This window comes from Carassius carassius, chromosome 50, assembly GCF_963082965.1.
Source record: "Carassius carassius chromosome 50, fCarCar2.1, whole genome shotgun sequence".
Classification (NCBI taxonomy): domain Eukaryota; kingdom Metazoa; phylum Chordata; class Actinopteri; order Cypriniformes; family Cyprinidae; genus Carassius; species Carassius carassius.
In genome coordinates, this window is record NC_081804.1 from 12,534,481 (window position 1) to 12,604,253 (window position 69,773).

Here is a 69,773-nt window from a genome sequence, read left to right on the forward strand (position 1 = left end):
CCTTGGCACAATTTACCTCATGTAAAATGAAAATATGCATGGAATGAACATGGAATTTGAATTATTTTTGTATATTTTCTTTTTGTGAAAACAATAAGACCCCCATGTTCTCAGGAAATACTTTGTGATTCTCACGAGAGTTTGTGGAGCACATCTTCAAAAGGGACTCAAAACTTCAAGGAATGGGAGAAAGACATATACAGTCCAGATAAGCACAAGTGGGCTATGTTACAGCGGATGCCTTCAGTACCAGGATCCAATCCTCCAAACATCAAGTACCAACAATCAGACATGAACGCGATTGCTCGTCTGGTGAAGTGGAGTTACCTTGAAGGAGATCTAAAGAGTGCAGCTCCCTACCCAGCATGCACTGGGATGCACAGACGGGCAGTTTGTGTCTATGGAGCTGGAGACTTTAAATGGATCTTTTGGCAAACAAGTTTGATCTACAAGTAGACTGTGTAGCTAATTAAATGCATGGAGGCTTTTTAAGGTACAAAACTATTTATGGTTGATCATTACGAATAGTTAAAACATCTAACATTATTTTATGTTGTCAGAAATGATGTGTTCAATAACTGTCTATGCATTTCTCTAAATACTGTTTGTGTGAATATTTTACTTATTTGGGTACAAATTCTGCAATGTATTAAGTTTCCACACTGCTGGTTTTCTTACTGTAGGAACACACACATACATACATATTTTATAAAAGTTTTGACAAATTGAAGAAATTTGAAGAACTATCCTAAAACACATACGTTTCAGTTTTGTTCTTAAGGAGCTCAGTGTTGATACCACCAAAAAAAAAAAAAAAACTTTTTCATGTCCTAATCTGTTAGGGAAATGACACATCATTGAACTGTTACAGTGTTGTTGAACATTCACGATGACAATGGGATTTTTGTGTGGAAATTTACTTGCAAGAAAATGACATACAAGAACCCCACCCTCCTAAACCGTCAATGAAAGTGAACTGGAGAAATGTTACTTTTGCAATACATTTGTACTTATCTCCTTTCTGTCTCCTTTGTACATTTCTCCAGGTTCTTTAATCATGCAAGACATTCAGCAGTAAACAATATGTGGTATAACTGTGAGATGTTCAGTGAGCAGATGACAAACAATGCCAGACTGTGGACTTAAAAATAACATTTCAGTCATAAAAATATATTAATCTTTCTCCTTTGTCGCATTTTGATACAAATATAGATATTTAAATGTAATGTAGAACATGCATTTTCTAATTTAAAAACGGAGTGCCTTAACAAAGAGGAACTAGAACACGTTGACAGAATCTACTTACTGAAATTATACATAAACAAGGTTATTAAAATGTTTAACACAGAAATCAGATGACATCTGACAAATGCTTGGCACACAAATGCAACAGGGAGGAAGAAAAAAAAAGTCACATAGCATAACAGGCAATCGAAGCCTTAAAGTGACAGCTAACCCACAAATAAAAATTGTTGTTATTTACTTACCCACACATCGTTCTAAGTCTGTATGACTCTTGTATGGAGCACAAAAGAAAATATTTAGCAGAATGTACAAGCTGCTCTGTTCATTTCAATGAAAGTGAATGGGAATCAAAAAGAGCAGCTTGGACAATCTGCTAAATATCTACTTTTGTGTTCCACAGAAAGTACGTCATATGGGTTTTAAATATCATGAGAGCAAGTAAATGATGGCCGAATTTTCATTTTATGGTGAACTATTCCTTTAAAAGGCACTTTTCTGACATCAAGATCTTGTATTCTCCAGCTAAAAGAAGCCCCATACATTCTCTTCAGCCCCTCTGACTCATTCTGGCACTGCAGTGGTGGCGATCTCTACCTTCCCACGCATGTTCTGGTCAATCCTAAGTGGAAAAACAAAACAAAAATTAAGTGTAAGGCATCAGAATCCAAACCATACCGACACTTCAATTTGATTCAGAAATAATAATTTATACATAAATCAATACACAGACAACATCACAAAAGTGTCTCGACTTTACACTCAAAGGTTTAGTCTGATCACAAAGACAATTTTTTTTTTATTTTTTTTTTTATGAGGTTAAAAACATCATTATACAAACACAACAAGCAAAAATATGATTTAAATCAATTAATGTGGAACTTAAGTCAGTTGATTCTGCATTGTACAAACTAGCTGAAAAACATGAAAAAACTGAAGTGAAGCTTGTGCACAACACAGTTGCAATACGGTTGTTAAGACATTCAAGTGTTTTGTTATCTGATGTAGACTACACTGTACTGCTCCGTCATGACCCACTGAGGTTTACACAATGCGTTTTGTCATATGTAGGTGTTAAGAATGTACATTGGACAGACATGCATTTGAAATACTGTAAATCACCCGTGACTTTACTTTTCAAATCCTTCGCCATTAAAGTCTGATTTACTAGCATGGTAATACATAACGTACTAACAACGGCAGAATTGAGGACAGAACGTCAGAATCTAAATCTGTGAGATGTTCATTTCAAACACAAGCAAGGTAGCGCATTTAGCCAAAAACCTGAATGAAATTAATTCATAACAGTTATTGTGTTACTCGGATGTGGAGTTTCACTAGTCTCCATTTTTCCCTCTATACAACACACTTTTATGCAGACCCAGATCCTAGACTCAAAAATGTGTGGAAAAAGCAAAATATTGATCAAATTAGAGCTAAATAAATGTTCCAACAGGATTTAATAAATAAATAGATTTTAAATATATATTTCTATTTAAAATGTATACATTATGTAATTTTATATTCAATATAACTTTATAAAATATAGCTGCAAGCAGCAATTAGGGGGCCAAGCACTCCTAAGGCAAAATGAGGAGCTAAGCATGGCATGGAGCATCAGCCCAAATGCAACAATGAGTACCGTAATAAAAGCAGTTTTAGGATGATTTTAATTGAAATGGCTGAAAAATCATAAATGCAACCTCTAGCAATATGATTGAATGACTTATCACTTTTGTCCAACAGGTGGCGCTGTAATCAAATTATTTTGATGTGAACTGTGTGAGGTGACAAGGGCACATACAAAGTTTGTTGACATTATGTCAAAGCTTTGCAGATACTGCCTCAGTAATAACAAAAAACAGGTTTGTCTATCAACACAAAATCCATAAATTTTTGCCAGCAAAGTCTGAAGATGATCTGACTTGATTTTGGTGAAAATCGGATCAATGGTTGAGGAGGAGTTTGAAAAAGTAGGTTTTCAACATAAATCAAAATGGCGGACAGGAAGTTCAGGTTACTATTGCATAATTGTTATGCATGTTGTCAGCATGACCCAATTCATATTTTGAGACCAGTTCCATTACAATAGGCTAATGCAATCAAAAGTTGACAATTTTTGGAAATTATATAATGAATGGATAGTGAATTGTTTATTACTCTTGACCAATAGGTGGCGCTGTTACCAAATTGATGTGGCATGGTCAGTGTGAGGTGACAATGCCACATTGCTTGTTAAATTTGGTGAAAATTGGACTAACGGTCTAGGAGGAGTTAGAAAAAGTAGGTTTTTTAACATGACTCAAAATGGCGGACAGGAAGTTCAGACAATTATGACAAAATTGTCATTGTGATGTTCTCGGCATAATCCAAGGAATCTGTTTCATTACAATTAGCTGGTCTAAATAAAAGTTATTGGCAACTTTTTGTGTACCATCAGGACATGGTGCCAAAGAAGCATACCAAGTTTCATAACGATACGTCATTGCAATCGTAACATTTTACTACAAAATTCAAATTAAAAAAATAATTGGATATCATTCGATTTGGCACCTAATCTAATGAGACCAGTTTGTGATTTTTGGAAAAAACATTCAGAAGTTATAAGCAAAAACATTTTTTTTTTCATATCTCCTGACCACTAGGTGGCACGGCACCATAACACTGCAGGTAGGCTCAGGTCCTGCTTGTTACAACACACACCAATTATGGTCTCAATACGCCAAACCATTTCGGAGATGAAGCCTCTGCTTTTTCTCAAATTTGTTCAAGTGTTATTCGAGAACGGTTTGATGAATCAACGTGAATTCCATAACTTTTTGCCAGCATGGTCTGAAGATGATATGAGATAATTTTGGTGAGAATCAGACAAACCATCTGAGTTCTAAAAAGTAGGTTTTTCAAAAAACTAAAAATAGCGAAAAAACGAAACTTTGCTATTTTTTTATTTTTTGCATGAGCCAGGGATTCAAAGGGGAAAAAATTGTCCTTCTGTGGACATGTGATGGCACTACAGAGTTTGAGTTAGATACTCCAAATATGCTATGTTTAATGTCGAGACTGTTCTCTATCAGTGTGCCAAATTTCACAACTTTCCCGCAAGCGGGACTATGGGCAGCCATATACTCAGGCAGAAGAAACGGAAACGGTAGAAGAAGAAGAATAAAAATGCCAACGGATACAATAGGTGCCTAATAAAGTGGATCACTAATTACAAATTGTGACGAGTGGGGAAAGGTTCAGAGCCGTGGGAACGGAGCGAGGCCGATGGAGTGATTGGAAATCAGCGACACCTGCTCGACCCACCGGTCTCGAGTCCCACGGAGGAGATTGGAAGGATATAAAATGGGAGCGACGAGAGAGGACCGGACCTGGATTTATTTGTGTTTTGGTTTTGTTTGTGCATGGCAGTCGTCCGTGAGGGGCTGCCGCGCTGTTTTGTCTTTATTTTATTATTAAAGTATTTTGATTGTCCGCCGGTTCCCGCCTCCTTTTTCCCACGAAAGAACATTGTTACATTGGTGCCGAAGCCCGGGAGGAAGGAGGGACACGCTGCCGAAGATCCCTCGCCGCTGGGGTGAACCCGTGGTGCCATCGAGCCAGGGGGCCGGAGCCTGCTGCCATCCTTGATGGAATCGGGTGGGGCAGGGAACGGGGGACTCCTGCCGGCTGCCCAAAACCTGAGGAGCTGTCGCCATCCACCGGGTGGCGGAGGAGTGTCGTGACGTCCACCGAGGGCCGTCCAGTGCCACCTCCAGGCACCGCGGAGGAGTTCACCCAGCTGGTGGGGGGCCGAGCGGCAGTGCGTCTTTCCATCTCCTTTTCTCTCACCTCGTCTGTCCTACCCCCAGGTTCCCGCATGTCGCCGTGGGCGGTCCTACCCCCGGAGGGGGGGGGGGGGGGTGGGTAGAGCGCAGTCTCGTGGGTACCCCCCGGCCTGAGAGGAGCGATGGGGGTATGTGCGAGTCCAACGGAGGAGACTGGAAGGATATAAAATGGGAGCGACGACAGTGAAGGACGAGATGTCCATGAGGGGCTGTCGCGCTGTTTTGTGTTTATTTTATTATTAAAGTTTCTTTTTGATTGTTCGCCGGTTCCTGCCTCCTTCTTCCCACGAAAGAACATTGTTACACAAATTATATTATCTTCATTGGCATATATATTATCTGCATAATTTAAATCGAGTGTTTATTAAAAAATCCTGCAAAATCAAAAAACTAAAAATTTCATTTGTTTTACATCATACCTTGACTAGTAACTTTTTAACTGAGAAAAAATGTTGACTAGTTCTTTGAAACCCACTGTACTTTATTTCAATGTTTTTAGTTATTTTTATAAAATAAAGCGATGAGGTCTACCAAAATTAGTTGAAAATAAATTAAGAATATTTATTTTTATTTTACTTATTTGAATAAATAAATAAATAAATGAATAACCTTACAAAAGATTTTAACTGCTTTGGATGGTTTTAAAACAAAGTTTAGGGTGGAGACAGCAAAAAATTGAAACTGCAATAGCGATAAGACAAAAACTACAGGAAATACTGATTGCCTCGGTAGATTTTACAATAAAAGGACAATGCTGTTGCTCTGGAAATATGTGACATATTGTACTCAACAAAAGATTATAGTTAGATGGCACACAGAAGGAATTTAGCATTTTGATGAAAATTAAAGCAGCAGCTCAAAAAACAACTTTTGGTCGAGTGACCAAGAAAAGGTGTACACTTATTAAAGCCAAACGATTAATTGTTAGTCTTGTGCAATTCAGGCAAAGGCAACAGAAATACCGCAGTGATCTCCGGAATGAAAATACAGATACCTTTTATGTTTTTTCCTATTTTTTTCTTCGTCAAACCTTAGAGGAAATGCAGGGAGAAGGGTTAGGGCATAGAGAGTTTCTGAAGATACCACAGCCAACAGCACTTGGGAGCGGATCAGACTTAAAATAATTACAAAGCTAGAATACTGATGAGAGAAGAGAACAATATGGAAACTTCAGTACGTAAAGTATTCATTTAGCATAGCTTGTCAAAACTGTTTCAAAATAATGAACGTACAGTAGAAACTGATAATTTCCTGTAAAACAAGAAAACGCAGGAGGCAGAAGCAGCATATTAGGGGATACTTACTGTTTAATGCAGTCTGGTATGGAAACATACTCCATCGGGACAAGCTCAGCCAAGTCTGTCAAGCTGTACACATACTTGATTTTCTGGCTAAATTTTGAGCTATAAAATGAAAGATTTACATTGAATAACGCATTAGCAGGAAATCAGTTCATATTAAAACATATCTGAAGGGAACTAGAAAAGGACTGACCTTATAAAAGGTTTTGTGAGAGTTAGGAGGGTGCGAATAAACCAGGACGGGTGCACAATTATCAATGATTTCAAATTCTTCCTTAACCTGTATCAGAACAATGTTGTGTGAATATAAAATTAGACTTTTTTTATATTAAAATTGACTGCAACTAAATATTATAATATATATATATATATATATATATATATATATATATATATATATATATATTATAAATATAAATATAAAAATACTAAAATACTCTAATAAAAACGCCAACTGATACTGAAAATACTAAATATATATATGTAACTCTGTATATCTATCTATATATATATAAAAACGCATTTATTTATTTAAATATATCATTATTATTATTCAAATGTTTTTATACAGCTATTTAACAAATGTTGACATGAAATAGGCTTTCTGGGGTTAAAACAAAATAAAGACAGAATGAGTAATTTAATGGCATAGTTCACCCAAAAATAAAATAAATAAACTAAACTAAACTAAAATAAATAAAACTTTGTTAGCCAATCCTATCAATGAGGTTCTCACCTTCGATCTATTTGCTGATAGCACTTTCTGAGCCAGCCCACACTGGGCATCTTTCGGCGTGAAGTGGCTCCATTCAGGTATACAATCATGTAGTTCTCAGCTACAAGCAGCTCTAGAGTTCCTATGACATACCTGAATGATACACAATATGTTAGTTCCAAAACCACCTGAGGTTTGACTACAATAGTACAGTCACTTTCAAACCAAACAGCTTTCTGTTGGCACTGAATCCACATAACCCATTGCTAAAGATTATTATTGAAATTACTATATTTCATCCATGAAAAAAAGTCAATTACCAAATAATCGTAAATGTGTACACTAGACATGCAAGTTAAATGGATATTTCACCCAAAAATAAAAATGACCCTATGATTTACTCACCCTCAAGTCATCCTAGGTGTATATGACTTTCTTCTTTCAGACGAATACAAAAAGTTATATTGAAAAATGTCCGGAATTTACGCAACGCCTACTGTACGTCCTCCGCTTGAACGCCACTCTCTCATGAACACACGTAGGACAGTTAGCAGAAGCTACAGATTACTGTTTATTAAGTTTTAAATATGGATATTTTTCTTACAGTAATGCAACACTTCACTTCAGAAGTCCGTTATTAACCACCCCAAACCATGTGGAGCACTTTTTATGATGAATGGATGTACTTTTTTGGGCTTCAAAATATTGACCCCCATTCACTGCCATTAATAGAAAGGACATTTTTAAATATAACTCAGATTGCATTTGTCTAAAAGAAGAAAGTCATATACACCTAGGAATGCTTGAAGGTGAGTAAGTCATGGGATAATTTTCATTTTTGGGTGAACAATCCCTTTAAATCAACAGAAACGCTTGAATCATTGGTCTCCCAAAAATGGACTATAATGGACTATGGGGTCAAAATGATAATGCATATTGTTAGGGAAAAGTACAATATACAATAAAAAAAACTGTATTTAATTGAAAAAATTATGTACGCTGTGATAGTTAACCAAGAATTGTGATAATTTCTATTTCTGTTTTTTTGATTATGAAATATATTCACAAATTGTGTTGGAAGCAATTAGTAGCAACACATATTTGCCATGCTGTCTGAACAATACTTTGCAGAGACTATTCTGCAATGAACGGCAATGTAAAAAATTATTTTAAAAGCTGTACATAAAGATTATTATTTAAAAGATTATTGGAGTAGATTTTTACTAGTCGTTCTACTTCAAAATGTCACGTTTAATTCAATGTGTCACTTGCCATTTCATTGTAATTAGCTGAGAGATTTACTAGCAATTTCTGAGATAAAATTGTTTCTACATCAAATTTTTTTTCGCAGCGTGGTCGCTTCACAGATGTCTCCAAAAGGGTCTGGCTGCAGACTTGCACTTGCACTCTCAGCGACTTGCATTCTCAGACTTGCACTCTCAGACACTTGCACTTCCGTTAGTGACATCACTTGCAGTCTTTATTTTTTATTTTGTTGAATTTTTTTATCACTTTTTGTTTGAATTTCCCAACATTTTATAACAGTAGCCAGGTGGCGAAGACAAGAAAAAAGAAACTAAATTACAATGTCACTTGCAATCGCCACTTGCACTCTCCGCTACCTGTGACGTCACTTGCAATCAACACAAATCGTGCGAGTTGCCAATGGAGACAAGAAGCTGTGGTGGTGATTAAACGATTAAAACTAATTTAGTACTATAACGTACAGGGTCCTGCAAGAAAAAGACAAGACCTGTTCCGTGGCCAGAACACCAGAATATGAACGTTTGCGCAAAGTCTCTCGCCTCTCCTTTTAAAATCACTTAATGCATTTCATAATGCACGTTCATATTTGCTGGTCTGTATATACGTTGAGTCAACAACAAGACATATAGGCTATTGTTTTTATCATCTTAGTCTGTTATAGACGGTTTCAACGGCAACAACATAAACAAACATTACTGCTCATGCCCGCTTTTGTGGACCTAACTTAACTTCCGGTAGACTTCCAAATAGAATCAATAACAACAGCCAAGTCCCTCTAGAGTAGATATTTTTTGATAACATACAAAATATGTTTGCCGCGTGGATCAGGCGGACTTAATGAAAATGCAATTTCATTCTTTGCCGGCAGGAGATGTTGACATAAAAGCATTGCCATAAAAAGCGCGAGAAATAGAGGTTTCCCCAGTAACAGCTGTAAACAAAGCAGAGCTGGTACGCTCACACGCTGCTTTATCAGGCATATAACACGCAAGTCTTCCTTCAGAAATACAGTGAAATAAAAACACCTGTGCCTCGTTTTGATATTTAAACATATAAATTTAAGGAATTATTATTATTAAAGGTGCAGTACGTAACGTTACTCATGTTTATTCAACGAAGCCTTTTTGAAAATCGATCAGTTTTAAAATTGTGGCGAGTCTCCAAAAATAAATAAATGTATGGGAAACACATCCCGCAGCACAACCACCTGAGCCCAACTTCAGTCTACTCATCACCTTGACTTTAACTGCGTTTGTAGAAGGCACTGCAGCCAGACCGGAAGTTAACTTAGGTTCAGGCGCGTGCGCCCGATGAAACCATCTATAAGGCCACATTAAGTGTTTTGTTGTATGGGAGGACAAAGTTTGTGCATTGTGTTCACAGCCATCTGCTTACCTTGTAGTATTTTAAATAATAACTATATATCGAATTTGGTCTTTTAATTGAACTTAATGTATCTTAATACATTATGCCATATTAAGTGTTTGTTTTTTTCTACAGGAGGAAAACGCTTAACGAAAGACTTTGTGCATTGCGTTCATATTCTGCTGTTCTGTGGCCACGGTCCGGGCTTGTCTTTTTCTTGCAGGACCCTGTATGTTATAGTACTAAATTAGGTTTAATCGTTTAATCACCACCACAGCGTCTTGTCTTCATTGGCAACACTCACGATTTGTGTTAATTGCAAGTGACGTCACAGGTAGCAGAGAGTGCAAGTGGCGATTGCAAGTGACATTGTAATTTAGTTTCTTTGTTCTTGTCTTCGCCACCTGGCTACTGTTGTAAAATGTTGAGAGATTCAAACAAAAAGTAATAATAAAAATTCAACAAAATAAAAAATAAAGACTGCAAGTGATGTCACTAGCGGAAGTGCAAGTGTCTGAGAGTGCAAGTCTGAGAATGCAAGTCTGAGAGTGCAAGTGCAAGTTTGCAGCCAGACCCTTCTCGATGTCTCAGTTTTAAAGGGATCTCGAAACAGAATAAGCCATGTGGAACATCACTAGAAACAGCCATCTAGAACTTACTTGAAAAGATTGTCCATGATGTATCTGTAATTTGGTTGATTGCTCTCAGGCATAAAGCAAACAGCAAAGACGATGATGGCATTCAATCCATCGCCATAGTAACCTGCAAAAAGGGGAACCATGTTTGAAAGCGGCTACTGGCAAACGTTTGAACGTTAGTTTGCTCTTTTACAGCAATTACACAAGTTGACTGATCCAATCCATCTGAATTTAACTGCTCACTCTGTGTAAATGTTCATTATATAACAGCATGCAAAATAGGCATTTCGAATGAAAGCGACAGCTGTTAGATGGCAAAAGGGAGGGGGAGGAAGTGCAAAAAGGAGGAAAGACAGATGGTAAAAGGCTCTTCTGACTGAGAGATGATCTGGTAAAGGTCTGTGGCATTATAAAAGACAGTAAATGCCACAGTACTGCTCTAAAAAACCAAAGCAGCTATATGGGTGAGAATAAAATGCCAAAAAACTCACCCACTGACAATTTCACTTCCTGAATGGTGCAAACAGAAAATGTCCTTGTATAGATAACAGACAGGACACACTGTTATGGAAAGGTGCGCTCACTGACCTCCATGGCTGATAACCCTCTTGTAGGGCTCAATGGCCTTCATGTCTACCCGGTGCTCCTGCTCTCCGATGCGGAAGACTCTCCAGCGACGGCCCTCCTCCCGTTCCTCCGTGCTGGTGAACTCCTGCACTGACTCCACTCCTTTACGCAACAGGTCTGCATTTTTGGGTTTTGGGAGGTCATCTAACAAGGGAAATACAGGGTTTATTTGACTTAATATTTGTTATTTATGAGTGTATGTGTGCTGTCTTCTGTGTGCCAGTATTAAATAACAAAATCAATAAAATACTACGGTGCCCCTAAGATGACATGGTCGGTTCCCTTAGTTTTTCGAGGCCACGACATAACTCCTAGGAACGTGATAATACGTCGTTGTTAATATGATGTTCCCTTAAATTAATATCTTGTGGCCATGCAATATCATGTTCCCATGAGTTATGATGTCGTGGCCATGACAAAACTAAGTGAACCGACCATGTCATCCTAGGGGCACAGAAAAAAAAACGGTTTTAGTTTTGGCTAAAAATCTCAGATAGCATCATATGTGCCTATCTTCAGTACAATCCTTTATAGGATGCTCTTTGAAAACGTCCATTTAATATGGCAGATTCAAGTGAATATAAATGCTTTTATAAAAGTATGACTGATGCAATGTCTTAGAAGGTAGCTTCCTATCTAGACAGTAGGTAGGCATCAGGGCAGCTAGCTAGGTTTTGGAACAGGGCTAATGTAAATACAACATACCTACATAAGTGCTAGTTTCTACCAGTTCATTATGGATACATCTGTCATAAGAACCTTTGTGAAAAAGTGCACTTATTTGTACTGAATGTGCATTTGTATTGTACTGTAAATCTTAAAAGTGGATTAAAAATACACACAGTACTGGTTATAATACACTGGTTATTACAAACATGGTTATTTTCCTGGTTATTACACACTGCTCCGGGTGTGTGTTTACAGTGTGTGTGTGTGTGTGTGTGTGTGTGTGTGCACTGCTGTGTGTGTGTGCACTTTGGATGGGTTAAATGCAGAGCACTAATTCCAAGTTTGGGTCACCATTCTTGGCTGTATGTCACGTCACTTTCAACCGTCACTACAATAAAATCAAAGATAATTTGCATAAGGTACTTAAGTGTACTTAGAGTACACTTTCATCACTATGATTATTAACACAATTAAGTACACTTTTCAATGTGCACTTTGTAATAATCCCTGACAGCACACATACATCACGGAGATGTCTATTTGACGTCTGCATTTACATCGGCAAGACGTATTTTAAAGAAGGTTGCTCATCAGCAATACTTCTATAGTACAATATTTAGAAAATGTCTTAAAGATGTTTATGATTTATAATATATATAAAACTGACATCTTAGAGACATCTATCAGATGTTTGTACACAGCAGATGCTATCCAGATGAAGTCATCTTTAACAGACATCTTGCAGACATACGTGTGCTATCTGGTATGTCATATTAAACGTTTTACTTCAAAGTACAATTTAAATTATGTTTAAATAATCTTTTGTCGTAAAGAAATAAACTTATTTTGATGTGTTGACAAATATACTAGAGCACATATAAATTACTTTATTACAATTTTAACTAGTGTTATTCAATATTACATTTAAAGTTGATACATTTTAAATGTATTCAGTTACAAATGGTAATTTTACAAATGCGCTAAAATACACAACAAACACATTTCTTTTAAAAAATGACATTAAAGTATACTTTAGTTTACCATAAATGCTTATCAGAACTTTCAGCAAAGCAACCAAGTATTAATTCAATTACATACTGTATAAAGACGTATTAAAGTCCTACATAAGCAGGTCGAAAACTTTTTTTTAACCCACTTTAGTATTATTTCTAGAAGTTTGCCTTTAAAAACATGCATATTTTATTTTTCGCAATGGAATGCTGCAGTGTTTTCGCCTTTAAATTCAAAAGTGATTTATTTTGAGCTTTAGCAAAAATGATCAGGACACCAAAATGAGGCTGATTAACAGAATCAGATCTGATGAGATTGGTGGAAAAACCATGCACAAATCAAAATCCAACCATCAACATTCTCCAACACGAAAACAATAGATAGCCTTTGATTTATAGTGCCATATCACACCAAAGGTTGGAATCGCAAAAAGAAAATGAAATCAATGCCGTAGGACTTGATCAGGGAGTAAAACATCCAGTCAGGTAACCTTACCACAAACCGCAGGCCAGCGGCCTGACGCAAACCAATGAGAAGAAACATTCCTTCCAGGAAAGAGAGAAGAGAGCAGCGGGACAGAAAAACAAAACAAACACACAATACTGTTTAACTAGGAGTTATTACACAAAGTCGGTCCATGAAAAGATCTCTGTAATGTTAGTGAGTAAGTGAGTCTGAATGGCTGCAAAATGACTAATTAATCAGATTAGTTGCTGTTTGGGATAATGTAATAAACCATTAACATTTAAGCACAATCATACCTTCCCACTCGAACTCGTTGCTGTTGTCTGAAGAGGTGTCTATATCATCCAGGTCCAGTTCTGTACTCTCATCCAGCTCATCTGACAGGACCGAACCCTCGCTGTGGTCTAGGTCGAGGCTGATGTCTGGAGCCAAAAGCTTCTTTTTGTTTTTTCTTGCACTGTTTAGTCTGTAAGACTGTGAAGCTGCAGTTAAAACATGATTGATTACAATGTTTTCTGAGCATAGTTACAAATGTATAATTGTCTCTAAATATTCAGTACTGCTTACCAGGTGCTCCTTCACCAGAAGAGCTGGTGAAAAGCTCCTCATCGAGATGCATATCTCCCTCTTCTGGGAGTGGCCTGGCAACCCAAATAAAACACATTCTACTTACTGTAATATATCTGCTATTATTTAAGCCAGATCATTACAAAAAATAAATAAATCAGCCTACTCCATTAAAATGTGGTCATAACACCACAAATGCAAGTTCACTATTTTACAACTATTTTGAATGTGGCTCATCCTATTAAAATTAAAAATGCTGAATGTAGATTTTCACTAATATTAAGCAGCTGTTTTTGCTCTGATGCCAGATTTATTTGTTTGTTGTGAATAACCTTACAATTTTTTTTTTTTTAATTTTCTTTTTTTTTTCCTGTCATGAAATAAATAAACATTTAAAAGGATTTGAAGAAAAAAGTGGGGAAAAATTGATAAAAGGATGAAATAAAATTTAGAATGTAGACACTCTTTAATTTCTAAAATAAAAAATGATTGCATACCTTTTGGTTTTCATTATAAAATTATCCACTTTTTATTTTAATATCTTTATTCATAATATATTCATATATTATATCATGTTCATTCTAGTAAGGTAATTTTCTGCTCAAGATATTTTTTAATAATATCAATGTTGCCAACCGTTGTGAAGAAAATTCCTGTTTTTTCGGGAATTTAACGTGTCCATGTTAAATAAAACTATTCATTTCTTTCAGGAAAATCTTACTGACCTCAAACTTGAATTAAAAAAAAAGTTTTGGTCATATCACACGACAGCCTACCTGGGGAAGTCCTCATCTTGCCACTCCTCCTTTAGCTCAACCCCCTCCAATCTCAGCTGCGCTTCTGTGGTAGCAACCGACTCCTGGCGCTCAAAACTGAAAGCATTTAAAAAAAAAATAATTCACTCATTAGACAACTGTTCTGGTTTTAAAACAACCACAGTTCATAGCATTTTATTTACTCACTAAAAAAAACAATTCGTCCGAGTTGAAAAAGACAAGAAGTCCAAATCCAATACTGGCTGATAGTCATTCATCACAGAGCTACAAACTCTTAGTTACTGAGAAATGACTGCAAAGAGCTTCGAACTGCCTTATAGGACCACCGCATGTTAAGGCGCGGTGTATCACATCTTATTACGACATAAATCCACTTGAGCTTCTTTGGTGTGTTAATCTCCAATACAAAGGCATGTAAACTCCTGAGGACTTCATATACAATGAATTCTGTTACATACGAGATAAGCTCTTTTACAATTCAAAGTCGACAAGTTTCACCTTCTTTGAGGAAAGATCTGGGTGGTGACTCTGGAAAGGCCTGAAATTCTTGGAGTGTTTTCAAATTTCAATGTTTTCACCGTAAAGAACAAGCATGCTCTTATTTCTTGGAAACGAAGCAGATTAGGATGCCCTTCTTGCTAGAACTAAAGTCATTTCACAGCAAGATCGCTCCTTAAGACCAAAAAATATATATAACTAAACACTAGATTCAATGTTTGAATATATAAAAGTTAGACTGTGTTCAGGCTGGAATACTAGCATACTGCTGAGTGTGCTAAAATTGTGAAACAGTATAAAGTACACAATTTCATAAAGTAGTAAGCCAGTTATCTCCTCACAAGGAAAAATAGTAACATTTTCATTTTCTATGCAATGTTCACAATTTGAACAGAATTTGGTACATGTCTCTAAATAGTTTAAAGTCAGATTTGGGTGATTTTGCAAAAAACATTAAACGAACATCAAAATTAAACAAATGTACAAACATTTTAAATAAAATCTATGGCAAAAGTGGTAACAAGGTTGTAAATTAATAGCTAATTTAGGTGCAAATGTCTGTAGAAGTGTTATCTTGGTGTATTTTGGTATGATAGCATTTGTTAATATTTTGGATTATTTTTATATTTTCAGTCTTCATTTTTATTTTAGTTTCAATTGATGTGCTTTTGACATTAACATTTGCATAACATATAGTTATGATGCTTTAATATTTTTTTTTAGTTTTAGTAATTTTAATAAACTATATTCCAGTTATCTTACAAAACAACATTTCTAATTTTCTAAATTTGGAAAAGTTTAAAGCTTTTCATCTAATATTTATAGTTTTTTTTATTTTTATATACAAAAAGTAGTATTTTACTTGCATTAAGTATCATGAATTAACAATACATTTTTATTATTAATCTGTGTTAATTTTAATAAAAAAATTCATGTTCATGTTAATGTTAACATAAAAAATGAAAAAAATACTAAAAGTAGATTTAACCTAGTTCAATAAATGTTGTTTATTAGTTAATAGCTAATGTGAAATAACGTATAACTTATGTAACAACTTATAGAACCTTACTGTATAACAATACAAATGTTATTATTTTCATTAATTTTAATATTTTCTTTAAAAATTAATAAAATATGCAGATTAAACAATCAAGAATCATAGTGGAGAAATAAAAAATATCTTTAACAATATCCTTACTTCTAGTTCATCAGTCACATAGAAAAAGGAGATAAGAGTGCATTGCATATTGGGACACAGCATTCTTCTACGCAGTGCACTGCATACTGCATATTTTGATAAATGCATAGACCTATATATCTCATGCATTCAAAAAATATGCATACTACACAAAATAGTTACACTGCATTCTAACAAACAAATATATATATATATATACATATATATATATATACATATATATATACATATATATACATATACATATATATATATATTTTATATACATATATATATATATTTTATATACATATATATTATATATACATTTTAATATATATATATATATATATGTATATATATATATATATATATATATATGTATATATATATATATATATATATTAAAATGTATATATGTAAATGATCGTGAACAAAGTCAAACGCCCTGCATCGCATTCAATAACGTTTCTATGAAAAACTGGATTTCACAGCCTAGAAACATCTCTTATTCTAATCAACCTATTATTTGTGCATGTGTTTTGTGCATTTACAAGTGGTTATGTCTTCCAATTTTAATGAATGAGGAGTCATTTATCCACCAGCTGTTTAGTAATTGTAAAGAGAGGTTGGTGCTCAGATGTGAGACACTGGTTAACTGTGGACAGGAGCTAATTGCCATGCGGTATCTGTCATACTCCTCCAAGGGCAAGGGGAAAGTCTGCCACTCTTTATGCCACACTGCCTACAAGGGATCTGCAGCAGTTCACGCTGTTTGCTGAAACTAAAGTATAAATGAACACAAAAGAAGATCTTTTGAAGGATGTTCCAACTGTTTTTGTCCATACAATGTAAGTCAATGCGGTCCAAAACAACTTTGGACTCCACTAACTTAAACTGTATGACCAAAAACAACTATGAATATCGTCTTTTGCATTCATGACATGAGGGTAAGTAAATGATGACAATTTTATTTTTAGGTGAACTATTTCTAAGAGATTTCAACACTCAAATCAAACCTGTCATAATAAAACAGAATCACAGACTTATAGACTCTGATTAATAAAAGTGGCATACAGACAATTATTTATAGGAACAATGTACACACCTGAGACTAATTAGAGGATTGAATAAACTGCACACACCTAGAGAATGTTATGAATGTATCACCTGTAGGTGTATGTTTTGCATGCCACCACACATGGCACACAAACAAAGGCACTGCACGAATAGGGTGTCAAATAAAGTCAGAAACTATATATATATATATATATATATATATATATATATATATATATATATATATATATATATATATATATATATATACAAATGTTCCTAACCTTCAGAAATGTCAGATTAATTATTTTATTTGGGGTTTTCAGCATTAGCACATTCTTGAATTTATATAATAATAATAATCTTTTTTTTTTATAGCAATAATCATTAAATGAATAGTACAGTTAAACAGATTGTTTTTTATTTCATTATAATTTATACACTATTGTAACATTTATTAATATTTTAATTTAGCTTTTATTTTTATATTTTAATTGTAAAGTTATTGTGTGTTATGTGTTTTTGACACTTTCATTAGTTTCTTTAAAACATTTCTAATTGGCTTTTGTTGGGGTTTGCCCCACTGAAACTGGTGGATTATATTATTGACCGCTGCAGAACTCTGGTCAGGGAGTCGGAGTCATCAGATAGAGTTTAACTGTTTATTGCACAAGAGTGACCATATACACATAATAGTGTACTTGAGGTAGTCTCTGAAACAAATAATATAACAGAAATAAATATTCACAGTCTAAAATTATTCAACAACTTAAGAGATTGCAAACCCAAATATAAACATATCTGTAAAGTGCACTGATGCATGAAATATAAATCGAGAAATATATTAGTATGAGTCTGTAATAAACTGCATAATAAATTGACAAACACCAAAATGTGGATTATAGAAATTGGACTGTCTCAGTAATACAGGCAGTAATAAATGACAACCAGTGAAAGATATTATCCACGGAGAAATTCACTTCAAAGTAATAACTAGTAGGCTAAACATGAACAATACGAGCCGCGATGCTAGCGGGATAATCCGCTCGTTAAGCAGTATCAAATTACACTCAGACAGATCGCTAAACATCAACCACACCACAAACATGGTCTAAATTAGCGCAGTTGGGATACAGTATGACAATCTGTTATTCACAACATACAGAAAGGAGAACTTACTTTGTCATAAACTTTCTCTTGCACATAAACACTGCACATGAATGCGTGCACGCGATATGATCGCTCAACTGGAGTAGCTTAGTGAATAGCCAATTACGCTGAGTCCGTATGTGCTGAGAACGCTGCACTACGTTATTTGCTTACAAGGCAACTTAAAATATCACACACGCAACCAACTTAATATTTAAAGCGACAGAATTCACAACAGCCGCCCCCACATTTGAGTAGCAAATGGGTAATCAAGGGAATTCTCTAAATGTCTTTGGGGTTACCTTCTAGAGCAGGCAACTGTATCAAGCGAGCAACTGGTCTAATGTAAGCTTTACCGTCAATGACAACTTCAACAGTTCGCACACATCCATCACTGCTAGGCAATGTCTTCCGAACTCTACCTATGGGCCACTGAGCTCTTGGGAGTTGCGGATCCACAATCAGTACAACAGAGTCGACCTCCAGGTTTTCTGACGCTTTATGCCACTTCTGCCTGGTCTGAAGCGTAGGCAAGTAGTTTCTGGTGAACTGTATCCAGAATTGGTCCGCCATGTTTTGACAGTGACGCCACCTCCGCCGCCCCATGTCTCCTGGAGCATACGCCACCTGAGGGAGAGATGCATCCCGCCGCCCCATAAGGAGAAGGTTAGGAGTAATTGGATCGATGTCGGCGACATCTGTTGAGGCGTATCCCAGAGGTTTTGAATTGAGAATCCCCTCCACTTCCACTAGGATTGTGGACAGAACATCCTCTGTGACTGCTTGGTTACCAACGGCTACCTGAAGAGCATTTTTTATAGAGCGGACCTCGCGCTCCCATATTCCGCCAAAATGTGGAGCGCTGGGCGGGTTAAGCTTGAACTCAATTTGGTGGTCTGCAAGACGGATTTGGAGTTCTGACTCCATGCTTAAGAAGGCTTCCCGTAGCTCTCTTTCTGCCCCGCGGAAGTTGGTGCCACAATCTGAGCGAATCTCGCGGGGTTGACCTCTTCTGGCTATGAGCCGGCGGAGTGCAAGGAGGAAGGCATCAACATCCATCGAATTAAGAAGCTCGATGTGAGCTGCCCTTGTTGTGAGACATTTGAAGATCAGGCCCCAGCGTTTCTCATTCCGCCTTCCTATTTTGACCAGGTATGGGCCAAAGCAGTCAACACCCGTTGAATAAAAGGGTGGACAGAGCAGACGGAGGCGTTCTGGTGGCAAATCTGCCATTTGAGGTACCTTTGGCTGCGCTCTCCAGCGCTGACAGGACTGACAATGGAGTTGATGGTGCTTGATAGCCTGACGTCCTCTGAGAATCCAGTACTGCCTCCGTACCTCAGCGTAGACTCTCTCAGCTCCCGGATGTAACAGACGCTCATCAAATTCTTGAATAAGGAGCTTTGTTACTGCGTGTCTTGGGTCCAATACAATGGGATGGATTTGTTCTGGGTCTGAGTTTGCCAGCCTTCTTAGACGCCCCCCAACTCGTATCATGTTGGTCAGGGGGTCCCACTCTGGAGCGAGGTTAACTAATCGACTGTGCACAGGAATCAATTTCTGTGCTCTAAGGGCAGCTACCTCTTCCGGGAAGCTCTGAGCTTGACATTCCCTCAGCAGGACAGCTTCCGCCTCCCTGTTAGTCATTATTACACTATTCGATGCGGCTGCCCCTTGACAGGCTCGCAGAGTTGCCCCCACTAACTCTCGCCAGGTCTTGAATTGCGTAACATCGGGGAGGTTGGACTCTGTTACAACTGCCATTACGGAGTAGCAGGTTAGGCCTTTCAATTCGGAAACTACTTCTGACTGTGCAACTTCAGGTCTTTTAGGCCAGTGCTCTGGGTTCTGTTTCAAGAATGGAGGCCCTTGACTCCATCGACTGGGCTCGGCCAAACTTTGGAGGGTTTTACCTCTCGTAATGTCATCAGCTGGGTTATCCTGCGTATTAACATATCTCCATGAGCTGTGGTCTGTTAATTCTTGGATCTCGGTGACTCGTGTCCCAACGAACACCTTGTACCGGCAGGAGTCTGACTGAATCCACTCTAGCACAGTCATGGAGTCCGTCCACAGAATTGTCTCACTAATGGAGAGTGTCAGCTCATCCCTCACCAGTTTGGCCAGCTGAGCTCCAGCCAAGGCAGCGCAAAGCTCCAGGCGAGGTATAGACTGCTGCCTCTTAGGAGCAACCCGTGATCTGGCCATTATGAAGGAAACATGAATGTCACCACTGGTTTGAACAGCCAAATATGCCACTGACCCGTATGCTCTTTCAGAGGCGTCGCAGAACACATGAAGGGATCTGTGCTGTTCTGCTGCAGTTGTAGAGGCTGGTGTGTAACAGCGAGGAATGGAAACTGCACTGAGTTGTTTTAGCTCGCTTTCCCAGTCGGTCCAGGCGGCCTGAAGGTTTGGTGGTAGATCTGGGTCATCCCAGTCTCTCTTTTTAGCCCATAACTGTTGGATGATCACCTTTGCTCTGGTGGTAAAGGGTAGTATGAACCCCAGTGGATCATATTGGGAAGCCAACACCTGGTAAGCAGCTCTCATAGTCAGTTCTGCATGCTCAATGAGCCGATAATGGTAGCCGAGGGTATCAGCTGCGCAATTCCACCTGAGGCCTAATGTGGGCTCCATAAGGTCAACACGGTTTTGCACTAACCACTGCTCTGTGGCTGATGACTGGGCTTCCGTCGGAAGATGAGCTACCACCGTTGGATGACTGCTAGCCCACTGTCTTAGGTCGAACCCTCCTTCTGCTAACATGCTGCGTAACTGATCCACAGTTTGCTTGGCTGCTGAGACAGTAGGGAAGCTTGTCAGGCAGTTATCCACATAGAAGCTTTGGTGGACTAGCTGTTGTAGCCCTGGATATTTGGCTTCAGAATTGCAAGTATGGTGTTGCAGAGCAAAGATTGCACAGCATGGACTGCTTGTCGTGCCGAATGGCAGAACCTGCCACTCGTATACATCTGGAAGGTTTTCACTCTGCAAATCTCTCCAAATGAAACGGAGAAAGGGCCTGTCCTTCGACAACAGACCGACCTGATGGAACATGCCCTTGATATCTGAGCTTACTGCCACAGGATGCTGTCTGAATCTCAGGAGTACTCCTAACAGCGATGGTCCAAGTGTGGGACCTGGGAGGAGCTGATCATTCAAGGACCGACCATGGTATCTGAAAGAACAGTCGAACACCAGTCGTTGCTTATTGTTATGACTCACGAGATGATGGGGCAGGTACCATGCCTCTGTTTGTGTCGCTTCCGTTTGGTTGAGCTTGACTACGTAACCTGCCTCGATGAGTTTGGCAATCTCTCCTGAATAGATTGAGGCCTTGTCAGGGTCCTTCTGGAGTCTCCTTTCAGTGTTCCTCAGATTTGCAAGGACGGATTGCATGGAGCCCTTAAGTTCTGGAGCACCTGAGTTCCACAGAAGAGGGGTGGCGTAACGCTGTACTCCCTTGACATTGACTCGCTGAGTTTGAGACTCAAGCAACTGCATGGCCTCTTTGTCTTGCCTAGACCGGACAACCAGTTTCTCGTTGCGAAAGGGCAGCACATCCAGTTGCCATAACCGCTCCACATTTCTGTAAAGAAGATCATCTGGGTGGTCGGTGGAAACGAAGAAACACTGCTGCACTGGTCCTCGGCCGGTAGTACTCATTTCCGCCCCTTGAAGTGCCCAGCCGAGAGCTGTACAAACTGCCACGGGTCCCCCTTTGGTGCCTTGACGAATAGGCTCTTTAGCAGTGATAAGATGAACTTGGTCTGAACCTATGAGCACCAGCGGACGTACCTTGTGAAATGGCTGTAGTGGAACTCCTCTTAGATGTGCATACCGTCTCTGAAGAGTCTGAACTGGGTATGACTGTTCCACCAGATCAATGCCAGAAGCTGTGAATGCTCCAAACACTTGATAGCGTTTCTCTGGTTTACCTCGTGGAGAGATATCGAAGGTGACTTTTGAGCCATTTAGGTGAGTAGTGTCCGGTCGGACTGTACGAAGTGCTAGAGTCTCAGGTTCACCTTCAAGCTGGAGCTGTTGGACAGCAGTAGGTAGGATCATGGTGCGCTGAGCTCCGTCATCTAATATTGCATAAGTCTCTATTGTCTTTGATTTGTGGTGCAGCAGCACAGGCACCACTTTCAGAAGGACTCTGCCAGATGCAATGGATGGCAAGAGGTAGATGCGGCTCTCCAAGGAAGCTGATGATGTATCAGTTGCACGACTTCGGGCAACGCCATGAAGCACTTGAAGGTGAATACCACCACAGTCACTGCAGGGTTTCTTCAGATTACAGGTCTCATGCGCATGGGAACGGGCACATTTCCAGCAGCGCTTCCCCTCTGAAATCCACTTACAAAGATCAGACACTGACTGTTCTTTAATACTACTGCATCGAGTGATGTAGTGGTCTTTACTGCCACAGAAAAGGCAGTTGACTTTGAGGGGGGTCTTCTTCCAAGACACCTTAGGACTGGGGAATGCTTTATCCTCAGTGGGTGCTGCACCATGATACAAGGCTGTACTTTGGCTTTTTTGTTTAGCAGCACTCTTCTCCTTTGAACCACTGTGATCTCTTTCATACTGATAGCGTTGCACTAACCTACTAGACAATCTCTGTTGCTGAGCTTTGATGTCGAGCCACCCTGTGAAGTCTTGTAGGTTGTACGGGTTAATACTGGGGGAGTTGAGCTTCCCTTGTAGCTGGAGAAACTCTATGAAACCATCTCGCAAGTACTTCGGCAGCTTACTAAGCAAACGATCCACATGCGAGCAGCAGTTCAACTCCATCCCTCTGGGTCCCTCCAAAGATAACAGCATGCTCACTAAGAGGTGGACACGGAGAGCGAAACTCTGAAAACTGCGTGCATCGTTTGGTTTTACCTCTGGTGCTGTGAGGATTGCTGCTATTTCGCTCTGCGCCAGCTGATGGGGTTGGCCATATTGTAACTGAAGAGCTTGCATAGCTGCAGGGTACGGGTAGGGATGATGGCGGCAGGACTGGCCAATCATTTGTGCCTCAGGCAATTTAAGGTGTTCCAGCAAGATGTGATACTTGTATTTTTCATCTAGCTCTGCATGAGGTTCCAGAAGATTGTCCAAAGCTAACTTCAGGTTAGCGAATTCCCTTTCATTGTCATTCACAAAATCAGGAATCTTTGGCTGGGGAACAGCATGCAAAGGGCGGTGAGGCACCAAGTATTCTGGTCGCTTCAGTGGCTGGCTCAATGGCTTTAGAGAAGTGTCTGCGAGAGCAGGAATGTTCATGGCAGGAACTGAAGCACTGTGCAGGGTTTGAGGCACTGATGCTACTGGAGGCATTGTAGTATAGTGAGGAACTGAAAAACTGGGTGCAGATGGAGCCGCGACAGGTTGTCGAGGAGAAGGTGCCACTGTTGTATAGATGTAAGGCACACTGGGATGCTGGTAGGTTGGCGTGGGAGCTACTAACTGTGGCTGCACCCGAGGCTGAAAGGCAGTTCCAGCATCATCATATGGGCAAAACTGTGTATTAAGCAGTAGTGGCACAGTATCTGCTCTTGTGCCATACTGATGTTGGCGCACGGCGGCAGGTAACGTACCAGACGAAATTGGTGAGTACAAGGGGAGTGAAGTGGCTGGCTTTATTGGTACGAAACCAGAGTTAAAGTGCTCTGCCTCTGCAGTAGGTGTGCTTACATTTATTCGTGTGGCACTCACATGTCCTTGTCCTTTGGTATGTAACTCAATGTCAGGTGACTGTGATGAATAGGAAAAATGACTTGATGAAGGGGTCGGATGAGGTGAGTTTTCTGGAGGTGATCTCATCGGTGGTGTGGCAGGCTTTACACTTTGCACCTCTTCATCCCCTTCTTCCTTCAGGAATGATGTGATATGTTTCATCAGATCCTGACGCCGACGCTGTCGTTTTTCGTACTGCTTGAGTTTGCTCTGAAGTGCAGCCATATCAGCAGCTTCATCTCTTTCCTTCTCGGAGATAGACTTCATTAATTCCCTCAGTGAACTCATGCTTAATAAGTCTGTGGAGCTTGTGGCTGGATGCTCACCCTGGCTGGAGACTGGTCGTGATTGATTAATTATGCCCACTGCGGCTGCTGCTCCTCTCTGCTCCGCTGGCACCTCTGCTGTAGGTGGGGAGGAAAGAGCAGGTCGGTGATGGCTGTAATCAAGGAGATACTCCTCCAGATGCTTAGGTGTGCGACGATGCCGTGAGGGTCTGTCTGACGTCTCAACATGAGGGAGAGAGGTTGATCGCTCTTCCAATGACATCACTGCAGTAGTCAATAGATCCGGCTCGAAGGACCATATGTTGGGGTTTGCCCCACTGAAACTGGTGGATTATATTATTGACCGCTGCAGAACTCTGGTCAGGGAGTCGGAGTCATCAGATAGAGTTTAACTGTTTATTGCACAAGAGTGACCATATACACATAATAGTGTACTTGAGGTAGTCTCTGAAACAAATAATATAACAGAAATAAATATTCACAGTCTAAAAAACATATCTGTAAAGTGCACTGATGCATGAAATATAAATCGAGAAATATATTAGTATGAGTCTGTAATAAACTGCATAATAAATTGACAAACACCAAAATGTGGATTATAGAAATTGGACTGTCTCAGTAATACAGGCAGTAATAAATGACAACCAGTGAAAGATATTATCCACGGAGAAATTCACTTCAAAGTAATAACTAGTAGGCTAAACATGAAAAATACGAGCCGCGATGCTAGCGGGATAATCCGCTCGTTAAGCAGTATCAAATTACACTCAGACAGATCGCTAAACATCAACCACACCACAAACATGGTCTAAATTAGCGCAGTTGGGATACAGTATGACAATCTGTTATTCACAACATACAGAAAGGAGAACTTACTTTGTCATAAACTTTCTCTTGCACATAAACACTGCACATGAATGCGTGCACGCGATATGATCGCTCAACTGGAGTAGCTTAGTGAATAGCCAATTACGCTGAGTCCGTATGTGCTGAGAACGCTGCACTACGTTATTTGCTTACAAGGCAACTTAAAATATCACACACGCAACCAACTTAATATTTAAAGCGACAGAATTCACAACAGCTTTACTTAATTTTTAGTTTTAGTCATTTTTGTATTTCATCTTACTAAAATTATTTTCGGAGACTTGTCAAGAAAACATTTCTAATTTTCATTGATGTTTTTTTCCGTACAAATTTTTCCATCTAACATTTATTTTTTTGTTTATTTCAGCTTTAATTCAATTGCTGATTTGTGTGTGTGTGTGTGTGTGTTACAATAACAACAGAACTTTTAATAATAAATGCTTTTTCTTACAATAAATTTAGTAAGAGAGTTGAATGTTTCGATTTGAGGAATGAAATCAAAACTACAACATGAAAAAATTAAGGAAATTTTAAGATATTATTTACTCGTCTTTCTGTTCGAAATGTCCAAATTATTGAATTTTCATTGTGTAAAATTTTTAAGAAATGTACTTTTTAACAGGAAAAAAATGACCCAGAAACAGGGTTGAGTAAAAAACGTGGAGCACTAAATAATTAAAGCATTTTCAGTCATAAAAAAATAAGTAAAATGAATATCAATTCAACAGATTAGATTACATTGTAATTACATTGCTGTCTGTTTTTAATAGTTGAATACAGTTGAGAAGTTGAAGACCTCGGAGGTAGAATGGGCCAAAATCATCATTATGAAGTTACAAGCATCTTAATCATGGATTTGTTTTTTTTAGAAACATGCAGCTCTCCGCTTTACATGATGTCAATTGATGGACTGGTGTCGTGTGGATTACTTTTTTATCAGCTGTCTTTACTCTCATTCTGACGGCACCCATTCACTGCAGAGGATCCACTGGTGAGCAAGTGATGTAACGACAAATTTCTCTAAATCTGTTCCCTTAAAGAAACAAACGCATCTACATCTTGGATGACCTGAGGGTGAATACATTTTGAGCAAATGTTAATTTGTGCCAGAAACTATTTCTTTAAGGAGAGACAGACACAAACATTTGATGTATTTAGTTGTTTTTCTTGCTGTTAATTTCATGTTAAATAATACTCTACCAAAGGTATAATCATTTTTGCTCAACTACTGCCCAAAAATAGTTAATTAATAACCCCAAAGGTGTAGCATATATTCACTGACTGTGCCAGTGACAGTCCTGTCTACATAGACCGCATGTGTTTTGAGGCACAGACAGTGTCCTCATTACCTTCCGTTGTGTTCAGCAGGAGAGGAGAGTGTGTGCGGCTCTCTCACGGGAGCTGAAGTCCTCATGTCTGGTTTTTGTCTATTGTCTGGAGTCGCTGCTTCCACGGGCGGGTCTCCTGTTCTGCCTCCGTTCTTCAGAGGAGCATTCCCTGAATCTTCCCCAGAATGAGCCGATGATGATGATAACGATAACGCGCTAAGACTTATGTTTCTGTTTTCTTGCGTCTCAGATGTCCGGCTGGGTGTGTCTGATTCGGGATTACTTTTGTTGGCGTTCAGATCACTCGAGTCTCTCTGGTTTGAGACTTCTTCAGTCGCTATTACATCTGTAGCCATGATCGATTATAACTTAATCGAGGACAACAAACCTTTCAACTGACAACAACCATTAATATTCAAACAATAACGACTTCACATAGTCTTTGATATCTCTGATTAATATAAATACTTCTAACAGGTTAGATGTTTAGATTACGAGCATTTATGTGCCCTATCAAGTATGCTGGAAAACAATCTTGCCCTATTAAGTAAACTTCCCGTTGAGTGTGTTTATTGGCCAGTAGTGCCCAGTCTCTTCCTCTCCCGCTTCCTTCCTACAGCACAACTGCTGTCAATTTAACGCGTATAACGACGAGAAGTGGGTGTCAGTTATAGCAAAGCACGTGGAAATAACATTTAAAACAGTCGAGAGCAGTCTAGAGGGCAGGTTTGACAGCTGACAGATTCCTTAGACCCATCTTATCTGTTGCTTTACCCGGCCGTCATTCTTCTTTTGGAAGTCTCGACTTTCCGGTAAACTGAGCTGAAGTCTGACTCAATTACACGCACTACTTCCTGTCAACATGTTGATTTTATTCAAAATAAAAGTCTGCCGGTTTCTTTTTAAAAAGTCACGAATGGCTGTAAAAGGAGTAGTGGTTGATTTAATCCCAGGTTAATAGTAAAAGTACATTAACATGAACGTATTTATTCTAGTTAACGTAAAAAACAAAATATAAAACATTCACACATTTCCATTACTTGAAATAAAAGCATATGTTAACTGAAATAAAATATAATAAAATAATAAAATATAAAAACTGATTTACTTCAGCTATAGTTGACAGGTCAACATTTCTAAAGAAGCAATATCTAAAATAACTAAAGCTAAAACTGAAATGATAATGAAGAAAAGCTATACAGACATTTTAAAACAAATTTAAAAAACGAATTAAAATGACAAAAACACAAAATTACAAGGACTTTAACCAAAACAGTATGTATTTTCAATAGACATAATTTGAGACGTAATTGTAATGACACCGGTAAAATATTTGTGTTGTTGTTTTGTTTGTTTGTTTTTCCCGAACAAAATGGCAGCGAATTAATTCCTCTGTGACGCTGGTGCACTGTTGAATATTTTCAGCAGACGAATGAAATAGTTAAATAATTTTTTGTTTGTTGTTTTTTTGTTTTGTATTTTATTTTATTTTTTTTCAGGGCGAAAGGTGTCCATAGTTAAGGAAACACCAATGTATTCAACCAACAGTATATCTGTGATTCTGACATAACTAGTCGAATAAATCAATGCAATAACATAAGGCTGTCAAGTAGCTATTGATCTATTCACTAGGTGGCGACAGAGCACTATACTAGACGAGTTCTTTCTATAATTAATCTCTGAATAGAAGAACCTCCCTAATGATCGAAGATTAATGATTCAGTGTCAAGAATGAAATCACAATGAATAATTTTTTATATGACTGTTTTTTTACGCCAAAATATTGTAGAACACAGATTCATATTTATAAGACTGTATTAACTTGATTACTTAAGTACACCTGCTTATAAGTCGTTGATGTTTTAGTAATGTAGAATGCAAATCTTAGATATCTAAAGCAGAGAAGTTTTCATGCCAGTCTAGTTTTCAACAACATAGACTTTAGTCAAGTAGATAGATAGATAGATAGATAGATAGATAGATAGATAGATAGATAGATAGATAGATAGATAGATAGATAGATAGATAGATAGATAGATAGATAGATAGATAGATTGATTGATTTTAGTTCACTAACAGAATTTTAGTTCATTAAGCGTAATAAGTCTAGTCAAAGTTTGTGATTCAAATAGCAATGTTAACTAAATGCAATGCATATAATTATAACATAATATAAAACATCTAAAATGTCAGATCTCAATCTTAAAGAGGCAGTATAAAAAATAGATAGTTATACATAATAAAACAGGTAGTTCTTCCGGCTGTTGCTGTAGGCTTAAATTTTAACACACTAATTAAAAAAATTTGGTCTGTATATTAGAGAGAGCTCATGAGATGTCAAAGTGCTTGATGTTAAAATATCAAATAAAAACCACTGAAAATATGCATTTTCAGAATGACAAATTATGAGAAAACACCTACAAATATAATTTAAATTAAAAAGAGTTTTATTTAAAAACTATATGTAAATCATTTATTAATAATTATAAATGGCACAGAGTTAGAAATATTTTACATTTTTTGTCTTTTTTTTTTTTACAATTATATAAAACAATCAATATTCCCCCAGGAAATTATTCATTTAATGATGAAGTCCATGATTTATTGGTCTTGTCTTATTATCAAATGAGGTTACTTCATACAGCATGATGAGAATGAGCAATTAGTGTATGCAAATGAGAGAGGACCCTGAGCTTTCACTAATTTTGTGACAGAACAAAGAAAATGTACAGAGCTTATAGGTTTGTGACTGCACACCAGTAAAATGCAAAAACAGGCACAATGTAAAATACAGAGATAATTTCATAAGTTGCACTGATTTTAACATGGTTTATTCCGGATATGAACGCACTATGTCTGATAGCTTCTGGCTATAGGAGACTGATAAATATGAACTGCTTCATAATACCACAGATATCTGAGATGTGTGCTCAGGATCATTGAGTATACTCACTAATTAACATACTGCTATTTGCTCTGTCTGATCGAACGGCCTCATTAAATAACAGATAATCCCACAATATTCAAAGTTTACAATACCTTTTTGTTTCTGCTTGCTGAGATGTTTGCCAAGGCTCCGTTCAGGCATTACACACAAATAAAGACCAGATGCTGACTTTGATGTGAGAATTTCTGCACTATCAAAATGACGGTTAGTCCTGGATTTCTCATTAGCTGGAGTAAATTTGCTTAATAACCATTAAATAGGTTGTTTTATACCTTTCCCCCTTTCTAATTATCAAATGTTTGTTGTCTGATATGAAAAAATGTCTGTCTCCTTCATATAGATTGACTGAGGTATTTGTGGCTAAAAACTTTAAGGAAGAATAAAATATTGATTTGCTTGTATGCAAATGAGCTCGAATACAACAAATAACCTCCTCAAACATTTGTGCATCCTGTGTGTGATCAGGAGTGTGTTCAACGGGATTTGATTCGGCTGACATGACCCGGGCTTTGTATCTGATTCCCTTTCTCTCCGTCGTTGTTGTGAATGTTTCAAAAGCAAACTTTCTTTTCCCTGAGTCGGAGCGCGAGTTCCGCGCCAGAGATGTTTGATGTTTTCCTCTTGTGGAGCGCGGCGAGATGAAGTGACTTCTTAATTTATGAGGACATAACAAGGAAGCTATTAAGCAAACATATTTCCCTGCTTCAGCTGGCATGAAAGAGCCACTCAGGGCGAGAAATCCAAGGCAAGATAATTGCCTAAATGTTTACAAGTTTAGCGAGAGTTTGAAACGGTTGCACTAACAAAGCATCATTCAAGATGACCGCATAGAAAGGTAGCACAATTGGTGTAATACCAAGAGGCTAAACCCATCTAAGCGGTGATATTGCTGGATTGAGCATCCAATTTCCACAAGTGGGGCAGTGGGAAGTATTCAGGCTAGTTGAAGTACACGTCTTAATGAGAAAAGACAAAAAAGAATGCATGTGCATGATTTATGCAGTCTGTTTCTAGGAGCAAATGCATAATTATTTATGATTGCTGAGCCCGAGAAAGAGAAAATGGTAAAAAATTCAAAAGCTGAAGTAGTTAAATGAATATTTAAGGGATGATGAAATATTTAGGGGAAACAAATGAGAAAAACATTTAAAACAGCATGATAAATAATAGTGGGAGTTGTCCTTTAACATCCGCATGGTGTCTGATCCTGGCCTTGGCAATTTGTTTTCCATATGCCAGTGTTTACGGGGGGCACGGTCAGTGTGCTTGGGCTGGCACGTTGCAGGGGAATATTAGCTTTTTGTTGAGAGCGGTTGGATGGGTGCCATGGGCCAGTCACGATTTAATGTGTCGACTGGTCTGGAACAAGTGGAGGGCAGGACACTGGCATTGACGAGAGGGAGAGATGATGCTTTGTGCCAGAAGACCGGCCTCCAGCTGAAGAGGACAAATGAAAACCAGGAAGAGTTCAGGATAGTGATGTTTAAAGGAGCACATTTGAATTGACATTATTTCTAAGAGACCAAATTTAAGCAAAATCATTGTTCAGAATTCACATTATTGATACAGTTTCAAGCCCTGGATTTTGCTTTGAGAATCACAATGATAACTGCTTATCATACAAAAATATTTGGTATTAATATTATAATTTAGTATTACAATAAATAAGTAAAGGTATTAACATGATGCAGGCTGAATTGGGGAAAAAACAACATGCAGCAAAAACACATTGAAAATACAATATATTTAACATAAAATATACAGTATTGAGAGTAGTCCAATTGGAATGGGCAGAATAAATTCAGTAGATGGAATCTGGCAGCAATAATATTTAAACAAAAGGAATAAACAAGTTAATTTAGTGCAGCTCAGTTCAATTTGGACTAAATTGAGCATTTCTGGTATTAAAGAAATGTACAATAAATGTATATAGTTTTCCGTTTATCACAAATAAACACTTTACATTTGTTCCTTTTGTAAGCATCAATTAACTATATTAGTTAACATAAACTAACAAAAAAAATTTCTAAAGCATTTATTAATCTAATTTAATGTTGATTGCAACATTTACTAATAATTTTTTTAAAATCAAAAGTTGTATCTTTTAATGCTGTTTAATGGATCTAAACTAACATTGAATAACAGTTATATTTTTTATTAACTAATGTTAAACAAGAATCAAGATATTGAATCATTGTTAGATAATGCATTAAGTATGGAACCTTATTGTAAAGTGTTATCATATTTTCTTATTCTTTTAGCTCAAAGATTGTTGTGGCGCCATATTATAATTCCTAAAATAAGATATTAACTTGGCAATCAAATTTTAGAGATCTATAAATGTTTTTTTTTGTTGCTGTTGTTTTTTTTATGTTGACTTTTTTATTTTTAAAAAGAGTTCAGTGTGATCATTGAAAGTACATTGTAGCTGTTTTTGAGTTCTTATTTTCTGGAAACACTCATTGGCCTCTTGTTTAATTTCCATTTTTCCAGATCTGAAAATAATTAAATCAGCAAACAAATAATTAATAGAGTCAATGAGAACAATTAGTTCAAAGACGCCTTTGAGAATTAGCCATGCATAGTGAATTGGTTAATTATCATACTACAAAATAATTGAGTGGAGGAGCTCTCTGCATGTGTGATTCTGCGTGTGTGTGTGCTTATTGACTTCTTCTATGCAGCTTTTTAGTCCCCATTCACTTTCATTATATAGAAAAGAGCAGCGTGAACATTTGTCACAACATCTCCATTTGAGTTCCCCTGAAGAAAATAAGTTCGGAAACAAAATGAACGTGAGTAAATAATGATAAAATGTTCATTTTCAGTTGAAATATCCCTAAAAATGTCTTCTCTCTTTGTGTCCGATGGACATTTATTGGCATTCCAGAAGCTTAAAATAATTTTAACATGTTCTCTCTATTACAGGTCATCATCCTCAAAACCTGGATAGATTTTTTATTTACACTAATCATTACATGTAACTGTCCTGCACTGGCCCTTGACAAAAGTAATGCAATGACACCCATGTTAAACTCTATTATAACGTGTACTGAAGGTTGTGACACTAATCTCAGTGACCTACACGGCCCATAAATCAGACCGTGTCTATCTGCTGACAGCGTGCTGTATCTTGGGCCCCGTGCTGCCGGTGGGGCCACGAGGCAGAGCGATCGGATCCATCGCTATAACCCTGTCCGCAGTTGAAGATCATTACCCCCGTGACTGATGTGCGGGGCAGTCCAGAGTGAGAACGTTTATTTCCCTATGCTGCAGGGGTGGGCGTCTCGGCCCCATGAGGAGGACAGCCCTTCACGTTTTGTTAGCGTTGTCATGGTTCTTGCGTAAAATCGGGGCCCTCTTGCGCACTTACAGCTCAACTTATTCTCCTCCTTATTTCAGGAATCATCGATCTGTGGATGCTGGGCTTGATTTTAAGAAAGAACAGATATGCTGTCGTCATTTTAATTCCGTATATAAACTTCTAGCTGTTAATAAGGAACAATTTTAAGTTAGCTTCTCATTATTGCAAACTTTATTTTGTTATGATCAGCTGGCTGTACATTATTCTGCTTATTATGAATGACATGAAGACATAGAATGACATAGAATAGAATAAGCATATATATATAGGTATTTAATATATTATCACAGCATAAATGGCTGCATATACCACAGCATAAATGGCTGCCCACTGCTCTCTCTGTGTGTGTGTGTGTGTGTGTGTGTGTGTGTGTGTGTGTGTGTGTGTGTGTGTGTGTGTGCACTTTGGATGGGTTAAATGCAGAGCATGAATTCTGAGTATGGGTCACCATACTTTGCTGAATGTCACTTTCTTAATTTTTTAAACTATAATATTAACTGTAAGATTAAACTGTTCTGATTGCAAGTTCATTTCTAGGTGTTTCTTTTATTATGTTAAGAGTCACATTCTGCTCTGTTCTACGGTGGCTGCCGAGGATCAAATGACTCGCATCCCAGATTGTTCCTTTTACCATATCACTGAATGTTATAACAATTTACAGCCCAGGCTGGATATAAGCCTTAAACCAGATTTTTCTACTAAGCTGAAGTGTGGTATTTGCATGTTACAGTGTAGTATTTTCAAACAAGCTCATAAAGCAGAATAAAAGTAGTGTTTGCGTCTTAAAGACGGCTAAACACGTCCCAGATAGATGACCTGACTTAACTTTTACAAAACTAACGACCAGAGCAGACCACTTCAGCTTTGCCATCCAAAAACTTTTATTGCACACATTCAGCATTTTATACTGTAAATGCACTCTTTAATTCTTCCATTTATGGACCCCTAATTAAAATCTCTGGCCCTGTGACCTGAGGGATCATTGAATGAGTGATAATGAATGGGATCAGGGCAAAAGCCTGGGAAGGATGGTACCTCAATACATCTTCAAGGTTAAACAGTATGGTCAGCATGGAGAACAATGGACTGTGTCTTGTACCTTATAAAGTGATAAATGATTGTTTCTAGTATTAAAATAAGTGCCGTTATAATAGATGGGGGAGTAAAGATATAACAACTAGCATGTCATCTGAAAGCATAAATTTGTGGTTATAAAAACCTTCTTAAAAGTTCTTAAATAACAGCCTGCATTAAATCATTACACCAGTATATGGCCGATAAATTCAATGAATCATTCAATTCAAACCATCTGATTCTTTCTGGAACAAAGCGAGTGACTGTAATATGAAGGAACCATTGAATCATTCATTTAACCAATTAGTTTAAAAGTACCGAAATGAAACAACGCTATTGAAAAGCATTGGCAAATGTGGCTTTGCTTCAAACTATTTTATTATCGGAGCAAAATATAAACATTTTGGACAAAATTGTGAGGTAACTTCATTAACTTCACTTAAGCATTGAATGAAAGCAGTATCAATCGCAATTGTATTGATATTTAGGCCCCATCCACGCGGAGAGGCGTTTAGCTATATGCGCATAAATTTATATCGTATAGGCGCTTCGTCCACCCGGATCCAGCGTTACAGGAGAGTGAAACAGATATTATTTGAAACCGGGTCCCAGTGTGGATAAATCTGAAACCGCTGCCCTTGTGTATCCGTATATTTTCTGAAACGATGACGTCATCAGCCCATGTCTCGTCCCTAGTCAGATACCGCTACGTCACGTAAAAGAAAAGAAAACATGAAGAAACACTGAACGATTGTCTTTTTAACTAACATTAACACAGGTAAATGAATGTGTTGTTCCATGTTCATTTGTATACCCGTGCAAAGTTTATGCCATAGTTTTTTTTTTTTTTTAGAATTGTGAAAGTGAAAGTCATGACATTTACCAAGTATGGTAACCTATACTCAGAATTGGTGCTCTGCATTTAATTTCAAGTGCACACACACTGCAGTGAACACACACCCAGAGCAGTGGGCAGCTATAGATCCAGGCTCAAGGGCACTTCAGCCATGGGTATTGAGGGTGGAAGAGAGCGCTGTTCATGCACTCCCTCACACCTACAACTCCTGCCAGCACAGAGACTCAAACCAGCAACCTCCTGGTAATTAGTCCGGCTCTCTAGCCATTAGGCCACAGCTGCCCCATTGTGTCAACTCAGAATTTTGAGGGGGGAAAAAGTCAGAATTCTGAGTTTATATCTCACAACTCTTAAGTTTTGTCTCAGAACTGCAAGAAAAAAAGTTTGAATTGTGGGATTAAAAAAAAACACAATTACTTTTTTCAAAATGTTTAAATGTTTAGGCCTACAAATTCAAATGCTCCCTTTTTTCTCTTTTTTGAACACACAAGCACAAAAGTTATAGTCAATGGAATTTTACCCTCATAATATTGATTCATCATAAATTGTAGTTATTTTAAGAGCTTGACATGGCAAATGCAAAGTGAAATTAAATATAAATATGAATATAAATACATAGGAATTGAACAAAGCCCCTATGAACAAGCTTTGGAAAAAAACAAGAAAAAAAGCACCGTTTGTTCCAATCCATCTCAGTCAGAAACGCATCTCGGACGCGCGAGCTGTCAGTGCCTCCCGTTTGATGCTTCCTTGCTTTGACTTCAAAATTCTCAGGATATAAGCACGAGTTGTGTTTGAGCTGTGTGGAAAAGGCCTATTGACAACCGCTGATCTATTGATCTGTAGCAGGGGATAGAATTTGATGGTGTTGCAGCTAAACTTATAATTGCATTGCTATCATAAATGTTTAACCGATTACCAGCGAATCTGCAGTAACTACATCGCTATCCTTCTTTTCCTGTCCTATAAAGAATTTAGCATCTCCCTCACAACCAACCCAATGACTACAAAAATACTTCCTTCTTTCTTTCTTTAAAAGAAAGAGAGAAAAAAAGAGGAGAAAGATGAAATATTTTCTCTGTGGTTACTGAGACCTCTCTCTATTTCAAGTGATACTGACCTAAAAAGGTTGATCAAAGCCTGTTGGAACTCCGCAGCCTGCAGCAAGCAATAAATTGGACCATTCGATGTTTTTCCACCGACAAATTATTCTCCTGAGTCCTAACATTCTTGGTAGCAACTCAATTAGCTGGAGACAGATGTAGCAAGTATTCAACATTAAATGTTTAATAGATTTTTCAATATTTTAACATTCCTAGCCCTAGTTAGAATGGAAATGCTCCATTTCATGAAAAATAATAACTATTTGCTTATAATTCCCACATAAACGGTGAGTTTGCGCGGTGTACGTGACAGCATTCTATCTCCCCGAGACGCTTCTCGCTCTGTTTAAATCCCTGCAGGCTATTCTGTCGTGCTCAAGTGGCTCACAGCATCTTTCCTTTCATGTGGCTGTTAAAAGACAATATTTCTCCTTTTTTTGTGGAGGATAGACTTTCTCCAGACATCATTCCTCCTGCTTTAGGCACAGATGATCTGGGGGGAGAAAGAAAAGAAAAGAAAATTTGACTGAAAGACCTCTGAAAAGTCACATATTAACTTGTGCTGCACTAGGTGTGTTCATTGTATGTATTCATTGTCTTTAAGTGTTAAAGAAGTTGTTCACACAAAAATTTTAATACTTCATTATTAACTCACCGTCATGTCATTGGTGAGATATAAATGTGCAACTGCAAGAAGTACAGTCAGAATTGTATATTCTTGCATAATTGAATTGTATATTCTTATATAATTGAATTAATTCTTGCAATTAGCTTTGTTAATTTTTTTTTTATTCTGTGGCGGATACAAAAACAACAACTGCGAGATGTACATGTAAACGCAGAATTCAGAAGGGGAAAAAAATCTGAATTTCAAGATATAAACTCTCATAAATAATTATCTGGGGAAAAAGTCAGAATTTATACAGTATGCAATTCTTAGTTTATATCTCACAATTCTGAATTGCAAGATACAGTCCAAATTGTGAGATAAAAAGTAACAATTACTTTATATAAACAAGCTTCCATACAACCTTAACTAAGGTCTAAAGGGTTAGTTTAGCTTTGAAAATGACTCACATGTACTATAACACTGGTCCATATGACTTGTGTGCTATGTTTCAACTCTTCTGAAGTCATAGGATTGTTGGAAACAGGTTGTAATTTTTAGTTGTTATTTACTTATAATCTCCTACTGAAATGATGTGAGGGTGAATAAATGATTTTTTTTTTCATTCTGAACAGATAAAGGATTGTGTTAGCACCGACTCAAGGTCTTATCTGTTGTCACTGAATGGCTTGCTAGAGAGCGGCATCATGGGAAGACCTAAAATAGATGACATGCTGTCACTGAATTATGGGGCCACAAAAATAATCACATCAAGATGTATGTGTCCGTATAACATATCTGCATCAACCCGCCCCATCAATCACTTCATCAAATATCCAAGGTTCTGGAGTGACAGGAATATGTGCTTAAACTCTCATTGTTTTGGAGAGGGCATGTCATATTAACCCTTGGAAATGAAGTTGTACCAGCGAGCTCGCAGCCAGTTTTTTAACGGTGACTGATCTAAGTGCTTTTCAAGCATCATTTATCACAAATGGCTGGACGGCCATGCGCTTTGAATGAAGATGTAACTGATCTTTATAACTAGACATTTAATGACAATAGACAACTGAAGGGATTCTGTTTTGGCCAGTCTGAATGTCTCGTTAGGACAGTAGCACAATTTAAGGTATTAATGTTGATATTAATAAATAATGCTAATTTAATTTGCTTAATAACATACATTGCAAGGCATTCCATACAATCTTCAGATTTTAAATTTTAAATAATAAATAGTTTTAAACAACAAAATTTAAATTAGTATTAAATAATAATTGACATATTATTATATATTATGTTAGTATGAAATATTTTAATACAAGAGTTTTAAAATAATAATAATAAATAGCATTTTGATTAAATAAAAATTCTAAAAAAACTTTAAATTGATTTTGTTATTAAAATGCATTTTAAATAGTCAGTAGTTTTAAATAATAATAATATAACAATATTTCAAATAATTAATTATTAAGTTAATAATTAAGTAGTTATAGTAAATAATGTTATATAAATTATTATTATTAATAATAATAATAATAATAATAATAATAATAATAATAATAATAATAATAATAATAATAATAAATATCCAACTGTGATTGCAAAATATGCCTGTTTTTATTGCATTGTTGTGAATATGAATATGTTGGGCATTATCAAAAAGCATAATTTTAATTGTAGCACTATTTAAGGTATTAATGTTGATCTGAGTAAATATGGTTAATATAATTTGAATTTAATTTGCTTAATAAACATTCTTTACAATGCATTCAATTAAACCTTTTCAAGAAGAAAATAGTGAATTGTTTTAAAACTAATATTAAGTATTAAATATAATTTACATATTATTATATGTTGTTAAAATAATAAATAAAATTTTAAATGACAAACTATTTTAAATAATAATAATATTATTATTAATATAGTATATTGATTTAATAATTTAAATAGGATTATAAAATATTTGATTTATAATTAAATTGTATTTAAAATAGTTTTAAGTAATAATAATAATAATAACATTATTAATATTTAGTGAATAGAATCTATCATAGTAAATACTTTCATATAGAAAAATTTATTAATCAATATCCCACAATGATTGCAAAATGTGCCTATTTATAAATGTGAATATTTTAATGGGGTATTATCAATAAACATAATTTTGATTGCATTACTGACTAATTATAAAGAATTATAATCTGTCAGGAAAGGCTATGCTATCTGATACCACTAAACTCTGGCACTGCTATTAATGTTCAATGTTGTGTTACAGATGAAAGCCTGGTCTGTATGATGGTTTTTATTGACAGAACATATCTTCAGTTACATTTTTTAAAATTAACTTTCATGGTTTATTTGCTTTAATGTTGATGCATTTCAAAACTAGGACCACCAACATAAATGTGAAACTGTGTGCTTCAGGCGTTAAATTTAATATGCATCAACACACATGTGGGGAAAATACCAGGTTTTAAGATCACTAACGCATTAAATTAGTGCAGCGCACACAGGGACATAAATAACGTAATACAGACTCTGAGAGAGTGGACCTTCTAGAAAAATAAAAGCTCAAACAACCCATTTAGCACCCTGAAACAACATAATAATCCCTCTATCTCCAGGGGTTAAGTGGAAAGCCAATACAGTATTGACGAAATGTCAGTCTTCCACACCGAATCCTTGTTCACACACTGCTTTATAAGAGGACACAGCCTGTGCAGATAGACACGCATGTTTATCACTGAAGGTCAAGCCAGCAATGCCGTGACAGGCTTAAGTTTCATTGATTCGAGCTTGATAGCTTTATACTGACAATGGGGAGTCTTTGTCAGATTTGTTGTAGGCAAGTGTAACTGCTGAAGTCGTTCTTTAGAGATACGCAAAAATGCTAATTCTCTTGTTGCCATTCGTTTTTAGCTTAACTCCAAGAATCGTAGCACTTGACAAACCAAGAGTGACCTAAAGTTGACCTTTTCGTTGAAAGAGGGCCGTCATTGTTCCATTGTTCATTAAAAAAATGGACCTTTCCCCAACTCTCAGAGGTAGCAGCAGAATTGCAAATCTCTCTATTTCTCTTCAGAGAGTGTCTGACTGGCTTTAGCAAGCCGCTATCCATTGGTTTTAGAGCTGAATGCAGCTGTGAGTGGGAATTGGCAGCAGTATAACGGCTTTTATTGCTACACATTGGCTCAGTGGGTTCGAGACTACCACTGTGCATAATTAACTGCCAATGAAACGTTCCCCTGAGTCAATCTGTCTGCTTTATTAACAAAGTAATGTGGTTATGCTTTAATTGGCTCTTTTAGTGTTAGCCAAATGAGATCAAATGATAGAACACATGGTTACAAAGAGGAGACCATTAGTGGTCACAGGCTCGATAAGTCGCTCAGAAAGTGACATGTTTGGATATGGCTAGCAAACTGCAGTTTGTTTTAAAGGAGTTTCTATCAGTTTCAAGGAAATCAGCTTTTTTTTTTAAGTGAACATTTTCTAATTGTAACTTTTTAGCATTGTGCAAAGTTATAAAAACTTACTAGATGTTAGTATAGCTGCTAGCATGTAGCTTAGCAAGCTAAGTCATTTGTGTTAGAAATAAAAAAAGTATGTGAATACTTTATTTTAGTGTATCTCTTTTCTCTAAATAAGCCCTTATGTGTCATTTTCATTAACATTTAGTCATTTAGCAGACACTTTCATCCAAAGCGACTTACAAATGAGGACAGTGGAAGCAATCGAAATCAACAAAAGAGCAAGTCTCATTTAGCTTAATGCAGTAAACGTAGCAATGTTTTTTTAAAATCATGTAATAAATTAAAAGAAAACAAATGATAAAAAAGACATCATAGGAAAAGAATAGAGCAAGCTAGTGTTAGATGACTTTTATTTGCTTTTGTTAATTGTATAATTAACAAAAAAGAAAACAAATAGATAAAATATAAAAACTTTAGAGAAGCCAGTGTTAGTTTATTTTAGTGTCTAGGTTTTTTATTTATTTTACATTTTTAAAGGAAACAAGCTGTTAGTACATAAAGTGCAAGTCTAAAAGGGGCACTTTTTTAAGAATATAATTAGAATAGAGAGTGCTAGAGTTAGAGGGTCAAATAAAGATGGAAGAGATGTGTTTTAGCCGATTCTTGAAGATGGCTAAGGACTCAGCTGTTTGAATTGAGTTGGTGGTGGTTTTGTAGTCAAATATTAAAGCCTTGAATTTTATGCGAGGAGCTACTGGTAGCTAGTGCAAATTGTTAAACAGAGGTGTGACATGCATCATAAAAAATGTATCTTGCTGCTGCATTCTGGATTTATTGTAAAGGTTTGATAGAACTGGCTGGAAGGCCTGCTAAGAGAGCATTGCAATAGTCCAGCCTGGGCAGAAACAGAGCTTGATCAAGGAGTTGTGAAATATGTTCCAAAAGAAAGGACCTGATTTCCTTGATGTTGAATAAAGCAAATCTGCAAGGCAGTTTTAGCAATGTGTTCTGAGAACGTCAGCTGATCATCAATCATAACTCCAAGGTTTCTGGCTGTTTTTAAAGGAGTTATGGTTGATGTCCCTAACTGGATGCTGAAATTGTGATGAAATAATGGGTTTGATGGAACCACAAATAGTTATGTCTTGGCAAGGTTGAGTTGAAGGTGATGGTCCTTCATCCAGCAAGAAATGTCTTTTAGACAAGCTGAGATTTGAGCAGCTATAGTCAGGTCATCAGGATGGAATGAGAGGTAGAGTTGAGTGTCATCAGCATAGCAGTGATATTAAAAGCCATGTTTCTGAATGACAGAACCTAGTGATGCCATGTAGACAGAGAAGAGAAGTGGTCCAAGAACAGAGCCCTGAGGCACCCCAATAGTTAGATGTTGCGAATTGGACATCTCACCTCTCCAAGATACATTGAAGGACCTATCTGAGAGATAAGACTCAAACCACTGGAGTGCGGCCCCTGAGATGCCCTTGCCCTGACAGGAGGATTTGGTGGTTAACTGTGTCAAAAGCAGCGGACAGATCCAGCAAGATAAGTATTGAAGATTTGGAATCCACCCTTGTCAATCTTAGGGCTTCAACAAATGAGAGTAAGGCAGTCTCTCTAATTTGAAAGTAAAAAGTGATAATGACATCATTAAACAATTTTGTTTACTATTGAATTGGAGGCTTTTTCCTCAGCTAACAAAAATATGCTCTAAGAACGGTATGCTCCTATTAATGTTATGTTTCTCTGAACATCCAAAACCACTTGTTTTGTAGTTTGTTATGCAGATGTAAGGGTAACATTCATTACGTTTGAATGTTCTCTGAACTTACTGAAATAAGATTTAACAAACTTTAGCTGAATCACTGCAAAAAAAAAAAAAAAAGATGTGAGGGATGACAGGGATTTCCAATCAAAATGTTTCAGGAAACAAAATGTTCCATCAACAATGTATGTATAAAAAAAAATTTGTGCCAACATTGAGAAGATCATTCAAGACCAGACAACACCAAATAAACATTCTATTAACATTACTGGAATAATGTTTGTTCAGAACTTTGAGAGAACTTTGCCAGAAAGTTAGCCAAACTTTTGAGAACATTGCTTGTTAGCAGTGTTAGCACTAGTGCAGCCTAATGAAGTGCAAAGCATGTCCGTTAGATGTTCGACATTTTTTAAATGTATTTTTCATTCTTGAACTGTGACAGAGAATTGTTGCCCAAGACTGTCACTTCATAAAATAGCTAGTATTACAGCACATTTTATAGCTTTACACAAAAATCCATACATACAATACACAAAATGCATACTAAACTTTACTGTCCATAAATTATGATCAAAACCATTTCACCACAATTATTCACAAAGCTGTGCTAAAAAATCTGTCAGTTATGACTTTGTGACATCAGAGTGCATTCAAATGTTGTAAATGTGATCATTCCTACATGACTTCAAGGCAGCAGTTCTGCAAAGTAAAAGAACATCATCCCATAATTGATTGCATCGCTTCAAGGTCTTTTGTAAGCTAATTGAATAGAAAGGCAAACATATTACATCTTTGCTGTGACAACTTTGCTGAAGCGAGATTCAAAACTGACATTTGCTGTAGTTGAAGGTCTCATCTGAGGCAGAACCAGCCCTCAGCTAGAGAATAATGACTTTGATGTCACTGGCTGTCAGATTTAAGACTGATTAATAATATTTCACAGGGAACGCTTGAGATTTCTGCTACTGATCGTCACAATATACATAAGATATAATTATACTTTAAATGTGTAATCCTGTCATTTATATGTATTTATATATTATTTTGTGCACAGTAATGCCTAATGCTATTTTGTTTATAGCTGTGTAAATGCTACAGTGTGATGCTACAATTACTTTATGTGTAACATTTATGATAGAGATTAACTCATTATATACATTTATTATGTATTATGTAAATCACTCAAGATTTATTAATGCTATTTTTGATCTCACTGGTGTCTCTGACATGCTTTTTAAAGTTTACGATTTATTTATCAGTTTTACTTTATTTTGTTAACTGTGTTCCATCAATTAATTTGGATTAATTGTAAAATAATAATTATAATAATCTGAAAGAAACAATACAAAACAATGTGCAATTAAATTCCATAATTTAGATTTCTTTCAGCAAATTTGTATTATTATATTATATTATATTATATTATATTATATTATATTATATTATATTATATTATATTATATTATATTATATTATATTATATTATATTATATTATATTATATTATATTATATTAATTATATTATAGGGCAGCAAGGTTTTCTTTTTCTACAGAGTACAACATTTTTTACACAGTACAATGAATTCTCATGCTTTTTATGTATTTACTAGGCATAAACAAAGTGTTCACAGCTGACTTCTGCTTGTGGGAAACATTTGGTAGATATGCTGGAATATCTAGAAATGATGTAGGCCACTTCCATTTGTACAACCTCAGTTTTTAGCCTCAAATAATCAGTCTACAAATGCAAACACAGGGCATATTATTGTTATTTTGCATAGCATTATAGAAGCTTGCCCAAGTTCTTCATTTAAGTGTGTACTTAGAATTTTATTTATTCCGAGTTTCCAGGCTAAATATGTAAGAACACCCAGTGGGAAAGAAAACCTGTTGTAAGCAGATAATTATTTACATCTTTCCTGTGGACAACATGTGCTTCACTTCGTTGCAACACATGTTCAGACTGAAAATGTCACAGAAGTCTTGTGACGTAGATCTTGGCGTTTCTGAAAGCCAGTTTCACACCTGCCCAAACTACAGTTTGCAGATGGACGAAGGCCAGATGAAATCAGCATTTGGCAAACAGCTCCAGAGAATTACCAAAGGGGGCATCAATCAACTCGAGAAAAGTTCCAGAAGGATAATCCGATCTCATGAGAAATCGCAACTGTTTTAAGAGGTGGCCAGTTTTACTTGTACGAAAACATAACATTAAAAAAAAAAGTATGCATGACCATAACCCACCCCTAAACCTAACCATCAGTAGGGTGTAGGCAGATTCAAACAAAACCGTATGAATGGAATTGCACAAATTCATACAGATTTCACCTTGTCCAGAGTATTTGTCCTAATCAGCCGCGATACGCGACAAGCGTCAGCAGATTCAATTTTCAAAACGGTTTCTATTTCTGCAATTTCGTGGCTGAGACACCGTCTATGACAATGATGATCTCAGGTACTGATTATGTGCTTTATTGAATCTTAAAAGTGTCTAATGTGAGTTTGAACATCATTTTGAATGACTTTTATAGCCAATTATATATATATAATTTAAATAGTTTAATATTTATGAGATAGATTATGTACTTGTGCAGACAAATTGCTTGTCACTGGAATCTTGGGCGGTGTCATTTCCGTACTAAATTTTGTACTACATTGTTGTTCACATGTTCCCTTACTGCATTGCGTCTGTTTATGACACAGTGTCAGCTGCCAATTCACCAAAAAGCAATGAAAATGTTTAGGAAAGTACCATTAAAAAGGCAACATCCACCCTTCTTGTTGCAACATCACCGGAAATTATTTCTCCAAGCGTAGCTCGAAGAACTCAACCACAGGCCTAAACCAAGACTACAAGGACATCAAACACACCTTCAATGTCTTCAAGGGATTCCAGAGGCCCATTTCCTATCGCATTTCGCTGGCGTACACTCAAAACAGCAGGCATGAATCAACATAGAATTACCTGCAAAGTAGGTCTAAGTTCCTCTCCTCCCAAAAACTGCACCATTAGCCTCCTGCCAGAGATGGATGGTGACTTTCTGCATCAGCTGTTGGCCGCCAGAGATTGGGACCAGGGGGCTCGATTTTCTCCGTTACTTGGCCTGCATGCTGACCTGCCCCTGGTTCTTATTTAACAGTCACAAGGCCACGACCCGAAATAAAGCAGAAAAAGAGAGACAAACTAAAAAGCTGGCAGCAGGACTGGAGTCCCATCGTCCCCAAAGAAATTAGGGGCAGTAATCATTCAGAGGCGGTTAAACATTATGGATGCATATGGTTCCGTCCTCCATCTGATTCTGCACACCTGCCTGCCCGCATCAGGACAAAAGGCCATGGTTGGAAGTGTCCAATTTTACTGTGCTTGACAGGTCAAAAGTGACGAATGGCAGCTGTTGCTAAAAGAAGGTTACATTTAAACACAGTGCAAGGCAATGAGGGGGAATACTTCCCTGACAATGACTGCTAAATCATTGTCAGGGAAACTAATGATAAGGTATCATACGAAAACGGGATAGCATGACAGATCGGCCGTGATCTTGCGCACCTTAATCACCCGCTGTCTGTTTTCCCCCAGCATTCATCTTTATTTTGCATAGACATGCACATATTCTGCAGCTTGTCAGCGTGAGTGTCACACAAAGCTTTATTTAAATTGTACATAGCAGGGTTCTTTGTTGTGGGCCAGGATGATGAATGGAATCAAATAATAATGACAAAGAGTGTCTCAGCTGCATTGCGCTCCTAGAGTGAAAGCCACAGAGCACCGCAAGACCACCGAAATAAGCTCACAGTGAGGATATCATTCAATTTTACCAGAATATGTAGATGGAAAACCTGCATTTAAATTATTTCCATGTTAACATGACTTTTGACAATTTATAATAGTTCCTAAAAGCTAGGGATGTCAGTTTAACACATTTTTTGTGTGAAAAAAAAAATATTTTGCACAAAAATTGTGCAATTAATTTCCACATTTTTTCTGCAAATATTGATATGATAATAACTGTAATTTGAGAACATTAGTAATTAGTAATTTGATTAATTAAGCAGCAGATCATGTAATTCTTTTGATTAAGATTTCTTCATTTTATTTGTATTAATTAAAAAATGTGTGATTATATTCCATAATTCACAAGCTTTTCAAGCAAATGAATATATGACAGTATATTGACAGTATTTTGATTAATAAAGCAGCATATCATTTCATTATTTTTATAAAAATTTTACTTTATTTTGATTACTTGTCAAAAATAAAAATTCCATATTCCTTTTTTTTTTTTTTTTTTTTTTTTTACAAATATTGATTATATGACATTGATGGCATAATATAACTGTGAATAATTTGACTAATTAAGCAGCATATCATGTAATTAATTTTATTATTAATCAGTTTATTTTGAATGCTATAAAATGTGCACATTTAAATTCCATATAACAGGATTTTGGGGTGTTTATTAACAAATACTTATACATCAGATTAATAGTTAATTATTATTTTTTATCAAATTAATTGACAGCTGTGTTCATTCATTCATTCCATTAGGAGAAATATTGTGCAGTGGTGTGCAATACTGTTACCGAATTGCTTTAATTAGGAACAAAACAATTATCTTCTCATCTGCAACATCCTAGACCGCTGTTGTACAAATCTGTCGCACCTGTTGTAGTAATTTCAAAAACACACAAGTGAGAAGAACAAACAGAAAATAAGCCATGTTATGGTGGCATCTTGACAAGTCTTTTTAAGTAATTCCTACAAGAACAAACACCCTGGGGCCGCCTGGCTTCATTACTTAAGATTTTGAGAGGACAGCATCAAAGCACATTATGAGAATGGCACAGTTACTTCATGTGGGCGAGAGAAGCACTGCAATGCAGGTGTCAGCTTCACTTAAATTAACAATGTATTTTGCATATGACAACAGAATTTTTTCATTTTCCGGGTAACGCTCCCTTTAAGTGTTTATTAATATACGTATTTTACTTACAATTGAAATCTAGAATGTAACCCAAACAACTAACATCATTCTGAGAACACTACTTGCCTAGCAACCATCCACAATCATTAGGACCACCAAAACGATTAACAACTGCTCAGATTACCTTATCAACTACATACACCCTGCCACCAACTCACAACACCCTAGCAACCTCATGGCAACACCCAAGCAACCACCCAGGATGACTTCAGCAACCATCTGAACATCCTAACAACTGCACATTGACATACTACATCACCTTATCAACTACATACACCCTGCCAACAACTCACAACACCCTAGCAACCTCATAACAATACCCTAGCGACAACCCAGCATGATTTCAGCAACCATATAGAACCTTATTAACTACAAAAACCTCGCCAACAACAACATCACAGCAAAAACTGCACAGCAAGATGTTGAAAACACTTAAAACACCTCAGCAACCACATGGCAACACCCCAGCAACGTGGCAACATCACTTCTTTTCAGTCAAATGTAGTTTGGTTTAATATGCTGCTTTTTATTTCTCGTCCTCATTAGTAAAAGACAACCTCCACCTGGCTCTAGGTTATGTGGACACCGAGCGTCCAGGAATCTCAAGGACATCTCACTCTCCCAGATTAAACAATATTCACTCTCTGTCAGACACTCCATTCCCAAAACCGCCACGCTGGAGGAAAATGAGCCCCCGCTCGGCCCCCTCTCCATGCTCGACCGAGAGAAAGAGTGGGGGAGATCACTTTGGCCTGAAGCAGAGACCAGACAGTGAAATAATCTTTAATCTCTGTCCCTTCCAGGCACCAGCAACACCTGTTATCCTTGATGCCGTAGTGCAAGAGGGCAGCGCAAAGCCTCATTTTAAAGCTGGTAATTATTCTACTAATTATTCACTTAGGTGCTGGGTGATTACGAACATTCAGGTGAATGCATGTCCCGTGCAGCACCAGATGAGACCGGTGCATGGGTGCTCCTATCCCTCATTTCCCTTCTAGATATTTGACCTCTTGCATTGTTTGCAATCTGTACTTGAGGAGCGGAATAACAGGCAAACTTTTAATTGCTGGAAAAACACTGCTCAAAGACACAAGTTTAAGCCATCTGTTAACTGTTTAGATAGACTCTTTTTTTTTGTTCAGCAGAGGGTTGCAACTGTTTTTTCCTTCGCTAACAGATGCTCTCTGTGTAGGAAACAACACTTATTTGGATTACCCACGCGATGAGTTGTTTGTGGTGTGTTGCGTTGTAGAAAAAAGTGAAATCTTTGGAAAAGCAAGTGTAATGTGAGTGCTACGTTGCACTCTGGAAGTGCACGCCTTCCGTCATCTCATTAATATTCCATGAATCAAATGATTATTTTTGTGTTTTAAAGACTCTATATTTAATGAGGACCTGGAGGGAATATGGTGCCTTTAAGCCAGATTTATCTGTCCTCAGACTGAATTTAATTCAATTAATGGTGTAAGATCATAGTTATAGATTTCTTGGTCTCCCTCTCTTTGTTGACAGAGACACCATTTTCATGAATTTTTCATTCTCTGGTGCCAGTTTTGAGGCAATTAACTAGCTACTGCAAAAAAAAAAAGAAAGAAAAAAAAAGAATTTCTTTTTAATCCAGAATACTATCCAGTGCTCATTACTGAGGGAGAAATTGACCTTTCTGTCATCATTTACTCTCCCTCATGTCGATCTTTCTTTTCTTTCATGGAACACAAAATGAGAAGTTTAACAGAATGTCCAGGCTGCTTTTTTCCATACAAAGAAAAATCTAGTTTGAAAAGCACATGCCAGGTTATTAGAACTGTATTCTTGTTGATTTAAACTTTACTAGAAAAATTACAATTTTATGTAGTGTAAACTGGAAGTAACAACATATTTTGTCAAATTATTATAGTGTGGTTTTTTTAGAGAAATAATAACAACAGATCATAACAAACTATTTAAGAGTCTATTTTCAAGAATGTCTTTATTTTAATTAGTATATATATATATATATATATATATATACACTATTATTTTTTTTATGGTAGGTTTATTGTAATGTATAGATACAATATCAACCAAAAAATACAGACAAAAGCACATTATATAAAGTTTAAAAATTGATCTGCATTTCAGAGAGTGAAATAAGTATTTGATCCCCAAGCAAAACATTACTTAGTACTTAGTACTTAGTACTAGACTTTAGTGCAGAAAACCGTTGTTGGTAAGCACAGGGGTAAAATGTTTTTTGGAGCTGGTAACCAGGTTTGCACACATCTCAGGAGGGATTTTGATCCACTCCTCTTTACAGATCCTCTCTAAATCCTTAGAATTCTTGGCTGTTGTTTGCCAACTGAAAGTTTCAGCTTACTTCAAAGATTTTCTGTAGGACTGTGGTCTGGAGACTGGCAAGGCTACTCCATGACCTTAATGTTCTTCTTCTTGAGCCACTCCTGTTTTAAGTCATTGTCATGCTGGAAGACCCATCCATGACCAATCTTCAGTGTTCTGGCTGAGGAAAGCAGGTACTCGCCAAAGATTTTTCAGTACATGGCCCCGTCCATTTGCTTCTCAGTGCGGTGAAGTCATTCGGTGAGTCGAGTTAATGCAAAATAGCTAAATTGTGGTCTCATCTGACCACAGCACTTTGTCCCAAGCCTTCGCTGAATCATATAGATGTTCTTTGGGAAACTTTAAATGGGCCTGTACATGTGCCTTCTTGAGCTGGGTGACCTTGTGGGCGCTGCAGGATTTCAATCCACTGCGGTGTAGTGTGTTCCCAATGGTTTGCTTGGTGACTGTGGTCCCAACTTCCTTAATATTAACAACTCCTCCCGTGTAGTTTCGGTGCTCATCCCTCACCTTTCTCATGATCATCCTTACCCCATGAGGCAAGATCTTGTACAGAGCTCCAGACCAAGGCAAACTGATGGGGGTTTTGTATTTCTTCCATTTCCGAATAATCGTACCAACAGTTGTCTCCTCACGAAGCCATAAAAATAACAGACACTTCGTTTCTTTGTAAGTGGGCAAACTTACAAAATCAGCAGGGAATCAAATACATATTTTTCCCACTGTAACACATAACATCTATTCAAACAGGAGTACAGGACTATCTAGGCCACTACTCTCAACATTATATCAATGACATTATTAGGGTCATAAAACAGAAATCACTGGCCAGTTATTAATTCACGTCATGCCATTTACAACGTTTTCAGTAAGTCTTAAGAATGATGCATGAAACAAATCAAAGGAATTTAATGACCACTTTGAGCTGCTACTGTAAGTGTTTGAGCAACATACGGCAGATCAAAGGTTAAGTGAGAATGAAAGTGGCACATTTATCCCTTTTAAACTGTTTGGAGAAAATTGCTTCATTTGACGCCGTTAATGTCCTTCCTCCTTTATCACTCAGATTGCCTGACTTATAAATATGAATGTCTGTTCTGCTCGGCCCGCCTCAAATCCCCGGTGGTCACTCTGTCTGCTCACACGGCATATGATGAAGCATTCAAACATGGGGGCGTAAGTGACAATGACACTACAAAGCTGAACGACGGAGCCAGACAGGATCTCATTACGGTACAGGGCTGGTAATGATAAACTATCGCAAGTCAGTTAGAAAAACCTGCGTGGGTCAATGACATGACACAAAAAATTTTTGTCAAAGTATTAATATATATATTTGACATTAAATTGCAATTCATACATATTTTTATAATGAACATGTTTTTTTTTCTAAAAATCAATTTAGATTTATTTTGGAAGTGCATAAAGTAAAAAATGTCAGACTAATATAATGAAGAAAAAGGCTTTATTACAAATGTAAAGTTCTAGTTTTGATATGGCAAGTGTTGTTGTAATGATGTGCAATCTGATGTTATCAATTAGGCTATATAATAATACACAGAGTGCACGCACATTAATTCATTAGTCTATTAAAACTCAATATTCCAGGCATTCTAAATTGTAGACGACAATCATTTTTCTGTATGCTTTTTATTTTATATAATTTAATGTAGGCCTAGTTAACTTAATCTATATCACACAAAAAGTAGGCCTACCATTTGTCTGCAGATGCATGAACACATTTAAAGGGTTAGTTCACCCAAATATTAAAATTATGTCATTAATGACTTACCCTCATGTCATTCCAAACCCGTAAGACCTCCTTTTATCTTCAGAACATATTTTAGGTTTTCCGGGTCTGTTGTGAGCACGTTAATGGCGCTGTTGACGTATGACGCTACTGACGTGTTTTCTGGTGCGCCCGATAATAAAGATAACACGTCAGCAGCATTAATGCAGTGTCGTGAACACACTCACAACAGACCTGGAAGAGAAGACAAAGCTGAATAAAGTCGTAATTTTGTTATTTTTGGACCAAAATTTATTTTCGATGCTTCAAAAATTTCTAACTGACCCTCTGATGTCACATGGACTACTTTGATGATGTTTTTCTTACCTTTCTGGACATGGACAGTATACCGTACACACAGTTTCAATGGAGGGACTGAGAGCTCTCGGACTAAATCTAAAATATCTTAAACTGTGTTCCGAAGATAAACTGAGGTTTTACCGGTTTGGAACGACATGAGGGTGAGTTATTAATGACATAATTAAAATATCTGGGTGAACTAACCCTTTAATAATCATTTTATACAAGTTCAGTAAAGCAATAAGTGACTTAGATTTTAGACATAATATTGCTTGTTTTTGCTCAATTTTGCCAACGAAAGTAGTTCCAAAAAGATTAACTTTTTGAATGAATCGGTTGAATAAATGATTCAGTGATTCACTCATTAACACAGTCAAATGCTTTGTTTCTGAATTAATCAGCCGTTTGAATGAATTTATTTGCTTTTCCATTTTGCATTTACTTGTACTTTTACTTTCAATACTTTGTCTTTGTCCCTTCGGTCAGTTTGTAAGACAGCTACCACATGTCATAATAGACAGGCCAGAGAGCTCAGGCCCAAATACTTAAATTATCCCCTTCCATCATTCGAGTGTAGAAATGTATCCCCTCTATGGCCTTTTTCCACTTTTCATCCTCTTTCTTTCTTTCTCTCAGGTCCCAAATCTGCAGCGGTATTAGGTGAAACAGATTGCTTGGCGTGGATTTAAACCCACAGCCCACCTCAAGAAGATCCAAGTCCAATGACAAACATAATTCTTCAAGGAAGTTTGGAAAGACTTGGCCAGGAAAATGTAGTTTGGTGACAGGGTGTCTCGAAAAGGTCAAGATTTGCTGTTTGGAAGCCTAGCTCAAACATAAATGCTCCGTAATACCGGCACGGGTGATTGCTTTACTCTCTAGACAATGTCAATTTTGTGGAAGGAGTTGCAGATTAAGTCGCCGGCGTGTCAAGGGCCCTCCTGGGTGCAGGTGTCTAGTCTCGGAAACAGGTCCTAAAGCCCATGCCTATTACCACAGCCACCCACAGGAGCGATGTTTAAAGCTTAGGGGCGCGATGGAAAATAATAGCACATTAGATTCTTAATGTCTCCTCTGATGCCGCGCTCATGTGGGAGGAAACTCTCTGGTGGTCCAAACACCTTGCCCCTTTTTTTCTCATCCCTCCCTGTATTTTTCTTAGCTCCATCCAGATTAGGCTGCTCTGTCTCTTCTCATGCCACTTGAGCGATGAATCCTACCCCGGAGCAAGGCGCCACACACACCATTAATCAAGATATGACCCACTCGGAGGATACAATGGGCTAATGAACTCATTAAAATGTGTGTGTGTTAGCGCGAGTGGGCGGATGTGAACGTTTGCGCGAGTGCGTGTCTGCCGTGTGGGTTTAATGTATATGTTTGTGGAAAAGGGAAAGAGGGAAAAATGGCCCGCCAATGTAAAACCATTAGCCCGACCACATAGTTCAGATTGTGAGCATTTATCTTCAATGATATGATGGCTGTTTAAAGCTGTGATGTATATCTGCTGTGTGCTGTATTTAAAGGCCAGGAAAACTGACTATGATGAAAAATGATGGGGTGGTGTTGGCGCAGTGGATAAGACACATGCGTTTGGCGTGAGAGACCCGGGTTCGAATCCACTGTGTGACACCAATGTGTCCCTGAGCAAGACACTTAACCCCTAGTTGCTCCAGAGGCGTGTGACCTCTGACATATATATAGCAATTGTAAGTCGCTTTGGATAAAAGCGTCAGCTAAAATGAATAAATGTAAATTATTCCAGATGCAGATCCATCATTTCAGAATTGCCCCTGTCTATGCGAGTACAGTACGTACTTTACAGGAAAAGCTTTTAGTCCTGTGATTATGAGCTTCACTTATGGAAGTGAATATAATATTTCTAGAAGTATTAGCTATGCAACATGGGGGACAAAACATTCTGTCAGTTCTTACGTTTATTTAAAAAATATTAAAATATATACATTGATGGGTGAATCGGTGAATCTCACAAAAACATGTCATTAATAAACACAAAATCAATTGAAAATGGAAAAAAGAGAAATTATATTTAAAATAATAATTAGTAATAATTAAAAATGAAGATATTACAATTATTATATAATGAACTGAACAACAAAAAGGTTATAATAAATAAAAATATAATAATAAAATCTTATAAATGTAATTTTTATCGACTTAACCTGAAATTAAGAGAAAAGTACAAAAAGAAAACTCAAACGTTAAATAACAGAGTATTGAAAATTGGATGGATCTTAATTGTAATGAAAAATGTCATTGTAAACAAAAATATTATAAACACAAAACAGGCTTAATTTTATTAATTTAGTCTTTTAAAAAAAGGAAAATTATGTCAAATTTAAAACAATATTTTGCTAAATTTAACAAAAAGAAAAGCCCTACTTTAATTCCGGTAATAAATTATAGGAAAATTGCAATCATTACTAAACATGTTTGGCATATTTCTATCTAATAGATTTCATAAATTAATCTTTTTGCTGACTTAAATTTGAAAATAAGACTTAAAATAAAAATAACACATTACAAGAATGAAAAACTGATGGTTTAAATTATCTTACTAGCAAGATTATTAAGATTATTACAATGATCTCAGTGCAAAACATTTTTAGAATACAAAGATCGGACAAATTTTCATCATGCAAAATATCGTGCAAACAATACATTCCATTTTTTAACTGGACCTGTCCCAGAAAAACGTAACCGTCATTGTGATTAGTGCAAATCAGTCAGACTCTGGCATGTAAACATGACTTGCTCCACGTTGGGCTGTGAACATCGTTCTATTACAAGCTCATGACTACATCTGTAAGGTAGAATCAGTCCCCCAGCCCCTCCTCCAGACACCCCCATCATCCCTCCTATCCCGTCCGGAGCTGGAGGTACACCTTCATGAGAAGAGACCGGGGGTAACTCAGTCCGTAGGCTTAATTAATCTTCTGTCTGATTTGATGAATGGCTCCCAAATAGTGCTATAATGGTGTGATATCTCTCAGCTCGGAGGCTCTGCTGTTGACAGAGGCTGTGTGAAAGTCATAACGGGGAGCACTTCACTCTGGGCTTTGTTTGAAAAGTTCTTCTAGTCTGCAGTCTTAACACACACACACACACACACACATCGTACAGCGCGTTTGCACATCTCATGCTGTGTTACATGTGTTTTCACAAAAAATGATTTGTTGTCTGTAAAGAAAACGCAGTGCCTCAGGGGGTAAACACATTAGTGTGAGTAATCTAATGTTGATCTTTCTAATGAGAGGTGCTTAAATTATTTTAAACATACTACTCTAGTTACACATTTGGGACGCATTGAAGTTGACTTTACAATGTGTGTAAAGCCATCAGTATAGCAAGGCCACCATAATGGATGATTGTTCTTTGGTTAATTACCTGTACAACGCACTAATTCCCTCAGAAGTGAATAATATCATTTCACTGAAGTGTTTGGAGGCCATTTAAGGAATTCATGGAATTATGGTCTATAGGGCAAGTGTTTAATTTTTCTGTTAAGAAGAAATAAGTAAATAAAACTGAATCTTCCTTTCAGAACCGTGGCTACTTTTTAAATGCATCAACTGCATGTCTTTGTACAAAGTTAGGAAACTATTTTATGACACTAATTTAAAGTTATAGTTTTAAAGTTTTATTGCTATACTTTTGAAACACTACGTTTAAACCTTATCCCGCTGCAATGTTTTCTACTGTAAGCATTACTGTAAACTAGTACTTATTTGTTTGCATTTTTTTATACTGTATAGAATATATATTTACATTTTAAAAAATTTTTATGTTTTACACGTATAAAAAAATAACATATAAATATATATTTTTTAAAATAATATCAAACATATTTCTGTGTGTGTGTGTGTGTGTGTGTGTGTGTGTGTGTGTGTGTGTGTGTGTGTGTGTGTATGTGTGTGTGTGTGTGTGTGTGTGTGCGTGTATAATACACACCAATCAATAAAATAATTTTTTATCTGTATTATCAAATATATATGTTTTAGCCTTATTATATATTTATATAATGGTTGTGTAAAATGCAAAAATATAAATGTGCATCGATGTATATATATATATTTGCATTTTATATTAACATTATATATATTTGTGTATATAACATACATGATATCACATTAATAAGTAAATATATTTTGCAATGATATTCATACATAAATATATGAACTATATATATATATATATATATATATATATATATATATATATATATATATATATATATATATATATATATATATATATATATATATATATATATATATATATATATATATATATATATAATTAAACATATATAATGAAAACAATAAAGTACATTATATTTCTATACAATGTTGGTCAATACAGTACTGATGTACTGTGCATCTCTATTGTAATTTGTTTTCTTTCTTTATTTTTTTAAGGGAAACTTTAGGGAACTTCGGCATTCATTTCTAATTTGTATTTTAAAACAAACACATTTTCTTTTTTTTAACAGTTCAAATAACCATAAACACTCCTTTCATTTGTAATTTGTTGGGCTGTCTCTAAGGAACAAGCACACAGAAAGAGATTCAAACAGTAATAATTATGTGAATTAAAGTCTAAAACTTGCATTATTAATCCTCCCATAAAATACATTTTCTGCCAAATTATTGACAATCTGTTGTGCTGAATGAGGGATGGGAATATCCCTGAGACTGACAGTTGTTGGTTTGGGATAATAAAGTAAAACCCATCCCTTTAATCTTTAATAGACCCTTACTAATCCCCTATTTTAACTGGCAGACCCTACGGGAGCGTCAGCGCTGTCTGTGCTATAGTGCAATAGAGAAGCAATGTGTGCCCTTGATCCATCCAATGTGATGCTAATTTCAGTCAAATTTCAGCATATGGAAATGTATACTCCTTTTGTATGCGTAAATTTGGGGTGTGTGCTTGAGTTTTTCTCACTGGCATAATCTGATTTGCCATGCTAAATATCACATTTCGCTAACCTGTTAGCCTGGGCCACAAAAGCCATAACTGTTTTAAAGGTTAAGACTATCAGCGTGGCTTAAACTGTGTGCTTTATCTGCCTACATCTGATGATTGAGCATCATGCTAGAAATCATAAACAATGTGTGCTTATGCCACAGATGCTAAGTTAACATGACTAGCGTGTACAAGCTAACGAGTGGATGGCAGATGGGCCAGACGTGTTGAGACGGGTGATTCAGATTCAGAGGCCTCGGCTGGCCCGTGGACTTGATTAAACTAATCTCATCTCTATCGAGCGGACCTGCCATTATTCATAGGCCTGGGGTAATTACAGGCAGGCGGTAGTTTGGGCCGGCGGGGGGATCGAGTGACGGGATGCTGGTTCTCTAAGCACTCATACCTTATGGCTAGCAGGGCCCTTGCTTACACTGTGCAACGTTTTTAGGGTGGGCCTCCTCCATTCACTACCCCAATGGGTAGGGCCATAGAGGACCTTATTAGTGCCCCCTCATCAGTTGTCTTTTGTTTTTTTTTCTTCAAATTTGGCTTTGATTTGAAATATTATGATGAAAACTGAAAAACTGTATAGCTGTCATGTACTTCGTTCAAAAGATTTTTTAATGTTTGTGCAAGAATTCTCTTTTGCTCACCAATGCTGTATTTATTTATAAATAAATTGCCATTATTCTTATTCATCCTTGCTGAATAAAATTATGAATTTCTTAAAAGGTACCACAGTACATTTTTGTTTTCATGTGTCATAACTACGGGGGCTAATTGTCACTTTATACAGTTGTGAATATTTCTGAGATTGCGTTTATTTTTGACACTTAATTTGTGTGTAGACACTAGACACATACCCTATAGCCACTAGTGCACAATAGTGCGGGGCATGTTGTCACACTGTAAGAGGTAAGTTGTCACAATGGGATATTGCCATTTAAACATCTTATTATATTCATTATAAAATTTTGGTAAAACAGTTTTGACACACAGAACTTGAAATAGCAATAAAATTGTTATTTTGGTAAACAGAATAAATAATGATTAACAAATTACAAAACAACCCATGTGACAACTTGCCCCAAAGAAAATTGTCCTTAATTACAACATATTATTGGCATTTGTCTGAATGAATGCCAGTGTTGATATTTTTAGTGAGCACTTCAACATCTATAGCAAAAATAGGATGATAAAACATATATTTAAGGCAGTTTAAACTTCTCTCAATTGTCCATCGGTCTCACTCACACACACACACACACACACACACTGACAAATTCACTCATGCTTTGTGATGGATTAATCAAGATGAAGAGCCACTTGCCCTCTCTGCTTCATCTGACAGAGCTGTCTGTCATGTCAAAGCCATTTATCTTGTCTTAAAAAAAACTATGCAAAACCATTAGGAAATCCGCAGTTCAATTTTATTAGATAATACATTAAACAAATATAGTAAAATTGTCTGGGTAGAGAAGATTTATGTTATGTGGGAGGATCTGAATTATTTACTGTGTTGCAGCCTCTCAGGACCATGAGAGATCATTTATCTGATAAAATAACATGCATATTCATATGCCAGTGTTTTTGAGGACAGAATAAATTTGTTGTGTGTGTACTATTATTAAATGGAAAATAAAATGGGAAAAAATACAATGTATACACTCTCTCTCTTTTTCTCTCTCCATATATATTTATTAATATAATTGAAATATAATATTAAATAAAACTATATAAAAATGAAATGATTTAAATATCATGTTAATAAAAGAAAATGATTTAATTTATAAAATGACTAATTTATAAAAATAAACAAACTTGATCCTCATTAAAGATGCTCTAATTATACCACTCTTAATGAATATTCATTTTAAAAGTTCTACGCACTGTATAAATAAGACCGTACACATCTTCAGGTGATTCTATTTGTTTTTTTAGCTTGCATGTCATGTACTTTTTATGCAAACTGTTGCAAACAAACATTTTTTTAAGAACGTGTTTGGCGTAAACATAGCCTAAAGTAGTTTACTAACTAATTAAGATTAAATCTCAGATTTTATTTAACATTATCGAGACAAAATATCAGCCTTTGTATGAGCTATAAGATGCTTTCACATAGATTCTAGCAGTTGTCGGGCTTTGAGTTTGAGCTCTTCCCCCATGTCAGTGTGTTATGTGTTGGCCTGAGCTCAAGAGACCCTTGGAGACCCTGCTGGAGGAAGCGGGAGATGATAGGAGTAAGTAATTAGATCCTGGGGTGAGAGCAGGTCTGTTAGACGCGGCCAGTGTTGTGTGGATCCACTCCAGGCTGTGTTTGCTGACTCTTTGAGCTTCACTGGTCCACAGTCCTGAGGAATGTTTTCCAGTATGACAGAACCAGGGCGATCCCTCGAGACCGGCATCCAGTCATTAACAACTGGCCATGGCTCAAAGATCTGAGAGAACAAGTTCAACACCATCAGTCCTAGAAGCAACCGTGAAAAGTAGTGCGTTGCTTTTACTGTCTGTTTTTGGAGTGCAGATGTACGGCAATAACAAGTTGTGGTCAAAAGGTCCGATTCCTTTGCTTGAGTCGAGGGGAGATGAAAGTTTTGTTTTGGAAAGTAGCTTTTTTCATTCATGTCTCTTATCATCTCAATGAAGCCCCTGAGCTACAAAACAAGTTCGCAAAGCAGTTGAAAGCGTTCATGGGTTGTACGCTTCCTGACTCGGATTTCTATTTGTCTCCCAAGGGATGTTTGTACAGAAATGAAAATCAATGTCAAATGTCAAGGGAAAAAGAAATATGTACCTGAGTTCTGACTGTCTACAAACTTAGTTTTAGTAGCTTTACACACAGTTTTGATAACTTTATGTGATTTAGTAGTTTTTAGTTTTGTTTTAGGATTTGCTAATTTTATGCTGGGCATTAAGTTGGGACCAAAATTAGCAACAAAATAATTATAATAAGTCGTAAAACTAATATTCATGTAATAATTTATTCATGTATTTATTAATTAAATAATGGTAATTTATTCATATTAATTATATTCAAACATTGACTTATTAACATGTATTAATTTATTAATGGTTATTTATGAATACTATAACCATGTGTTTGGTTTCTGATTATTTCTTAAATTGATTATTAATTAAATTTATTTAAAATGTATATTAATAATTGCAAGCTGCACAGTCCATGTTTTTATTAATTTTTTTACTTTCTTCGGTTACTTTTTTATATATTTTTTATCCTAATTATACGCGCTACATGGTTATTTGCATTTTGCTTTTTCTTTCAATGTGAATCACAAAATACATTGAATTATATTTTAACTATTATATTAGAATTACTTTTGTTATATTTTCAGTTTTAAGTTTAAGTAATTTTTCGCTTTTGTCATTTGTTATATTTTTTGGTTTTGTAAAGAATGTGTGCAACCTTTATAGTGTCCCTGATTGGAGACAGGTGTTGTGCAATAATGAGTTCTTAGAGGGGTTTATGGGAAATGGAGTCCGGGGAGAACAAAGACAAAACCCCTTATCGTGACAAAGGGTTAGTTCACCCAAAATAAAAATTATGTCATTTATTACTCACCCTCATGTCATTCCAAACCTGTAAGACCTTCGTTCATCTTCAGAACACAAATTAAGATATTTTTGATGAAACCAGAGAGCTATCTGACACTCCATAGACAGCAACGCAACTAAATTGTTCCCAGGTCCAGAATGTAGTATATACATTATAAAACAGTCCATGTGACATCAATGGCTCAAGTTTTGCGATGCTACAATAATATATTTTTTGAGCAAATAAAACATAATGTAATTACATATAATAATAATTACAAAATAACATCATTTACTAAACCATTCTTCTCCCCCAAGTTACATCTTCCGCCATTACATCTTCCTGCCAGTATTGGACATAATCAGCGTTGTTTATGTTCGGAGGGAAAACGCGCGCATGAACGTAATTTGCATATAAAAGTGGTGTTCACACTTAAATGAAAGCGTGCGTACGTAACTCGGGAGAGAATTATGGTTGAGTAAATTATGTTGTTTCTGTTTTCTTTGCGCAAAAAAAAGTATTCTCGTAGCATCGCAAAACTGAAGTTGAGCCACTGATGTCACATTAACTGTTTTATGATGTATTTACTAAGTTTCTGAACCTGGGAACATTTCAGTTGCGTCGCTGTCTATGAGGGGTTGGATAGCTCTCCGGTTTCATCAAAAAATATCTTAATTTGTGTTCTGAAGATGAACGAAGGACTTACAGGTTTGGAACGCCATGAGGGTTAGTAATTAATGACACAATTTTCATATTGGGTTGAACTAACACTTTAAGATGACTTCATCTAATATTTATATTTTATTTCAGTTTTATTTCAATTAGTTTTGATTGACGATAAGAAAACTGGAACTGTATATGTATAATTAAGAGTATAGCAGACAAAGAAATGTGTAACAGAAAACAATGTGCACCAGACTCAATCTCACTTTGCTCACATTAGCACCACAGCTACTCAACCGTCATATTTATAAAAATGAAATCATATAAATTAACAAAAGAAATGTGAAAATATCACTAAATATGGTTTGGTCTCTGTTATTTTCTAGAGCCGTTTGTGTGAAAGCAAGGAAACGCACGTATAAAGCCAAGGGGTCTCACTACGCTCTCCAGCATCTCCATTTATTTTTACTGGTCTCAGTGGTCTCATTCCCACCAACTGCTGTGGACTCAGCATCTATTCTAATTCGGTCAAACAAGCACAACATTTCTGGCCGTTTCTCTCCTCCATTAAGATGACTTAAGTGATTTTCTCTTTGCGTGCGGCTTAAGTAAATCAAATATGTCTCTCAAGCCCAGTTATTAAAAACAGTGTCCTTTCGCTCCTTATCAAAGCACAGTAATCCTGATTTACACAGTCGAAAAACCTCCGCCGCCGTATCCCGCTACCTTCCCAAGGAGATCGAGTAATTAAATTGGTACTTTTTACAAGTCGTACTCAATAAATCTGAATAAATTAACAAGGCATTACTAAGACTGCTACATTAAATTTGCATAGTGTATTTAATGAATATGCAACTGCAAGTGAAAAGGTCTGCTACTGTGAACCCTCCAAATTAGCATAACTACTTCCAGCATGTTTCTTAAATAATGCTCTCATTTGCACATCACTGAGTTGGCTAATTCTAACTTCAGTCAGTGTAGCCTTGCAATTAAGACTCTTGCTTTAATTTTTAATGAAGTTTGTGTTACATCAATCCTGACAGTAATGAGGGGGACATGGAAACAAAAGGCTTCTAATAATTAAATTCACAAACCAGTTCTAGGGATAATAATTCCTGAGGAGGAATTACATGACTAATTATTAATTAAATATTCATACTGTTGCATGGGCTGCCTCACTTAACGGCTTGTCTTGTAGCCGCTAATGCCGAGATGTAAATCGTCTTTGCAATCACCGCATCTACTCGAAGGTCCCGGATCCTTTTTAGTGCATGATTAATCATGTTGACACCTCAGATGAAATGCTTTTTATTGGCCTCGTTTATTGAGCCGTTTTACCTGAGTTGGTTTAGCTCCTATTGAGATTCATTACCAAGCTTTAAGTACATAAACAAACCACCGCTGGAATGGCCAATGTCTAGTTACGATGATGCACACATTAACATTATTAACATATCCTGTTTGTCGATTTCACAGGTTGGTTCCAAATTCGGAGGCCATTTTTGTTCAAATCTCAGCTGGCATCTTACAACCACGTGAGTGGCTAACGAACCTTTGAGCTCCCTTTAGCATCTAGCATTAGCATTTCAGCCTCTCGCAATCACTCTGCAGTTATCCCACAAAATTTCCAAATGGCTTATTTTACAATATGCTGTTTTTCTTTTAGCTCCTGTTGCGATTTCACTTCCAAGTTTAAGGCTTAAGGCTTAAAGTTTAAGGCTACTTATAATGATGCATGCATTAGCATTATTAGCCCTGTTTGTCAATTTTACAGCCTGGTTTCAGTATCTGAGAACCATTTTTGTTCAAATCATAACCCTGACAGCACACGTACATCATGGCGACGTTTATTTTTTATCTGCATTTACATCTGCAAGACGTATTTTTTATTTTTTATTTTGGTCATCTGAAATATATCTATAGGACCATTCCTATCAAATGTTAAATAGATGTTCAGAAGATGTCTTTAAGATGTTTATGATTTATAATGCATGTAAAACTGACATTTTAGAGAAGTCTATCAGATGTTTGCACACAGCAGATGCTTTCCAGATGAAGAGATCTTTAACAGACATGTTGCAGACGTACGTGTTCTATCTGGGACCTGCCATCTTTTATCAACCTGAGCTGCTAAAGTACAAACCTTCATGCTCCCTTAAGCATTTAGCATTAGCCTCACATTTGCTCTGGATTTATCTGAGAATATTTCCAAATATTGATATACGCATTAGCATATCATATTTGTCAGTGTCACAGGCTACCCAGATAGCACACAAATGTCTGCAAGATATCTGTTAATGATTGCTTCATCTGAAAAGCATCTGCTGTGTACAAACATCTGATAGACGTCTTTAAGACGTTAGTTATACATACATTCTAAATCATAAACATCTTTAAGACATCTTCTAAATGTCTATTTGACATCTGATAGGAATCGTCCTATACATATTTCAGATGAGCAAACACTCTAAAAAATATGTCTTGCAGACGTAAATGCAGACATCAAACAGACGTCTCTTTGATATATGTGTGCTAATAGGGTATTGTCAATATCTGATGACATTTTTTTTCTCCAAATCAAATCTGGCATATTTTGCAGCATGCGTTTTTCTGAGAGTTTTTCTTATTTAAGAGTACATTGTTTTTGGCTAAAATTCATTGCTGAGCTTTAAGTACATATTGCAGTAACACTGATGAATGCATTAGCATTTTCAGTATCTCCCTATTGTCAATTTGACAGGCTAGCATCAATATTTGAGGCCATTATTTCCCAAATCTCACCTGGCATCTTTCACTGCTAAAGTACAAACCTTTGTGCTCCCTTTAGCATATAGCATTAGCCTTTCAGCCTCTTGTGTTCGCTCTGCATTTATCCGACAAAATTTCCAACTGGCTTATTAAACAGTATGTTGTTTTTGACCTTTTCCAATTGGTCATTATCCACGTTGCACGGCCGATCTTGATTTCTCTCTGCGGTCTGAAGCGGTCCATTTTAGCATCATTAAGGTGCTGAAACGGTCTTCGCAGCTCCGCAGTCTTTGGTCCCAATTGAGGTTTAAAGGCAGAGTCAGATTTCCCCATTTAAAAGGCAGCGTGGCTAATTAAGCTTGGCTAATCAGCTGGTCCGTGTCAGCCGAGTTTTAGTGCCTGTCTCAGCAGATATCAGTGCGTAGTAATAGCACTAGGCTAATTGCTACAAAGAGGATGACTGATACCTGCTGAAATCCGCTTTGCCCCCTGATTGCCATCGTGCGTCTATTGACCACAAGAGAAAAAGCTGAATACTAACTGCTACAAGAACAGCGTTCTGTCTTACTAGGATATTGAGAAGCCTAGCTTTGTTGGTGCTATTCAGGAATGGGAAACTCATATGCAGCTTATGAAATGGATTATATGTAAGCATTAGCATCCAAAGTGATCAAATAACTGAAGGCTCATGGAAAGAATGTCAGGACTCTTCAGCATTTTTCCACTTTATGCTAACTGTGTGATCCTTCAACTGCAGGCACTTTTTTATTTTCAAGGGATTTTATGGCATAAATTGTACTGGAAACGTTTCTAATGATTTGTATTTATAGATTTCATTGCAGTATTTTTGTCCCAGACGCAGATTTTCCATTTTGAAAATTCATTATTTTTGATTGTTTTGTTTTCAAAGATATAACTTAAACAGAGAGTGAAATACTTTAAATGTTTAATGTATATATCACAAAATATTACTGTCTTTCAGTCAGTTCCGAGGTAAATATCACTTGCTGTGTGTGTGTGTGTGTGTGTGTGTGTGTGTGTGTGTGTGTGTGTGTGTGTGTGTGTGTGTGTGTGTGTGTGTGTGTTATTTCAAGCAAAACAGTATTTCGGTCTAATAATGCAAAAAGTATGATAATTCTAAATTGTGTGTATTAATGAAACATAAAACATACAGTAAATTTAGCTTTCCATCAAAGATTTCAAGGATTTCAAAAAACAAATTATGCAAAAATTTACTAATTTTTCAGTTTAAACTATCCAGGTATGCCACTGCAAGTTTTTACAATTTAGTTTAGCCAAATGTGTTGATAGCCTAAGGATTATGTGTTAGATAAGCATATCTCATGCACAGTAATATCATAAGCATCACGCTATATAATATTTACTTTTATTTTGCTACATATTTAAGAAAGTGGATAGAATGAAGACTAAAAACAATGTCATTTTTTTATATAGCTTATGAAGCAATTTGTTACTACTGTAAGCTACCCTCAATATTAGCATTCGCTGTGAAGAACATTACATATTTCCTAAAAGAGCACGGGTAAGCTTTATGGTGTCATGACATCTGGAGTTATCTCTATATTATTTCACACTGTTTCATGCATTTAAGTGAATATATGGGGTCCATTAGTATAAAACTGGGGTCAAAGTTCACCTAAACGCTATAACTCATGGTTCACAATGCAGCTGTGAAATGCGCCTTTAGGTCATATTATGAGCGCAGGGCATTCAGATCAAAGACAAACCTTATGAGCGGCCAGATTTAACAGGCACAACTGAAAATCTCCTGATTTTGGTTGGAATGCATGTTTCAGCTTGATTTCAGCTGTAATAGTTCAGTCAGTTCTTCATAATGTTAAGCTGAATCAACATTTATCTGTGCTCACACTTGGATTAGTTCATCGGTGTGCATCTGTTTCTACACACAGACCCTGACTTTGGTTCTAAGTGCTTATAGCAATTATTCAGTTTAGCACACTTAGCCAATCCAACATAATAATCACTCCAGTAACTGCTCATTTCCACTCTTCCCGAAAATAACAGCTCATTTGAAATTTAACCCCAAATTGGGATAACTGGCTTAAATTAAAATTTCAGTGTAAACTGTTGTTTTGTCTGGTAGGTTATTCAATTGGGTTATCTAAATTTGGTTAAACATGTTACCATCTGACTGATAGAATGGGTAAAATGTTGTGTTTTAAAGGAATAATTGACATTCCACTCTTGATACTAAAGAAACAGATTTCTGAAAGTCAGTTATTTGGGCTTGTAATAGTTTTTGCCTAGATATGGGAACTGGACATTTTCCTAACTATATGAGTTAGACCCTTAAAGCTACAGGGATGCAGAAATCATACGCAGGCATGGCTGATTTCAAAAATCCAGTGGCACTTGACATTTGTCAGATCTGCACGCCTTGGTTTTTCCTTCATAACCCCAGTTCGGCACGCTCCCCTGGTGCTCATCTTCCTCGTCTCTGACAGAGCAAATGTGATTAGTTTCTCCATTTCTTTTGCATAACAAGTCCACATTCAAAATTAGAACATGATTAGGAGGCAATCAAAATGGATCACGAAGGTGGGCTGATCTGAAGTCGCACAGAACAGGTAACTGTTAAATTAGATCGTATATTTTTTCAAACTATGCTATATTACAGGAACGAGTTGAAAGTTGAATAACATTTAAAGCTTTACCAACGACTGCTGATATCAAAGATTGAGAAAAAGTTATTACTTTTCAGTTTAGCAGAATGAATTCTGTGAGTTTATTTTTTCAGGAATGAATATGAATATTTCAGAACATAAAGTGAATTGGGCACACTTTCCTTCCTAACAATAATCCCTTTTTTTTCTGTAATGCATTTCTGCATTTGACCTTTAGAATTGTGTGGCTGACACATTGTTTTGCGTCTGTGTCATTTTATGCTGTTTTATAACTAGAACCCTGACACAAGGCATTAAAAAACCTCTACAGAATAACAGCACTGTTCCCTTCAAATACTCATACTGTTTTGTTTTGTACTTTTAAAATGATTAATGTGATATTACATTTTTAAGTATGAGGAAAAGTTATAATGAGATTTTTGCTTGACTATGCTTCTAATGCTGTGTGTGTGTGTGTGTGTGTGTGTGTGTGTGTGTGTGTGTGTGTGTGTGTGTGTGTGTGTGTGTGTGTGTGTGTATATATAAGTTTTGTAGCCAATTTGAGTAAAAAAATTTATTTCAATCCCTGTATATATATATATATTTATATATATATATATGTAATTGTTTTTTTTTGTTGCTTTTTGCACTCCTAAAAGAATCAACTTATTTTGCACTTCCATTATTGATAATATAATTAAACATAATATTATTGAATATATAATATAATAAAATTAAATCATTGACTATAATGTTAAATAATAGTATCATATGCCTAATACTAAATATAATTAATATGAGATATTGAAATAAATTATTTATAATTAAAAAATATATATATTTCAACATTATATTACATAATAGCTCACATATATTAAAGATGTGTATAAATTCAGCATGTTATGTGCTCTGTATTTTGTAATAGCACTGACTGGACAAACAGCATTGGTCAACAGCTATAAAATATATATTTGATTTATATTATAAGTAATATGCCTTTGTTTAAATGTAATAACATCTGAATTAATGGCAAAAATGTTAGTTATTCAGAAGTAAGCTTATATGATTTGTCTTGAATCTAAAAAATTATATATAATATATGATTTGGACATTATTTTGATTTATTTTTTATTATATCACAAACATCACTTCTAAAATCAGCAACAAAAGTGAGATGTTTTGGCTAATATAACTATGCCTTGTTATATGTTGTTAGTTGCATTGTATTCTTAGTATTCTTAATATTGCAAATATATATATATGATTTATTATGAATTTCATTATGCTTTTTTGTTTTGTATATTGGATATATATTAATATGCCTGTCTGACTGTATTTATGGCAAAAGTTAGTTCAGTTAGTTAATTCAGAAGTGAGATTATATATTTGTCTGGTAACAGTTTTTTCTCTACCAGTCCCTGTGGAGGTTTTACTGCAGGGCTACTCTCCCTGGACACTCTCAGCTCAGATGAAGCATCTCCTGTATTATTTATCACACATGAGCCCAGCGGTTGGCCTGATGTCTTCATCACGCACCTCTCAGGCTGCTGGAACATATGGGCCCACATGAGACCATTATCTTCATTCATATTCTTGACCTTCAAATCTCCACAGTCTGAAAAAAAATTAAGTATTACAGTTCGACAACAGATTTCTAAAAATCTTAAAATTCTCATCATGCGATGCAAGTGTTGATAGTGGCCACCCATCATCTCATTTTCCCATAATCCCACTGCTCTTGATTAGCACTCCTTGGTTTCAATAATGATGGAGAGCCCTTGATCAACAGTTTTCTTCGAGAAACAATGCAGTAGTGCCTCCACACATTATATATGCATTAGATGACTTTTCTTGCGCCAGTCAAGGAGCTCCTTCATATCGTTAGGCGAGATTAAACAAGCGAAGACGGCGCCGTACATGCGTTCACCATTAGCATTCTTTAGCAGGAAGCCAAATATTCCAGTACGCCAGAACCCGGCACCATCTCCTGCCCTTTGATTAGCCATGGATTAATAGTATAATTCTGGCTTCCTCCAATCGCACACTGTTTTCGGCACAGGTTAGCACATCTTATTATTAAACAAATGAATTAGTGCCTGGAAATGTGTCATGCATATTACCTTGCAGCGGGAGGCACACAGGGCTGGTCAACTCCCGAGGAGCACGGGATAGCTCCGGCATGCTCAGTTGACTGTTTGCCTGGCCCTATTAACAGAGCCATGATTTACCGGGGGCCCTTGTTTGTGCTCGACAACAGAGATGCTGTTAATTCGGGCCAGCGTAAATCAGGCCCAATTAAAGTATTTGGATGTCTGTGACAGGCCCTAACTGCTTAAAATGATACTGAGCCATAAACAAAGACACGGGGCGGGCAGGGACAGCAGAGGGTGGTCTAACATGAGTTAGCGAGGGGAGGCGCGCCGCATCTTAAATATAAAGCCTATTGTGTGTTAAGTGGCTAACCTCATTAGCACCACGCTCATGAAAGAGAAAACTGCTGCGGTAAGGACATTTAGCCTCAGAAAGTGTGTATGTACGAGCACAATATTTTCAGATTCTGAACATTGTTTACATGAATCCTAAACTTTGGAGTCCAATTCACATATTTGTGTGAATTACATGTATTCTGAACTAAAGTTCAGTGCTCAGTCATCGTGTTCAGAACCAGAGAAAGCAGCGTAGTAATGTCATCAAAGCTACCGCGAACCTTTTATCTAGCAGGTAGAAACAGAAGCAGTGTTTCGTTATAGTTTTTTGTCAATATTTTGAATTAGATGGTTTTATTTATATTTTCTGTTTTTCATTTTAAAAGGACAATAAGTAACTTTTTAGGTATTTTAGTATCTAAAATCAATATTTTTTTTCATAAATATGCCCTCAATGGTGTACAAATACCTATGCCAATGTTTAAACTAATCCTTGTAAATGAAGAATTTATTATCTTTATATACATGGGACGGGTAGGTCGACGGAGGCTTCCATGTAGTTCCGCCATCTTGCAAAACTATAATAGCAGAGAGGGACAAAAAGTACTAAGCCAACGCTTTTCCACAACACGTTTTCGGTCAGAGCCAGAAACGCAGGTGCAGAGCAGTGAGAGGCGCTTGAAACTGCACCGGCAAGTTTAAAAGGCTGGATTGCATTCTTATTATGGACCATACATATGCCGCGCCACAGGAGAAGAAAACATCGTCACCAAAACGAAGTGCTATTAGAAGACATCCTGTCAAAGCTTTTTGGTACATATCGCCTACCGTAGATGCAACGCGCATTTGAAAAAGCGAGGCGCTGGAGAGCAAAATTAGTTTGAATGCAAAATACAATTTCACCACTAGATGGGAGTAATTCCTACTTACAGTCCCTTTAATAAACATTTTAATTTGTATTTTTTTTCGTTTTTATTAATTTTCGTTTTTGTTTTTTTTATGTCTATATAGTTTGTTATATGTTATTTTTTAGTTATTTTAGCATTTCAGGGTAAATTAAATGAAAAATAAACCGACAAATATTCCAGAAGATTTGTTTCACTGATATGCGATTACAGTTTTCGTTAATATTTTGAAATACATTTTTTTGCATTTTCTGTTTTCAATTTCATTTTAGTTAACATTTTATTTATTCATTTATATATTTGCATTTTTTAGTTTTCTTATGTCTATAGTTTTTATACATTTTTATTTTAGTTATTTTAGTAATTCAGGTTAAATTGAAAAAAATAAATAAAACTTACAAATATCAAAAACATGGTTTCAATTATATACTATGTTAATATTTTTAATAATATTTTATTTTTTCATTTTCTGTTTTAATTTTAACTGTAGTTAAAACTCAAGAAAAGTATGAAAAATTTTAATCATTTATAGTCTATACAAATATATACAGCTTTTATCAAACATTTTTATTTGTATTAGTTTATATAGAAAATGAGACAGCTAACTAAAATATATATTTTTATGTAATTTGTTTTATTTCACACAAAGTTTACTTTATTTAAAAAAAAAAAATATGGTTTTT

At 36.4% G+C, this 69,773-nt stretch overlaps 1 protein-coding gene across 3 annotated transcripts; it reads right to left on the reverse strand.

Annotated features, from left to right (window-relative positions):
• Nucleotides 1–1,654: 1,654 nt before the first annotated feature.
• Nucleotides 1,655–27,404, reverse strand: LOC132133151 (BCL2/adenovirus E1B 19 kDa protein-interacting protein 2-like). Of its 3 annotated transcripts, none has more exons than XM_059545888.1 (11): nt 26,586–27,404; nt 14,470–14,565; nt 13,694–13,767; nt 13,423–13,608; nt 10,943–11,125; nt 10,376–10,478; nt 7,107–7,238; nt 6,564–6,650; nt 6,374–6,472; nt 6,064–6,099; nt 1,655–1,864 (listed from the first exon to the last, which is right to left on the reverse strand). In XM_059545888.1, exons 1-11 carry the CDS (start codon nt 26,918–26,920, stop codon nt 1,807–1,809), a joined length of 1,389 nt encoding a protein of 462 aa, XP_059401871.1. In that variant the 5' UTR covers nt 26,921–27,404; the 3' UTR covers nt 1,655–1,806. The 3 variants fall into 3 exon arrangements, with proteins under 3 accessions (XP_059401871.1, XP_059401873.1, XP_059401872.1); XM_059545890.1 differs by lacking the exon at nt 26,586–27,404 and adding an exon at nt 14,656–14,778; XM_059545889.1 differs by lacking the exon at nt 6,064–6,099.
• Between the last annotated feature and the right edge of the window lie 42,369 nt (nt 27,405–69,773).

Coding starts and splice junctions, on each gene's coding strand:
- LOC132133151 (XM_059545888.1), bottom strand. CDS start 26,920: ATGGCTACAGATGTAATAGCGACTGAAGAAGTCTCAAACCAGAGAGAC. Junction 6,473..6,563: donor CTCACAAAACCTTTTATAAG/GTCAGTCCTTTT, acceptor TTCATTTTATAG/CTCAAAATTTAGCCAGAAAA. Junction 6,100..6,373: donor ATACCAGACTGCATTAAACA/GTAAGTATCCCC, acceptor ATTTCCTCTAAG/GTTTGACGAAGAAAAAAATA.